The sequence below is a fragment of the Triticum urartu genome, chromosome 7, assembly GCF_003073215.2.
Source record: "Triticum urartu cultivar G1812 chromosome 7, Tu2.1, whole genome shotgun sequence".
Taxonomy (NCBI): domain Eukaryota; kingdom Viridiplantae; phylum Streptophyta; class Magnoliopsida; order Poales; family Poaceae; genus Triticum; species Triticum urartu.
The window spans coordinates 617,582,522-617,654,610 of record NC_053028.1 but is presented as its reverse complement, the minus strand read 5'-3'; the positions used below and the strand labels follow the sequence as shown (position 1 = coordinate 617,654,610).

At 46.5% G+C, this 72,089-nt stretch overlaps 1 protein-coding gene and 2 long non-coding RNA genes across 3 annotated transcripts; 1 reads left to right on the top strand and 2 right to left on the bottom strand.

The window, feature by feature from the left end:
* The first annotated feature begins 43,657 nt into the window (after window positions 1-43,657).
* Window positions 43,658-47,485, top strand: LOC125518995 (tyrosine-sulfated glycopeptide receptor 1-like). The gene has a single exon (XM_048683878.1). The coding sequence runs from the start codon at window positions 44,107-44,109 to the stop codon at window positions 47,296-47,298; it is 3,192 nt and encodes a 1,063-aa protein (XP_048539835.1). The 5' UTR covers window positions 43,658-44,106; the 3' UTR covers window positions 47,299-47,485.
* Window positions 47,486-60,098: 12,613 nt separating this feature from the next.
* On the bottom strand, window positions 60,099-61,060 carry LOC125525122. The gene is made up of 3 exons (XR_007291159.1): window positions 60,860-61,060; window positions 60,654-60,772; window positions 60,099-60,485 (listed from the first exon to the last, which is right to left on the bottom strand). It is a non-coding gene; the product is annotated as an uncharacterized LOC125525122 (long non-coding RNA).
* Window positions 61,061-66,136: 5,076 nt separating this feature from the next.
* Window positions 66,137-67,346, bottom strand: LOC125524962. Its single transcript, XR_007291083.1, has 3 exons — window positions 66,677-67,346; window positions 66,443-66,587; window positions 66,137-66,286 (listed from the first exon to the last, which is right to left on the bottom strand). It is a non-coding gene; the product is annotated as an uncharacterized LOC125524962 (long non-coding RNA).
* Between the last annotated feature and the right edge of the window lie 4,743 nt (window positions 67,347-72,089).

The following is a 72,089-nucleotide window of genomic DNA, read 5'->3' as shown; positions in this document are numbered from 1 at the left end:
TAAACATCACATGCAATCAATATAAGTGATATGATATGTCTATCATCATCTTGTGCTTGTGATCTCCATCTTCGAAGCACCGTCATGATCACCATCGTCACCGGCGCTACACCTTGATCTCCATCGTAGCATCGTTGTCGTCTCGCCAATCTTATGCTTCCACGACTATCGCTACCGCTTAGTGATAAAGTAAAGCATTACAGGGCGATTGCATTGCATACAATAAAGCGACAACCATATGGCTCCTGCCAGTTGCCGATAACTCGGTTACAAAATATGATCATCTCATACAATAAAATCTAGCATCATGTCTGGACCATATCACATCACAACATGCCCTGCAAAAACAAGTTAGACATGCTCTACTTTGTTGATGCAAGTTTTACGTGGCTCCTACGGGCTTAGCAAGAACCGTTCTTACCTACGCATCAAAACCACAACGATAGTTTGTCAAGTTGGTGCTGTTTTAACCTTCTCAAGGACCGGGCGTAGCCACACTCGGTTCAACTAAAGTTGAAGAAACTGACACCCGCCAGCCACCTATGTGCAAAGCACGTCGATAGAACCAGTCTCGCGTAAGCATACGCGTAATGTCGGTCTGGGCCGCTTCATCCAACAATACCGCCGAACCAAAGTATGACATGCTGGTAAGCAGTATGACTTATACCGCCCACAACTCACTTGTGTTCTATTCGTGCATATAACATCAACGCATAAAACCTGGCTCGGATGCCACTGTTGGGGAATGTAGTAATTTCAAAATTTTCCTACACACACGCAAGATTATGGTGATGCATAGCAAAGAGAGGGGAGAGTGTTGTCCATGTACCCTCGTAGACCGAAAGCGGAAGCGTTAGCACAACGCGGTTGATGTAGTCGTACGTCTTCACATTCCGACCGATCAAGTACCGAACGTACGACACCTCCGAGTTCAGCACACGTTCAGCGCGATGACGTCCCTCGAACTCCGATCCAGTTGAGTATTGAGGGAGAGTTTCGTCAGCATGACGGCGTGGTGACGATGTTGATGTTCTACCGACGCAGGGCTTCGCCTAAGCACCGCTACAGTATTATCAAGGTGGACTATGGTGGAGGGGGCACCGCACATGGCTAAGAGATCAATGATCAATTGTTGTGTCCATGGGGTGCCCCCTGCCCCCGTATATAAAGGAGCAAGGGGGGTGCGGCCGGCCATAGGAGGAGGCGCGCAGGAGGAGTCCTACTCCTACCTGGAGTAGGACTCCCCTTCTTTTTCCTAGTTGGATTAGGACTTGGGGGGAAGGAGTGGAGGAGAAGGAAGGAAGGGGGGCGCCGCCCCCCTCTCCTTGTCCTATTCGGACTAGGGGGGAGGGGCGCGCGGCCAGCCCTTGCCTCCTCTCCTCTCTTCCACCTAGGCCCACTAAGGCCCATTTGATTCCCGGGGGTTCCGGTAACCTCCCGGTACTCCGGCAAAATCCCGATTTTACCCGGAACACTTCCGATATCCAAACATAGGCTTCCAACATATCAATCTTCATGTCTCGACCATTTCGAGACTCCTCGTCATGTCCGTGATCACATCCGGGACTCCGAACAACCTTCGGTACATCAAAACATATAAACTCATAATATAACTGTCATCGTAACGTTAAGCGTGCGGACCCTACGGGTTCGAGAACTATGTAGACATGACCGAGACACGTCTCCAGTCAATAACCAATAGCAGAACCCGGATGCTCATATTGGCTCCTACATATTCTACGAAGATGTTTATCGGTCAGACTGCATAACAACATATGTTGTTCCCTTTGTCATCGGTATGTTACTTGCCCGAGATTCGATCGTCGGTATCTCAATACCTAGTTCAATCTCGTTACCGGCAAGTCTCTTTACTCGTTTCGTAATACATCATCCCGCAACTAACTCATTAGTTGCAATGCTTGTAAGGCTTAAGTGATGTGCATTACCGAGAGGGCCCAGAGATACCTCTCCGACAATCGGTGTGACAAATCCTAATCTCGAAATATGCCAACCCAACAAGTACCTTCGGAGACAACTGTAGAGCACCTTTATAATCACCCAGTTACGTTGTGACGTTTGGTAGCACACAAAGTGTTCCTCCGGTAAACAGAGTTGCATAATCTCATAGTCATAGGAACATGTATAAGTCATGAAGAAAGCAATAGCAACATACTAAACGATCGTGTGCTAAGCTAACGGAATGGGTCATGTAAATCACATCATTCTCCTAATGATGTGATCCCGTTAATCAAATGACAACCCATGTCAATGGCTAGGAAACTTAACCATCTTTGATCAACGAGCTAGTCAAGTAGAGGCATACTAGTGACACTCTGTTTGTCTATGTATTCACACATGTATTATGTTTCCGGTTAATACAATTCTAGCATTAATAATAAACATTTATCATGATATAAGGAAATAAATAATAACTTTATTATTGCCTCTAGGGCATATTTCCTTCATTCGGTACTTGGATCGGTCGGATCGTGAAGACGTACGACTACATCAACCGCGTTGATATAACGCTTCCGCGAACGGTCTACGAGGGTACGTAGACAACACTATCCCCTCTCGTTGCTATGCATCACCATGATCTTGCGTGTGCGTAGGAAGTTTTTGAAATTACTACGTTCCCCAACAATGCCAAAGTCGGAGTAGAGGCACGGCGGTCGTCGGTGGCGGCGGGCGACACAAACCGATGTAGATCGGAAAAACCAAAAAGAAACGTCGATCAAGACAATTGGCGTCAGAGAGAAAAACCTGGATCAAAGGATCGGGAGAAAGACTCTTTAGGGCAGCCGATCAGCACGACCGGCAGACGAACCCTAGGTACGGGCGGCGCGGCCCCCCGCGTCGGTTATGGAGGCCGACCGCCCCGGGGGCGGCACGCGGGTGCGGAAGCGGCGGCGGCTGGGGTTTAGGATCGACTAGGCTGATACCATGTTAGAAGGGAGAGAGAGGTTTGGTAGAATGGTTTTATTGTATTGCTTGAGCCTCGTGGGCATATATATAGGAGTACAAAAACCAACTTGAAGTACAAGACAAGGCAGGACAAAATTCTAGTCTATCTTATACTTCCTAATAGTCCTTATACTCAACAGGCCAACAAACGAATTTGTAAACAATGCTCATTTTAGTCCCCACAAACGAGCACATTGCATGCAATGTTCAACGTAAACACATACACAAGTATCTTCTTCTCACTTTTCCAACAAACACCATGCCCCCCTCTAGCCTCTCTTCTCCATTGAGCTTGTCTCATGTCGTGTCTTATTTGTCCATACATACATCAATCATCCTCTCAATACAAAAGATAATTTGAATAGATAGAATGACATCCATCTAAGGAATGCAATCGGTAAAACAATAACACCAACTGAAGAATGGTATAGTTTCATCTGCAAAAATGTGATGTTGCCTTCTAAATATTTTAGAGTATATAGTATTACTAGGTCTAGCCAAACGGTGAAATCATATACTATTTTACAAAATCGTTAACTAAATCGCTACACGTGTGACTAAAAATTTCATAACAAGTAGATTATCCCGCATTGATTCTCACACAAAAAGAGAAGAGATTCCCCTAGATCCTGGGTAACGAGCTCACAGATTTTTAACTTTTAGCCCATTAAAACTCCTTGAGCTACACGCATGACGCCAGAAATACTATGAGGTTCATATGACAAATCAGCTGATCAAAGAATAATGCCACAAAGAGGGCTAATTTAAGCATTCCAACTCCTGCTTCTTGTACACTTATGTATAGATTTGATCATATCCCTCACTTTAAAGCTCGAAACAGGCTTTCGCCCCGCTATAATAATATAGCAACCACCCGATACAACTATGAGACCACTGTTGGTGAAACAACACAAGCAAGCCCAAAAGAAAAAAAAACAAGAGAAACAAATGCCAACAACGCCAGATCGACGAAAGCGACGATTCCTCGCAACCATTTCACCCTCCGGAGAATTCCCACCACGCTCCCATGCCTTCGAATTGCCGCGTACCAAGCAACACCTTCAAAAAAGACTGCGACAACGACGCTGCTACCCATACTGATGCTAGGATTTCTCTCGATACATGGAGGGGTGGTGGAGAAGGGGTACACCAGATGCCCTTCAAGAAGGATGGCAACGCCCATAGGCGTCACCGCATCGGCGTCGACAAGACCCGACAAAGACCCCCACACAACCACCACCCAGGACCACCCGTCGGCTCCACCATGCTTGTCGCCCACCAAAATGCGCCAACATAGTCATGAGGACACCATCGACGTCTCACCATGGTGAATGATGCGAGGCCGGCCAGACCAAGACGAAGCAACCATAAACAGGGGTCGGCAGTACCGCAGCCATGTGGGGGGGGACCTCCACCAGCTCAAGCAGTAGCACACCAGGCCAACTGCCCGACCGGGCCCAAATTGGGCTCGTGGAGCTCCCGCCGCCGCGCTGTAGCAGACGTGGTGCCATAGCCACCGCTCCCATCACGAGGTGCTCGCCAGTATAACCGGAGGCGACCCTTCAGAGCCCAAACCAGCCCGCCTTGACACAAATCAGGCCCTCAGATCGGGCCCAAAGGGCCTAGATCTGGGCCTGCAGGGCTCCGCCGGCAAAATCCCGCACCAAGCCGCCACCGCCACCAAGAAGTCGTGTCGTGGCCTTGCTGCCATCGACATCTGCGCCGGGCGCCGTCGGCCGAGCAGTACCGCCGCCAGGACTCGCCCTCCTAAACCGAGTGCATGCCTCACAACGACACCGCATGGGCAACACCCGGCCTCACAACGGCGCCGCATGGGCAACGCCCGGCTGCACCCGCCGGCGGTGGCAGCGAGAGGGGGAGGGGCATGATAGATCTCAGAGGTGTGGGGGATCATTCTACATAACAAAAGCCTTCTTTTCAAATTGTAACCTGGGCCATGTATGTTTAAAGAAAAATCTGCAAGGCAAGAAGAAGCGGCCACTCCTTCAAATCGATTCACTCGACTTAATACTACATTATAAGATATCAAATAGAGTCAGAGATCAAAAGAGCACTCGGTTAATTACGTACATTCAACTAAAGGGTAAAAATAGTTTCTGTGTTGCATACCTATATTGGGAACAACTCAGTGATGCTCCACCGAGAGAGACATGAACACAAGAAGTCAAAAGCTCTCACCATAAATATTTTTCCCACCTTAAAACCAGCTGACAATACTATATATGTGTCAAAAATGCGCATAAACCAGGGCAAGCCTAAATATAAGCAAGGACCCAAACAAAATTCTGGACATCTTATGGCACTTCGCACCTGGAAGTCCATATAGCCACCCAGACATAAAATTTGCCTCTAAATATAATAAACAGAGAAAGAAGACCCAAGGAATAATATCCATGGGCAGGGACTGAATGCAAGCACATTTAAGTAGTCAAATATGCATATTCGGGCTTTAGAGTCAAAACACAAAAGAAGTTGTTAATTGCACCTCCTAGACCATCACTTTTGCAACACTAAAACAAGCATTGTACCATCCGGCGGAGGGGCGGCGAGGTGTCTCATATGTGACAGACGTAAATCTTTGCATCCGCTCATCCTTCATCCCCATCTTCTTCTATTGAATTGCTGTCGGCCACAAAACAACTATGCGCGATTATTTAGAAACTAAAAAAAAGGCCTCTCAAGCATTTTAGTCCTACTTAAAATTAGTAAAGTCGAAATTTGGCATACCATCAACATTAGAGAAATCCATACTTGTCTATCATGCTGCTTCTTAAAGAAGTAGGTTTCCTTAGAAGTAGCAAGAACATTTGCGACATTCTTCAATATAGCGACCATCGCAACATTGATATACTTCAAACTGAATGATACAAAGAATATTAGAAAGTGCAGCAGATAGAGTTTAAGAAAGACCACAACATTCCATCCAATACTTCATTCTTACAAGTCGAGGAGCGATCTCTTCACAGCTCATATAGGAAAACTCAACTCAAAATGTTTCGAAATCCGAAAAACCGATTCAGGTTTATCAGTATCCTATCAAACTGATTGACCATGAATAGAGACAGAGCAGATGATCTGCAAAAAATATTCATTAGAAATTTTAACAACAACCAAACACCTCTAGAACAAACATTTTCTCCCTCAATGAACTTTAAGCTGTCAAAACAAAAGCATTGATCTGATTAAGGTAGTGTTCCTTTGCACATAGTTCTGACCTCTGATAGTGGGAAGAAAAGAAATAAAGTGTGCTTTCCGTATTTTATCAAGTCAAAGAGTATATAACGATAAAATAAATTAAGGTTTTAAACCGAGTAAACAATTCCATATTCTGATATACCAAATTGTAAGTACAGACCAAGTATACTGCACAGAAAGTAGTGCTTAGCTCAAAATGATATGTAGATCTGACACATACCTAAACATGCTTGTGATTAGCATTCCGACAAATATGATGTTCACAGGCAACCAAACTTTGACTAAATTCCATGTTAGTGGTTTAGTTGGGATAACACCAGAGAGGGATAGTGTAGAAACTATGGTCACTGATACAATGTTCTGTAGTAAAAGTGTAAAACGTGATGAAGACACTATCAATGTCACCCAAGCAGCATAGACAACGCAGAAAGTAAACACAATTGAGAAGTACAGTCATTAATAAACAAAATTACCTGGTAAATCGTTAGAAATATTCCAGCATTGAAACCATATCTCTACCTTTTGTGGCCGGTGTCATCAATGTTGAAGGTTCCTGTCATAGACATATGGGCCAGAATTTTTCAGTTATTTAAGGTTCAGAAGTTGTTTTCAGATTATTTTTGGTTGTAAGACACTGATCAAGGGAAGCTATATGTCTGTTACCAATGCCTGGTGCTTTTCTCCTAGGAGGGGCGTCAGGATCAACATGAACGCTTAACGGAGGGTTTCTACAATATAAAAGAGAACTCTTACAATCAACAATAATCCAATTATTGAACCAATCTGTCTCATTATATTGTCTTCAACAGTGTTCACATTCTAGTTAGCTTAGAGCATCTCCAGCCGTTGGCCCCCAGGGGGCGCCTAAAATAGCCGCCTGGGGGTGAGCCGGCGCAAAAAATCGGCCTGGGGACGAGTTGGTCCCTAACCGCCCGCCCTCGGGCCGTCTCAGGCGCGTTCAGGAAAGGCAAAAATATAGCAAATTTCGGCAAAATTCGGCGAAGTTCGGCATATATTACATAATAGTCGCGGATTTTTATTACATAATATATCTAATTAAAAAATAAACTGGTTGAACGCCGAGTAGTCGCCGTCGTCGCTGCCGTCGTCGGGCTTCTCCTCCTTGACGCGGCCGTCCCTGGTAGACTCCTGACCGGCGTCGCCAATGCGGGCTGGTGGCGGCGGCGCGTCGTCGTCGTCGCTGTCCTCGATGACGATGACGCCTCCTTCGTAGCGGCCCCGGCGGCGCTGCGCGAATCGCTGCAGAGCGGCGCACTGGCGCTCCCTCGCCATCTTCAGGGAGTCCGCGCCCGTGTGTATGCGTGCGAGGGAGGGGAGGCGTCGGCGCGCCGTCCCGTGACGCGCCGCTCGTAAGGAATCAATGGTAAGGCTGACCGGCGGCAGCCTTGCCATTGATTCCCCGCGGGAAACCAAGGCGTGGGGGGAAGACGACACGCCGTGTCGCTGACGCGGCGGGCCCACGGCTCTTTCGCGCCAAAACCGCTCGCCCCGGCGTCCCCGAGCGTCCCCCAGTGCACCGGGTTCGGCCTGGGTCCGCCGACGCTAATTTCGGCCCAGGTCGACGAAAATCGGGCTCCTGGGGGCGCGACTGTGCCGATTTTTCTGCGCCGGCACGAACTCGGGGGATGAGGCGGAGCGCCGCCGCCGAGCGCAAGCGGGGGGGGGGGGGCGTCGGTGGCTCAACCGCGATACCCGGCTGCCGTCGGCCTTCGACCGCCGCGAGCTCGAGGACTTCGATCTCGAGCTCGCCCGTCGCCGCCACGCCTCCTCCGAGAACTGGTCCACGGGGAGCTCATCCGGCAACTGGTCCGTGGGCGCATCGAGCTCGCGGCTCGTTCCGGTGAAGAGGGAGCCTGAGGAGGCGATGAAGAGGGAGCCGGAGGAGGCCATGCCCGATGCGCCGCCGCGTCGAGGCATCATCGAGCCCGAGGAGTACCTCCCCCTGGGGCAGGAGGAGCTCCTCGAGCGTGTCGTCCTCAAGCGGTCGGCGAGGGAGAAGGAGGAGATGGAAGAGCGCATCCGGCGCGAGCTCGAGTACGAGCGGCTCTTCTTCGAGACGGGCGTCACGGCATCGCAGGCGCACGCATCGAAGGAGGCTGACCTGCGCGTGATGAAGGCGGAGCAGGCGAAGCTCTACATCGACCTCGACTCCGACTCCGACTGATCGCCGCCGGTGGGCAGCTACCGCAGGAGCTCCGGTGAGTTCAATTTTGTTATAGTGGTACGGTAGCGTAGGCCCTGTCTAGCATCTCTTACCTTTAATATGTATGTATGTGGAGTGTACGAACTTATGCAAAGAATAACCATCTATGCGAGCGAGCTCCGGCGAGCTGCTGCTTAAATTTCTCCCGCGAAACAACTTTTTTAAAATATTATGGGTTTGTTTGCAGTTTCTATTCTGCCGCCGCGTTTATCAGCCTGCATAAACGTCCCTGTTAGAGTTGGTCTAACTAAATTCTTGATGGATCTGACCCGCTCTACTTGAGTGTAGGCAAATGGAGCTGAAGCGTACTACTATTGTTCCTAACCCAAATGATTCTTTGCTTCACGAGATTGTCAATCTTAGGAGCGACTATGACTTGCTTATAGCGAGGTAGTACGAGCACTCGCCTGAAGCGCCTTCGCTATGGCTGCCCAGCGTGCAGGGCCTTCAGCTCCCGTTTGTTTCTTTCGTTTTTTCATATTTTGTTTCCTTGTTTTTACTTTTATTTATATTTGGAAATATTCTGAATACATATATTACAAAAATCATTTTACATAAAAAAATTCAAAAATATTAATCATGCATTTGAAAAATGTTAATCACATACAAAATAATGTTTCTAATCTGTACAAAGATGTACAATGTGTATGAAAAAGCATGCATCAAAACATAAAATATGAAAAAAAAATATAACAGTGTATTAAAAATGTTAAACATGTATATAAAATCCCGGTGTATAGATTTTTTTTTACAAACTCTATGTAAAAGATACCCGTGTATGAAAAAAGTAGACATAAAATATGTGAATCACGCATTTAAAAAATATTAAACATGTCTAAAACAATGTTCCTGTTGTATACAAACAATGTAGAAGGTGTATGTAAAAAGTAGACGTAAAAAATAATATTTGAATTTTTCTAATTTGTGCGTATAAAAAATACTCCTGATGTATAAAAAAATACGATGTGTGTGATAAAAAGTTGACATCAAAATATATGTCACAAAAAATTAATCATGTGTTTGAAAAAATTTAAACGTATATAAAATATTGCTAGAGTTGCTTTTAGACTGAGCTATCATTTATTTTCGGGCTTGTTCCAGGTCGGCAGGTCGTGTACCTGGGGCTTGGTAAGTGCCGGTCGATGAGCTAGTTCTTAAACCTTATTTGGCATTGAAGGCGCTAGTTAAAGGTGTTTTCGCCATCCGGCGCACCCCCACCCTTCGAGCTAAGCAAGCTCATTTATGCTTTCTTTTTCTTTCCTGCTAAAGTTCTAGAAAGGTGTGGCCGACGGGTTCGAACTCGAGATCCCTCGATTCACAGAAAACCGTAGCAACCACTAGGACATATTCACTCATGTGCTTAATAACTTCTTTTTTCGGTTTATTATTTCTCCAGTTTGTTGTGAATCTAAAGGTCTCGTTTTTTTTTCTTATACCTTTTTCTTTCTTTTCTTATTTCTTGTTTCTTGTTTCTTTTCTTAAATTCTCACGATTTTTTTCTCAAACTCAATGAACCATTTCTTCAAAATCTATGTTTTTTACAAATTTGTGATTTTTTAAAAAAATGGTTGATTTTTCCACAAATTAATGAAACTTTTTAAAATTTGTGAACTTTTAAAAAAATTGATGACAGTTTTTGTCAATATTAATGATTGTTTTTGGACGCCGATAACGCCCACACATGTGGGCGTTAAGGAGTCTGCTCACATATTTTGTGTGGTGTCTAAGAGGATCAACCCACGCGCCTATGTGTGGGCAAAACAAGTAATTCCCACACGCTACTTTTTTTCCTCACGGTCCCTCTCACACACCTCCGTGTGGGCAAAATAGACAACGCCTACACGACCGTACCGTACGTTAGGCCTTCTACCTCATGGTCCTGCACGCCCCGCGTGACAGTCACCACGCATCCTGCAGTTGCCATGGTTTAGACCCTCTTCCATGTTCGTTTAATTGTAGTTGTCATGTCGCTGAACTACAGTTGCCATGTCGGCCAACTACAATTGCCATGGTTGCTCAACTGTAGTTGCCATCTCAGGTCAAGTGCCAGATGTCATTTTTGAACAATTGCAGTTGTTGCCATGTATGGTCTGGTTTACTATAGTTGCCATGATTTGAAAAAACTTTAGAGGTTGCCATCTACTAACACTAGGCAGTTGACATGTATGATCTGTTTTACTACAGTTGTCATGATTTGAAAACTTTAGGAGTTGCCGCCTACTAACACTAGGCAGTTGACATGTATGGTCTGGTTTACTACAGTTGCCATGATTTGAAAACTTTAGAAGTAGCCGCCTACTAACACTAGGCAGTTGTCGTGTAGTGCTACAAGGAGACATGGCAAAATAACATGTTCCTGTAAAAAGAGAGAGTTGCCATCTGCTTACAAATGCACTAGGGCAGTTGCCATGTACCCTACAGAACAGATGACAACTGACATGTTCAGGTAAAAGAGAGAGTTGTCATCTGCTTACAAGCATACTAAGGCAGTTGCCATGTGCCCTGCAAAACACATGGCAACTGACAGCTTTGAGCGTGGGAGAGGAGACGGGCGTGTGGGCAAACTGATAAATGCTCACACACCAGCCCATGTGCGTGAGTGAAAACTGACGTGCGGGCATACTACTAAACACCCACACACCGATCTCTCCGTGTGGTGAACACGAACGTGTGGCGACCGGATGAATGCCCCCACACCAGCCCAGTCCTACATGGCACCACAAACATGTCAAGATTCGTGCAACCACAAACAGACGTGGATCCACACATATGGGCGAGTTGCAAACGCCCACACGTATGGGCGTTAGTGTTTCCGTTGTTTTTAAAATTTTGTGTTTTTTTAAATCGATGAACATGTTTCAATTTTTTGATTTGTTTTTGAAAATCGATGAACATGTTTCAAATTTGTGATTTTTTCAATCAGTGAACATTTTTTTGTAAATTTATGATATTTTTTCAAATTGATGAACTTCTTTCAAAGTGAAGGTTTGTTTTAGAATTTGTGAACTTCTTTTGATAATCGATGCACTTCTTCAAAACTGATGAACCTTTCTCAAATTTATGGACTTTTTTTCAAATGGATGATGTTTTCTACAAAATCCGTAAAAAAAATATTTCACAATTTTTTCATAAGTTTTAAAAAAACGATCAGGTTTTTTTTAGACATAAAAAACTGATCCGGTTTGTCCTACCAGATCGTCAGCACAAAAAACTAAAAGAAAACTATCCTGCATAGCGAGCGGCCCGCTTGGGTCGTTCCTTCGATAAGTAGCGTTGTTGGGCTGGCCCACGCAGCGGCTAAGTGAGCGCCAGTTCTTGAACTGGCGCCTGAAGCGCGGATTAGGAAGTCCCGAGCAAGTCCTTTCCAACCTACTACCCTAAGAAAAAACTACTGCTGCTGCTTCTTCTCCTGTGCCGATTTCCTACTCTACTACGTACGTACTTACTGTATTACATTTTCTGTATTGTCTCCACGTGATAACCGAGGAGCATCCAGTGCCCGTCACAGTGCTCTTTTCACCAAGAACAATACTACTACGACTTGCTACTTTTCAGCTTCCACGCTCGATAGTCGATACGGCTGCAAGTTGCAAACACTGGGAACGCATTTCTCTTGAATGGAAGACCAACACGTCCAGTCCAGACGTAAACTGCACACGCCGCCCCTGCAATTGACCCCCGCGCTGCAAGAGAATCTGTCAAAAGTCGCCGTCGAAATATTTCACGCTCTTTTAGGACGCGCTAATTTAAGAACCAGAGCCTGGACTAAAGAAAACGAGGAGTGGGCTCTAGGCGTGTTCCTAGGAAGAACATTAAAAATGAGAGAAAAGGGATAGACAGGAATAAGAAAAAAGACTAGCCTTACAACCAACTCTATTGTATTTTTGTAGGGTAACTCTATTGTATTTATAAGTAATAATTCTCTATAATACTATGCTCCTTAGTTTTTAATAGCCTATATTCAACTGAGGTCTCCAATTAGAATTGGGTCATCCGATTTTGACCGGATCAAAAATTTCTCAACGTTTTTCAATTCAATTCTTTTGTATTATACACTATGCTTCCTAATTTTCAACTCCTCACAATTGATTGAGGTAGTATTAAATTTAGAATTGGGTCACCTAATTTTGACCGGGTCAACAATTTCTCAAGCTCTTCCATCTGATTTTTTTAATTCACTATGTTTCCTAATTTTGAAACTTCTTTCATTAAATAGAGGTATTCAATTTTGAATTTAGTTTATGACTTTGACCGGGCCAGCGGTTTTTCAAATGAATCAGCAGCAACCGGCACACATCAATCCCGTGCACCATCCCACCATCTAGAAAAAATTATGTGATATTATAGTACCAATATAGTACATACAACCACCGACGCAGAAACTTCCCGACATAAATATAAGTGGGTTAGTAGATAACATAGCATCAACCATGAAAGGCCACCAAATCATCACATTATAAAGAAAAATAAAACACACTCCATCATCTCCCGCACCCGTCTAAATAAGGATTACATCAGTTTGAAACTATAAGGGGTATTAGTTTTTCTTATGTCAGATTTTTGTAATTTTGACCAAGTTCAAAGCAAAGATATTGACATCCACAATATTAAACAAAAAAGTATGGAAATTCATTTCATGATGAATCTAATCATACCAATATGATATTATGGATTTTGATATATTTCTCTATAAATCTGATCAAACATAAAAGGTTTGACTTTTGAAAAAAGTAATACACTTTATATTTTGAAACAAAGTGATTTTTTAAAAAAATTCAACAACACCGACGGCGCAGCAAAGCGCGCCCAACCCTTTTAGTAATAATGACTTTTGATGACATGGTAATTTTATATAGCTAGGTGCAGACTCTACTATTGTTCTTCCTTTATACTGAATATGAATCTTGAATCCACCAAAAGCTTACAAATTACAAACTACAAGGTTAGAGAAACAACCGCTTGTAAGCACAAAAGGTAGGGTCATCAATGATGTTTCCACTCATCATCGACTAGCTAGATTCAAAAAATAAACAAGATAAATCATTAATTGTCTTCTCATTAATGAGCAAACCCAACATAAGATGCACTTTTCAAGCCTTATGATCATTCACAAAATTCCAGATTTTTTAGGCCTTTAAATATGTCTTCTTAAATTAGAGTATATATATAAGAGCACCTAAAGTGTGGGAGCACCTAAGGGCATCTCCAATGCTAACCCACAAACCGGACACCCATCCATCCGCAGACCGAAGGGGACTTAGTCCACGGACACGGATGCGGGAGGCGGCCATACAAAACTATCCGCATACGTTTCAAACCGGGTTTCAGGACGAATTTCATCAAACATGACACAATTTATCGGAGTTCGGATAGAAAAGAGCACAAATCATCCACACATGGCATGCAAATAAGTCTACCACAACTATAGTTCAAATTCAACGACATAAACCGGATGTTCAACAAGTTTTTCATGGATTGATCATGTTGTCCCACACATATTGCCCCTTGAGCTTTCTACAACAATGTGTGGACGTGAATGGTCTACCCTCTGCCTCGTGGCATCACGTCAGTGCGTACATGTTGCACAATGTGTAGAGCAACATTGAGTGAATCAATCAATCAATCAATCAACAAGTTAAGCAAGAAGAAGTGAAACTTACGATCTCCTGGGCTGCCGCGTGCAATGGCCACATTGTCACTAGCCGATAAACCGCGCCACAAAACTTCATGACAAAGTTCTTGATTGTGTACCATCAATACACTAACGACTTCACATTGCGTTCATGGATGATGTGCATGTCGTAGAGCGCAATGTCCTTTCGTGCATGAAAGGAACCATGCATGCGCTGCCAAAAGAGCCCCCCTTCTGCTCTTGCCTGTGAAGTCCGCAGATACGGCCAACCACGCATCGCACAACAACTCATCCTCCATGATCGAGTACCCCGCCATCCTTCTTACTCTAAGAAAACAACATAAAGTTTGAAAATAAGTTCAATGGCATTTGACCGAGTACCTACCAGGCGTGGTGTCCGCCATGAATGTCGTCGGGGGGGGGGGGGGGGGGGGGGGTACCTAGCTGCGGACAGATCCTGAGTGGACGACGTCCTGGTACAAGGCGAGAGGATGCGTGGGTGGTGGTTGTGGACGTCCGACAATGCATGGGCGGCGACCGGAGAGGTGCATCGGCGGCGACAGAGGAGAAGGGCGCGGATGCAAAGTAAGGGGGTAGGAGCGGAGTGGAAGAGAATGGGACCGGGAGGGGGATTTGCGTGAGCCAGGGATGTCGTAGTCCTACGTGGCGACGGTCCGGACTCCCGCAAAGCCCTTTTCAAGTTTGCTTCTAATTTACGGGAAAAAGTACGTCCGGGAAAAAGCAGCGGAGTGGAAGAGAAGAAACAAGGCTACATAGATTCTGGGGATGCCCTCATTCTCAGCGATTCTGGGATTGCATGACGTGCGGATGTTTGCCCCACCACCGTTCCGAAGTGATCAAAATGATCTAAAGTGCTGCTTCCTGGATTGGCTGCGACGTGCTGACAGTATGGAGGGAGATGCAACACTAATGTCAATCTACCATCTTTGGCTAGCCAAAAATGAAGCACGAGACACAAAGAAAATGGAGGATCCGGAAGCTTTAGCTGGTCGTGTATGGCGTCTGATGGAGGAATGGCATGCGGCTCAAGTTAATAACAAAGCTGCCCCGGTGACGACGGCGTTGCCGGGCAGGGCTACAGAGCAGCGATGGTCTCCTCCGGCGGGAGGCTGGATCAAGGTAAATGCGGACGGCGCTGTTGATAAATTGGAGGTGGAGGGACGATCCTGAGGGATCACCATGGCACGTTCGTAGCAGCGGCCTGCCATATTTTCCCCACGTCTCCGACCCTGCGTTGCCCGAGCTTTATATATGGCTTGCAGACGCGCGGCTCAGTTGGCAAAGGAGTTGGGGCTTCAAATGATCGTGCTGGAGACCGATAGTCAGACTGTGACCGCGTGTGGCTACGATTAGAAGAACTGTTCAACTGATAGATCACAGTTTGGGCGCATCATCAAGGATTCAAGGACAAGGAAACAAAGAGCTTGCTTAAGAGTTTAGGTGTTTTCAAAGTGTGCTGGGTTCGCCGTTCTGGCAACGTAGCTGCACCCCGGCTTAGCTACGGAAGGCTGCGTTAACAAGCGTTCTAAAACTTGGTTACATGTACCTCCGGGTTTAGTTGTGCACTTGGTTGTCTCGGAGTCAGCCGAGCTTGTTGAATAAATAAACGCAACGATTAACTTCAAAAAAAAAACGCAACGATTTTCCCCTAAAACGGATTAAAAAAGGAACTTGTCACTACGTGGTGCTGACTCGACGAAATATAAATCTAATAATACTACATTAGCGTGTACGGGCTAGTCAATAAGACAGGCGCCAAAACTCAAAACCACCCCCACCTAATTCGACGTAGTACGCACCAACTGCGAAAAAACAAATGAACATTTCACTTAAGATGTTTGTTGACGAGAGAGAGAAGGAAGAGGATCGAACACAGCGATCGCATTGCATCAGTAGGACACTTATACAGAGGGGAACAGCGGGCGTGGGCGCACGATGGTGATCGTGGCCAGGCCGCGTTCAAGAGGAGGCGATCGTGGGCGCTTTGACTAACAAAACTGCACCCACGTCTGCTACTACTACTCTACGGTACAAGTGCGTATAATACATGAGGTTCAACACCCCCCGCAGTCGTGACGTCGCGAGAAGCGACGCAAAGACTGGACCGAAAATCATGAAAGACATCGCTTGGCAAACCCTTCGTCATCACGTCCGTGAATTGTTGTCGCGTGGGAACATGCAGAACACGGAAGTCGCCAAGGGCGACGCGCTCGTGGACGAAGTGGATGTCCACCTCCACGTGCTTGGTGCGGCGATGATGAACGGGGTTGCTGGAGAGGTACACGGCGGAGATGTTGTCGCAGTAGACGAGTGTAGCAGTGGTGACCGCGCAACGAAGCTCGCCGAGGAGTTGTCGTAGCCAGACACATTCCGCCACAGCGTTTGCCACGCGGCGGTACTCCGCCTCCGCACTGGAGCGGGAGACGATAGGTTGACGCTTCGACGACCACGAGACGAGAGCGTCGCCGAGGAAGACGCAGTAGCCAGACGTTGATCGGCGGGTATCGGGACAGCCGGCCCAGTCGGCGTCGGTGTACACACGGAGATCCAGCGTCGAGGAAGCGCGAAGGTGCAGGCCGAGGGAGACGGTGCCGCGCACATACCGCAACACGCGCTTGAGGAGGACCAGGTGACAGGCGCGCAGATCATGCATATGAAGGCAGAGTTGCTGCACAGCATAAGCAAGCTCGGGGCGAGTCACCGTCAGGTACTGCAGCGCGCCGGCGAGACTGCGGTAGGCAGTAGGGTCAGCAACACGCGGACCAGCGGCAGACGAGAGCTTGGCCTTGGTGTCGACGGGGGTAGGTGCTGGCTTGCAGGCATCCATGTCAGCGCGCTCGAGGATGTCCTCGGCGTACTGCTCTTGAGAGAGGAAGAAGCCGGTCGGAGAGCGCGTCACACGAATGCCAAGAAAGTAGTGTAGGTCGCCAAGGTCCTTCATGGCGAATTCGGTGGTGAGCGCGGCGACGACTCGATGGAGAAGGGCGTCCGTGGACGCCGTCAGGATGATAACATCCACATACAGCAGCAGGTACGCAGCGTCCGTGCCACGAGCGAGCGTGAACAGGGAGGTGCCGGAGCGCGTCGCGGTGAACCCGAGGGTGGCGAGGAAGCCAGCGAAGCGGAGAAACCAGGCACGCGGCGCCTGCTTCAAGCCATACAGTGACTTGGAGAGGCGGCACACATGATCAGGCTTGGTGGCGTCGACGAAACCAGCGGGTTGGAGGCAGTAGACTTCCTCCTGGAGAGTGCCGTGGAGGAATGCGTTCTTGACATCTAACTGATGCACGGGCCAACGGCGTGACACAGCGAGAGTCAGAACGGTGCGGATGGTAGCAGGCTTCACGACAGGGGAGAAGGTTTCGCCATAGTCGACGCCAGCGCGCTGGTTGAAGCCGCGGACAACCCAACGAGCTTTGTAACGCTCAAGCGAGCCGTCAGCGCGTGTTTTGTGGCGGTAAACCCATTTGCCCGTGATCACGTTAGTGCGAGGCGGACAGGGAATAAGCTCCCAAGTGTTGTTGCCGGAGAGAGCAGCGAACTCTTCACGCATGGCGGTGAGCCAGTTGGCGTCGCGCAACGCACTGCGCACTGAGCGAGGGATGGGGGAGATGGAGGTGGTGGGTGCAGTGGCAGCGACACACACACAGTCGTCGGCATACTGCAGGTTGGGACGAAAGACACCAGCGCGAGCGCGCGTGACGATCGTGCGGGGAGGTGGGTTGGGAGGTGAAGAGGGTGGCGAGGGTGCGGAGGGGGGCGAGCCGTCAGATGAAGATCCGACGGATGCATGCGCCCCGGACGTGCGCGCGCGGCTGGAGGAGGAGAGGGGCGCGGATGGCGACGCGGGTGGGGTCGGGGGAGAGGGGCCGCTGGATGACGATCCAACGGACGAGTTTGAACCCGAAGTTGGCGCGGGTGGGGAGGGGCGTGGGGTGGTGTCGTTCGCTGTTGGCGATGAACAGGGGCGGAAACGAGACGGGGAGGTGACGGCGGTGGCGTGGTTGGGAGGCGTGGCACGGCGTAGGGGAAGGTGAGCTCGTCGAACCGCACATGGCGGGAAGTGAGAACGCGGCGAGAAATGGGGTCATAGCAGCGATAGCCGCGATGATCAGGTGGATAGCCGAGGAAAACACAAGGCAGAGAGCGGTGGTCGAGCTTATGGCGTGCGGTGGAGGTAGTATTGGGGTAGCAGAGACACCCAAACACCCGGAGGGAGGAGTAATCAGGTGGAACCCCGAGGAGCAGCTCGTAGGGCATGCTCGGAGAACTAGCAGCGCATGGTTTGTAGTTGAGGAGGAGGGTGGCGGTGGCTAGAGCTTCGGCCCAAAAACGAGCCGGGAGGGAGGCGTGGAAAAGCAGGGCGCGAACGCTCTCGTTCAGAGTGCGGAGCACACGCTCTGCTTTGCCATTCCGCTGGCTAGTGTAAGGGCAGGTGAGCCGAAGCATGGTGCCATTCTTGGTGAGGAGAGAGCGGACGGCGAGGTTGTCAAACTCGCGTCCATTGTTGGTCTGTAGGGAAAGAATAGGACGCTCGAACTGAGTATGAACATACGCATAGAACGCAGAGAGCACGCAAATGACCTGGATTTGCGACGTAGGGGGAACGTCCAGACATAGTGAGTGCAACTATCAATGATCACAAGATAGAATTCAAAACCAGAATTACTGACAACAGGAGAAGTCCACACATCTAAATGCAGTAGTTGAAAAGGAAAATAGCTAGTGGTCGTCGAGGCAGCGAACGGCAAGCGCGTATGCTTGCCAAGACGAGATGCAGTGCAGGAGTGCGTCGACGAGGGCGCGCAGGTGAACTGAAACTGACTCAGAGCACGACGCAGGGCCTCCTCGCTAGGATGCCCGAGGCGGTTGTGCCACAGCTCCGTGGTCACGACGCCGGCGAACAAGCTCGCGCGAGGGACGGCGGGGTTGGGGCACACCGGGTACAGGTCGCCAGTCGAGTCACACCAAAGGATCACCAGGCGCGTGCGGATATCCTTGACAGAAAACCCAAACGAGTCAAACTCAACTGACACAGGATTGTCACGAGTGAGGCGACGTACAGAGAGAAGATTGGTGATGATGGATGGAGAGAGCAGAACATTGTGGAGTGCAAGAGTGGTGTTGGACGCAATGAGCGAGCCACGCCCAGTGTGCGTGATGGGCATGCGGCCGCCATTGCCGACAATGATATCACGGGGAGGATGAGAAGGACGAAGGGAATGGAGAGTACCAGGGTTGGAGGTCATGTGGGAGGACGCGCCGGAGTCCATGTACTAGTCGGAGGTGCTTGACGGCGGCGACGGTGAGGTGTGCGCAGCCTGGAGCGCAGTCTGCAGGCCACCCATGTCCCATGGCTGTTGCCGGGGCGGCGGCGCAGGCGCGGTGCTGGAGCTGGCACCCGGCGAGCCGTAGGTGAAGCCGGGGAGGAGCGCTGGGTAGGCGCCGTACGGCAAGGGCAGCGGGGGCGCCGCACTGGAGTTGGCGCCCGGGGAGCCGTAGGCGAGGAGGGCCTGCTGCTGCGGAACGCCGGGGCGCGGCCCGAGGACACTGGCACCGGAAGCGCGCCACGGCATGGTCCATGCTTGAACCATGCCAGTCCAGGAGTTGGCGCTCGAGCCCTGACCTGGGAGGGCAGCAAGACGCGGAGCCGGGGCAGGTGCTGGGGAAGAGCCGCAGGAGCCGCGACCACGGCGACGGTTGCGGCCACGACCGCGGCCATCGGTGGCGGGAGGTGGAGGCGCGGGCGCAGCCGGCAGGCGCGCAGCGATGAGAGCATGCGAGGACTGCAGGGCGGGCAGTTTGCTCCGCACGGTGCTCTTCCAGAAGGAGGAAGGAGCGGGCCTGGAGGAGGGTGGGCAGCGGAGTGCGCATGGTGAGGTGGGGGATGACACTGTGGTACTGGCGCCCCAGTCCGCGCAACATGTGGAAGAGTTGTTGCCGATCACCGACGGGCTGGCCGAGGTCGCGGAGTTGGTCGGTGAAGTTTTTGAGGCGTGCAAAGTACTGCATCACCGTCAGGTCACCCTGGACGATGGCGTGGTACTCCGCGTCGATGTAGACGGCGCAGGAGAGCTGATTGGCACGGAAGATCTCCTCGATGGCAGCCCAGAGGACGTCAGCGGTGTCGTCTGGCTGCATGATGGCGTCGAGCAGCTCAGGCGAGACGGTGGCGTAGAGCCAGTGGACGACGCAGTGGTCGACCATGACCCACTCGGGATCGCGACGGTGAGGAGCGGTTGGGGCGACGAGGTGGTCGCCAACGCCAAACATGCCGACGATGGTGAAGAAGAAGCGCCGCCACTGGCCGTAGTTGCCGGCGTGCAGGTCCAGGGTGATGGGGACGTGATGACGAATATCGATCGTCTGCAGCATCGAGGATGGAAATGCGCCAGGGGCCAGCGAAGGCGGGGCAACAACCGGAGCCGCGGCCGCAGCGTCAGCGAGGGCAGTGTGGAGAACGCCGGCGGTGGGCGGTGCATCATCGTCAGAGGAGTGGGAAGAGGTGAGGGGATTGGTGTCCATGGCAGCGGAAGAGGGAGGGTGGTTGGGCGCGAAGGGATTGGCTTTTTCGGCGTCTGATACCATGTTGACGAGAGAGAGAAGGAAGAGGATCGAACACAGCGATCACATTGCATCAGTAGGACATTTATACAGAGGGGAACAGCGGGCGTGGGCGCACGATGATGATCGTGGCCAGGCCGCGTTCGAAAGGAGGCGATCATGGGCGCTTTGATTAACAAAACTGCACCCACGTCTGCTACTATTACTCTACGGTACAAGTGCAAATAATACATGAGGTTCAACAATGTTGACATTATGTAATAATCCAAGGAGAGCGCCCAAATCCAAACAGATGCGTTGCTGACTTTGCATTGCACGTAGATGTGGAGGCGGAAGACAAATGGACGAAAATCACGCTAGTAGGACCGGTGCTACGTACAGGGCCACTTTCTCTCATTCTTTTTTCAGTTTCTTCCAATCTTCCTTCCAAAAGGTTCCGAACTCGTGCAGGAGCTGAAGTACCCAGTACGTACTATTATAGAAAAGAAATGACCAGTGCATTTCCTAACAATATCACGATCTCTTTTTGGTTAATATATAAACCTTTCGGCACCCGGTCACAGCTCACGCGCCGGACCGGAACGATTCGCGTCGCGTCGCCAACCACCGGTTGAATCCGCCCGCGATCATGTCAAACCGGTCATGCATACCAGCATATCCCACCCACCGTTGAGTCCATCTTCTCGTCGCATCGATCTCCTCCGCGTGCGCGTTACGACCGAGAGAGGGAGATCGACGTCACCCCGGCCCTCACCGGAACCAACACGGGCCCCGCATGCAGTCCCCAGAGCCGAAAGGTTCAAAAGTCAGAAACCGCAAACACGACGTCGGAGCTTGGACGCCTTCGTTGCCGCGCCCGTCACCAGCCTACGTACCTCCTCGTCGTCTAGCTGTGTAGCAGTGCTAGCTAGCTACACACTGAGGGCTACTCCCTGGGAATTTCTGGGGAAGGTGGAGAGGCGATTCAATATACTTGGCCTCCATCACACACACACACACACACACACACACACACACACACACACACACACACACACACACACACACACACACACACACACAAAAAAAAATCGCCCTCAAGGACCAAGCACTCCATCGAGTTGATGTGAGTCTACTTTGATTGCTCACTTGCCAAATGCATAAATAACATTTGCACTTTTGTATAGTAATTTTTACTTTCTCAGTCCACATGGAATTTCTTAGTTCCCAGTCGGCCGTTCAAGATGACATTTCAAAGTAAGAAAACTCTAAGCAAAGCAATGTATGCTTTTTGCTCTGGGCGTACAAATTATTACGGCACGCTGAAAAAATTAGATCAAATTATGAAGAAATTTGTAGAACCGACTGAGAAATAAGATTCTCTTGGTCAACTGAGACCATACTTTTTTCCACCAAATCATAAATAAATTGGTAAAGTGACAATACTTTTTTTTTAATTTCGCACTAGGTGTACAAATTATTACATCACGGTGATTATTTTTCTAGATTTGGGTAAAGAAGTTGCAAAGTCGGTTAAGAAATAAGATTTTCTTGGCCAACTAGGATGTAGACAAATCCATGGAATAAAGGTGAATTACGGGTGTCGGTCGACGGCCCACGTCCTTGATCATCTGATCCACCTATGGGGGCAAACATGAGACATGCCACCATAATAGCGTAAAAGTTCCGGTAACACAATTTGTAGGTCACTCCACATATCTGCAATCTATAAATTCATGCAACATAAGAAATCAACTCATGAGACATTTATAAAAATATGTAGCATAAAACATATTTAACAACATCAACAAACATACACAACATAGGAAATAGAAAATAATAATCAATGCAACATAACAAAGTGTGTACGCAACAATAATAATGCATGCATAACACACCAAGAAAAATGTCACCATACTTGTCTAAGCCACACGAATTCGGCTTGCCAGAACCACATCATTGAATTTTTTGATACCTGAGACCATCTCATTGTGGCCGCCATACTCCTCGAGCTCAGTGGCACAACAAGCTATTATTTTGAGGGCACCACTAGCTCCAATGTTGAGGTGATGGGTGGAGGAGATATCATGGTAGAAGTGGTGTAGGAGGAAGGTGACATCATAGAAGAAGGAGGATACGGGGAGGGGGAGGGGGAAAGGAGCGGGCATGAAGGCACTCAGAAAGGCAATGCACTGGAGTGAGGAGAATCATTTTCCTGAAGAAATCTACTTTGTGGGATTGTGTATCAAATCAAGTGCTTATCACTAACCGAAAGAAATTCGATTAAGATCTATAGTTAACCTGTTTATTATACATGCTTCTTATATGACTAAGCCATGGAAAAAACTCTTAGTTGCTTATCAGAAGAAAAATAGATATCAATGAGTACCAAATTCATATGCAACCGAGAATGGGAAGGGAGAGGGCATGAAGGCACTCAGAAAGGCAATGCGCTACAATGAGGAGAATCATTTTCCTTAAATAAAATATATTTTGTAGGGTCATGTAACAAACCAAGTGCTTACCATTAACATAAAAGAAATTCGATTAAGATCTATAGTTAAAAAATTTATACATACCACTTATACGTTAACTAGGGATAGGGAAAAAGAATTCAAGTTGGTTAGTAGAAGAAAAATAGATATCAAAGAGTAAAAAACATATATATAAGAATCATAAGTGGGCATGAAGTAGACACTCGAAAAGGCATTGCGCTGGAGTGAAGAACCATTTTCCTTAAATAAAATGTACTTTGTAGGATCATGCACCAAACCAAGTGCTTACCACTATGGAAAATAAATCCGACTAAGATCTATAGTTTCTTTCTAAGAAAGAGACCCCCCCTCCCTCTTTCTCTACCTAACCAAAACGTACTTTGTAGGAGTGTGTACTATATTCAAGTGCTTAACACTAACCGAAAGAAATTTGAGTAAGATCTACATTTAATTAATTTATTATACATGCTGCTTATATATATGACTATCCAGCTTCACGAAACTTCCCAAATCATGCTTCCCTAGCCAGCTTCTTGCTTCAGCTGGCGATTCCCAAACGTTCGGTGTTGTGCGTAGCTTCTCCCATCGCTAATGCCCAGCTAGGAGGTTGCTGGCCTGGTTGGGCGTCAGTTTGGGCCGTTGGAGGGAGCCCAGTATGGGCTAAACATCAAGGGAACGCGCCCCTATACAGATTCAGTTGAGGGAACGAACTAGCGATCTGTTTGAGAGCGTACCGATTCAATGGATTCACTTGGCGGTGCCAATTTGATTGTAATATTGGCTAACTCCAGCTTTTCCTATCGGTGGAGCTGGGCCGACCGTGCTTCGCGTTTTTGTACTGCAATCAATCGTAACTTCTTGAAGCTAGCTTCTCGGTGCTATTTCGTTCGGCTCAGATCTGCTCCAGGAATTTGTGAAGTGTGGAGCGGGAGAAGATCAGAACACACCCTAAACCATGGAAAAATAACTCCGAGTTGCTTATCAGATGTAAAATAGACATCAATGAGTACAAAATTCCTATGCTACCGAGAATGAGAGGGGAGCGAACATGAAGACGCTCAGAAGGGCAGTGCACTAGAGTGGGGAGAATCATCTTCCCTAAACAAAATATACTTTGTAGGATCATGTATCAAACCAAGTGCATCTATAATTAAAAAATTATGCATACTACTTATATGACTAAACTAGGGAAAGATAATTTGAGTAGGTTATCTGAACAAAATAGATATCAAAGAGTAAGAAATATGCCACCGAGAATAAGAAGGAGCACTGATGAAGATGCCCAGGAAGGCAATGCACTAGAACGGGGAGAATCATTTTCCATAAATAAATTGTCCTTTGTAGGATCACGCACCAAACCAAGTGCTTACCATTGTGCAAAAGAAAACCGGTTAAGATCTATCATACATATTTTGGAAACAACACATGAGAACATCAAACCTACACCAACATGCAAACAACATGAGGTACAACTAACAGGAAAAATGATTCGTTTGGCACTAAATAAGATCTATAGTGAATAATAAACATTATACATGTGGCTTACATGACAAAGCTAAAGAAAGAGGATTTCGAGTTAGTTATCCGACAAAAAATAGATTTCTAGGAGTAAAACAGCAAACAATTGTCCTGACCACATGCCATCAAAATCTTAGAAGGGAAGTTAAACCCAACATTTCACAATCTGTTCGTCCAAAAGAGTAATAACGATTCCAACAAAAATTGACAACACTCCAACAAGATGGATCTATCCTGTCATGTTTTAAATCCTCAATTTGATATACACATGAAGAAAAAATTCTAGAAAACTAAGGCCATATCTAGGTATTGTTTCTTAGTATACAAAACTCTAAGCAAAGCAATCTATGCTTTTTGCTCTGGGCGTACAAATTATTACGGCACGCTGAAAAAATTAGATCAAATTATGAAGAAATTTGTAGAACCGACTGAGAAATAAGATTCTCTTGGTCAACTGAGACCATACTTTTTTCCACCAAATCATAAATAAATTGGTAAAGTGACAATACTTTTTTTAATTTCACACTAGGTGTACAAATTATTACATCACGGTGATTATTTTTCTAGATTTGGGTAAAGAAGTTGCAAAGTCGGTTAAGAAATAAGATTTTATCGGCCAACTAGGATGTAGACAAATCCATGGAATAAAGGTGAATTACGGGTGTCGGTCGACGGCCCACGCCCTTGATCATCTGATCCACCTATGGGGGCAAACATGAGACGTGCCACCATAATAGCGTAAAAGTTCCGGTAACACAATTTCTAGGTCACTCCACATATCTGCATTCTATAAATTCATGCAACATAAGAAATCAACTCATGAGACATTTATAAAAATATGTAGCATAAAACAGATTCAATAACATCAACAAACATACACAACATAGGAAATAGAAAATAATAATCAATGCAACATAACAAAGTGTGTACGCAACAATAATAATGCATGCATAACACACCAAGAAAAAGGTCACCATACTTGTCTAAGCCACACGAATTCGGCTTGCCAGAACCACATCATTGAATTTTTTGATACCTGGGACCATCTGAAAGTGCAATGGCACTTAAGCTATATTTTGGTGTGATGACAATGTGGTTAGTTGAACTAATATCGGTTGCTAAAGTTTATCTCAGGTTATTGGTTCTAAGCACCCGCGATGGAGATGTGCGACCCCCCATTTCAAAAAGGACAAAGGCATGGTCTTTCGACGCTTCGAAGGTTTAGTTTTGGTTTGCCTCGAGTCGTAGGAAAGACCGCACTATTAAGAGGGGTCTGTGTGGACAAATGTTGTGTGGGAATGCCTTTGCCGAGCCTTCTCTCTTACCCTTCCCACTCCAACCACCTCATATGTATCTAGTGTGTGTGTTGTGGTACTCAGAAAGTTGCAACAGTAAGTTACTGGGTACCCCATGCGCACGGGATCTTTTGACCCCCGTGCGCACGGGGTACTGGGTAACTCTCTGGGTACCCCGTGCGCACGGGGTCTTTTGACACCCGTGCGCACGGAGTACTGCGTAACTCTCTGGATACCCCGTGCGCACGGGGTCTTTTGACCCCGTGCGCACGGGGTGGTGCGTTTGTCTCTGGACACCCCGTGCGTACGGGGCTGACTTAGCCCGTGCGCACGGGGTCCAACGGGCAGAAATGCCCACCCTCACATAAACACTATAAATAGGCCCTTCTTCCTCCTCCAACCTTTAACCCTAATGTCTTGTTGAGCTCCACCATTGCTACACCCCATTTTGCTCAATACTCTCAATCCATCCGCCCAGACTTGTTGAAACTTTGGGGATTGGGAGAGCAAGACCCAATCTACAACTTGACCAAACCAAATCGCGTTCCCCACAACATTTCTTCCCCATTGACTTGTTACTCTTGGAGCTTGGGCTCCTAGGCGGTTAGAGGTTCCTCCGGAAGCTTCCTTGCTTGTGGTGTGCTCCGGAGAAGTTTGTAAAGGTGTGGTGGTCGCCTTCAAGACCAACCCCGAGTGATTCGAGGATCATCCGTTGGGGGTGACTCGAAGGAGAATACGGTGAGCCTTTGGTGGCATTCCGCAAGCTTTGGCTGCGGCACCGCTCCAAACAGAGATTAGCTCTTCCCCAAGGAAGAGTGAACTTCGGGTTAAAATCCACGTCCTCGTCTCACTTGTGGTTAATCCTTTCCCGCACCTTTCTTTGTTGGTGTATGTTTGTTGGCTTGCTAAGTAGTTTGTTGCCTAGCTTTTCTTCTTGGAGCTTGCTTGTCATATAGGTTGCATTCACCTAGTTGCATATCTAGTAAACTCTTTTATCCGCAAAGCCTTAAAATCTACAAGAAAGATTAAAATTTGTAGTCTCCTATTCACCCCCCCTCTAGTCGACCGTATCGATCCTTTCAATTGGTATCAGAGCCTCGTGCTCTAATATAAGGTTTTACAACCTTAGAGGATATGGTCGATCTAGGGAATGAGGGAGGTGGCCTACCCGTTGCGGGGGATGGTCAAAACCAACCCCCGCCGCGAGTGAGACACTTGGTGCTCCGGTCGTTGCTCCTGCCGCTACTACTAACCCGAATGTCCCCTTGACCGCGGCGGATCTTCTTTCAATGTTTGCGGACCTCAAAGTCTCTATGTTGAAAGAGGTCCGTGCCTCGGTCAAGGAGGAAATTGATGATCGCCTAAAGCCATCAACGTCCGCATCAAACTCGTTTAACCCAAATGAGGTTCATGATGCAGATGACTCGAGGGAACCCCTTGCTTCCCCGGCTCGTACTCAAGTTCCCCAGTACAATGCCGTGGAACCCTTTTACTCTCCTCAACCCTTGCAACATCCCCGCATTAATCCTGTTGGGCCTCCGCACCCTTTGAAAGCTAATGCATTTGCTAAGTGGAAGCTAGATATGGAGTCTCACATCCGAAGTGCTTCAACTCAATTGTGGTGGATTGTGGTCAATGGATTCAACCCCAAGGACCCAATGAATCTCACTCCAAGGGAAGCAGTTGATGATCAACTCAATGCTACTGCACACAACATGCTTCGCAATGCTGTGACTGAAGACTATAGTGTTCCATTGCTCTTCTCAAAACCGCAAAGGAAATTTGGGATTGCCTTGAGGAGGCTCTTGAAGGAGATGAAGCAATTCGAAGATCTCGGTTGGCCTTGCTCAAACAAGAAGTCAATATCTTTGTGAGGAATGAGGGTGAGTCCGCAGAAGAGGTTTACCGAAGATTGAAGTCCCTTGTGCTCAACTTGAGAACCTTTGGGTGCACTTGGGCAAATGATGAATTCATCAAGGACAAGTTCATAGATGCTATGGTTCTCACAGAATATACCATGGTCATGATGGTTCATCAGCGTCCGGACTATCACAAGTTGACTTTGGCTCAAGTTGTTTCCACTTTCTCTACCCATCTTCTTTTAGAAACCAAGTCCAAGAAAACATATGCAATAGCTCAAGCAACCAAGAACTCCAATCTTGCCTTGAAGGCCAAGAAAGTGATGAGCCAATCCTCAAGGGAGGAAGAAGTGAGTGAAGAGATATGTGAGGAGGATAATGATACCTCGTGCCCGGCAAATGATTTTGCAGAAGACTTGGCTCTCTTAGTCAAGAAGTACTCTGGGGCCATGGCAAACAAAGGAAGAAATCTTCAAGGGAGATCTTTTGGACGAAGGAAATGCTACAATTGTGATAGCCCAAGACACTTTGTTCATGATTGTCCATATGAGAGACGTGAAGACAAGTCCGAGAAGCTTGTGCTTAAGAAGAAGAAGTTCATCAAGTTTGCAAAGAGGAAGGATGACAAGGCTCTTGTTCATGAAGAATACATGTCTAGAGATGAAGATGACGGTGATGATGATCAAGTGGGCACGACCGCCTTTGCCATGCATGCCACTACCTCCTCCTCCACCACCGGCCTCTTCGACTCTCCAAATGAGGACAAGCCATTCACTCATCGATGCCTCATGGCCAAAGAGGTAAAAACAAAGTCCAAACCCAAGAGACCCGACAACTACACTCCCAATGTCTCATGTGAGATAGTGGAGGATGAGTGTGAGGAGGGTGTGGATAATGATGAGGAATCCTTAATGGCTTTCATGAAAACTCTTCATGGTGAAGCTCGTGCTTGTTTTGGCGATCTCCTTAAGTCACTCGCCGAACGCGATGACTTTATTGAGAACGTTGAGAACCTACTTATAGAGGAATAAGAGAGAGTTGATCTCCTCGAGCACGAACTTAATGAAGAGAGTGCCATGAGAGCATCACTTGAGGAAGCCTTATCTGCTCATCAAATTGACTTTGTTAAAACCAACAATGCCTTGCAACTTGCTCTTGAGAATAAAGATGCTCTTAACGTTAGAGTTGAAAAACTTCTAGTTGACCATACAAGACTTGTTGAGGAGCATGAGTTCCTTGTGATTAGTTCCAAGGTTTTCAAAGGTGACCTCATTGCTCTCACCGAGTCTCATGCTCAATTAAAAGCTACAACCATTAAGGCTCTCACTTCCGTACCTCATATTGATTTAAATGATGATGCTTGTACGGTTAACTTTGCTCATGATTGCACCTCCCTTCAAGAGGAAAATAAGAAGTTGAAAGCTCAAATTGAGAAAGGGCTTGTATCATGCATCCAAGGGGAGAAAAACCTAAACGATCTCTTGAGCAACCAAAAGGAGTGTGTTGCCAAGGAGGGAGTTGGGTTTAATCCCGCAACTAAGAGTGGTAAGAACAACAAGAAGATCGGTCCGACTCCTTCTCCTCCCCAAAAGGTAGTGTTTGTGCAAGAAGGGCGCAAGGAGAAGGAGAAGGAGATGAATGGTGTTGGGAATGGTAAGGTCATTAGGGACAAGGCTATTCCCAAGAATTTTGCCGGCAAGAACAATCCATCATATGTTCTCATGAGAGGAGATGATGGCTATACCTTTGCAAAATTTGTTGGAACTAACTATGATGATTATGCTTGGACTATTTGTGTTCCCAAGACCCTTGTTGCTAACTCACCAGGACCCATTGCAAAATGGGTACCTATAACCAAAGCTTGATTATTGTAGGACTATGTCTCTGGTGGAACTCAATGGGTGATCGACAGTGGATGCACCAATCATATGACCGGAGAAAGGGAGATGCTTGTGGAGTTCGTTGATTCACTCAAGGCCTCTTCGAACATCTCCTTCGGTGACAATAGCAAGGGAAAGGTATTGGGTTTGGGCAAGGTGGTAATCTATAATGATTCATCTGTTGCAAATGTCATGCTTGTCCAATCCCTTCACTACAATTTACTTTCAACTATTCAATTGGCTCGTGCCGGATATGATTCACATTTTGGTGAATTCCATGTGACCGTCTTTAAGAGGAGCAATCTCAAAGTGGTATTTGTTGGGCATGTTGAAGACAAACCTTTACGTGGTTGATTTCTCGAAAGAGAAAACTCATCTTGCAACATGCCTAATGGCCAAGGCCGACGTGGGGTGGCTATGGCACCGTAGGCTAGCCCACGTGGGCATGAGAAATTTACAAGCTCTCTTAAAGGGGGAGCACATTCTTGGACTAACCAATGTGTCTTTTGCCAAAGATCGTCCTTGTAGTGCTTGCATTGCCGGAAAGCTTCATGAAAAAGCTCATAAAGTGAAGACTATCATCACCACCTTGAGGCCTCGAGCTTATCCATTTGGATCTATTTGGGCCTCCAACATATGATAGTTTGGGAGGAAGGAGATATTGCCTTGTCATTGTTGATGACTTCACAAGATATACTTGGGTGTTCTTTCTCAAGACTAAAGATGAAACTCAAGAAACCTTCATCAACTTTGCCAAAGAAGCTCAACGTCAACATAACTGTGAGATCAAGGCAATCCGAAGTGACAATGGCACCGAGTTCAAAAACTATACAATGGATGAATTCTTGAGTGAAGAGGGGATAAAGCACCAATATGCCGCACCATATACTCCCCAACAAAATGGTGTTGCGGAGAGGAAGAATCGGACTCTTATTGAGATGGCTAGGACCATGCTTGATGAGTACAAATCACCATACAAGCTTTGGGCAGAAGCCATCAACACCGCGTGCCATGCTTCAAACCGGCTTTATCTTCGCAAGCTCAAGAACAAGACCCCTTATGAGCTCCTAATCGGGAGAAAGCCCAACGTCAAATACTTTCGGGTATTCGGTTGTAAGTGTTTCATTTTAAACAAAAAATCCCGGTTAGCTAAATTTGAGTCTAGAACTTATGAGGGCATATTTGTTGGATATGCATCAAACTCTCATGCTCTTACCGAGTTCTCAATAAATCCATCGGATGCATTGAGGAAACGGTAAATGTGGAGTTTAATGAAGATAACGGCTCCCGCATGGAGAAAATTGTTCCTAGTGTTGTAGGTGATGAGGCTCCTTCACAAGCTATAAGGACAATGGGGATAGGCCACATTCTCCCACAAGAAACACCCCACGTCCAAGTAGAAGAAGAAGGAGTAAGAGCCCCTCTTGAGGATTTTCCACAAGGGAAGTCATCACCAACACCACTTGTACAAGATTCCTTGGGAAGTAATGAACCTATCCAAGAACAAGATCAAGACCCTCATATTCCTGAGCAAGATCAAGAGCAAACTCTTCAGAATAATGAAGAACCAATCGTTGAGGCTCAAGATCAAGCTCAAAGTCATGATCAAGATCTAGATCAACTCCAACCACAAGTGTATTCATCGTCATCACTTCCTACTGAGCAAGAACCTGTGGTTGCAAAGAGAAGAGTGTCTCCAAGGCTAAAGCAATCTCAAGGGCAAGCTTCTTCATCAAGTCCAAAACCAAGTGAAGAAGAGCTTGACCGCAAAGAGCAAAAAGTGGCCGCCAAGCTAAAACATCTTCAACACCTCACCGAGAACATCTACGGAAGCATAAAAAAGGGGGTAACTACTTGTAGACGTTTAGCAAACTTTTGTGAACATCACTCGTTTGTCTCTTGTGTTGAACCCCTTAAGGTGGAAGATGCCCTTGACGATCCAGATTGGATAGATGCCATGCATGAAGAACTCAACAACTTCACATGCAACAAAGTGTGGACCCTTGTGGAAAGACCCAAGGAATTTCATAATGTCATTGGAACAAAGTGGATTTTCAAGAACAAACAAGATGAATATGGACAAGTAATAAGGAACAAGGCAAGGTTAGTGGCACAAGGGTTCACCCAAGTTGAAGGTTTGGACTTTGGTGAAACTTTTGCCCCCGTTGCCTGTCTCGAATCCATTCGCATCTTGCTTGCTTATGCCTCTCATTATGATTTCAAATTATATCAAATGGATGTTAAGAGTGCATTTATTAATGGTCCTCTTAAGGAGTTGGTGTATGTCAAGCAACCTCCCGGTTTTGAAGACCCCGATCATCCCTCTCACGTTTATGAACTCCATAAGGCACTCTATGGACTCAAACAAGCACCTCGTGCTTGGTATGATCACCTTACGGCGTTCCTAAGCGAGAAGGGGTTCCAGATTGGGGTAATAGATTCCACTCTCTTTACGAAGAGGGTAAAAGGAGAGTTGTTTGTCTGCCAAATATATGTTGATGATATTATCTTTGGGTCAACTAACCATGCTATTAACATTGAGTTTGAGAATCTTATGACTAAGGAATTTGCGATGAGCATGATGGGAGAGTTGAAGTTATTTCTCGGTTTTCAAGTGAAGCAATTGAGAGGTGGAACCTTCATCAATCAATCTCGTTATATTCAAGACATGCTCAAGAGATTCAAAATGCAAGATGTCAAGCCAATGAAGACACCCATGGCCACAAATGGTCAACTTAATCTTGATCCAAATGGTAAAGAAGTGGATCAAAAGGTATATCGCTCTATGATCGGTTCCTTGCTTTACCTTTGTGCATCTACGCCAGATATTATGTTGAGTGTGTGTATGTGTGCAAGATTTCAATCCGCTCCTAAGGAGAGCCACTATTCGGCAGTGAAAAGGATCCTTCAATATTTGGTTCATACCCCAAACTTGGGCCTTTGGTATCCCAAGGGATCATCATTTGAGTTAATGGGTTACTCGGATTCGGATTGGGCCAGAGACAAGGTTGATCGCAAGTCCACATCCGGCTCATGTCAATTCCTAGGGAGATCGTTGGTAAGTTGGTCTTCAAAGAAGCAAAATTGTATATCTCTCTCCACAGCCGAAGCTGAATATATTTCTGCCGGAAGTTGTTGTGCCCAATTACTATGGATGAGGCAAACTTTGATGGATTACGGTGTCAAATGTGACAAAGTGCCTCTTTGGTGTGACAATGAAAGTGCCATCAAGATCGCCGAGAATCCGGTTCAACATAGCAAGACCAAGCATATTGAGATTCGTCATCATTTCATTAGAGATCATGTGGCCAAGGGAAACATTGAGTTACTCCATGTCAACACCGAGAATCAACTAGCAGACATCTTCACCAAGCCCCTTGACGAAGCAAGATTCCGCGAGTTAAGGCATGAGCTAAATATCGTGGATATTAGTAACTTCAGATGAAACTCTTGCTCACACACACATACTCATGTACTATCTTTCTTAGATGTAGGCACATGTCTAGGGGGAGCTAGCTCAACTCATGAGCTATCTTATCCTAGAAGTGCATAAAACAAACACCATCTTTCACATAAGCCACTTTAGGTGGTACTTGTGCTTCAAAGATGAGTATTGGTCTTGGGCCCAAGGTTCATATCTTCGCGGTGCCATACCAAGTAAACTCAAACATGGTGGCTTCGGCCACCGCCCTCGCTTGAGGTTTTTTTGTCCGTGTTTGTTTCGTGTGTGTGGTGTCGTGTTTCTTTTTCTTTCTGTTTGGTTGGTTCTCCTCATTTTTTTGGTACAAGTGCTCCACATATACCCTTTCCATAGTGATAGGACTTTCCTCGCGGCGTGTTCAGAAACGTAGACCGAGTGCCTTGTGAAGTAGGGGTAAGAGTATACACTCAGCCCTGTATTTAAAAAGATCCACTCATGTCAAAGTTACTGGATACCCCGTGCGCACGGGCCTGTACCGTGCCCAAGGGGCCCCTGTGCCCACGGGCTCTGTACCGTGCGCACGGGACCCCCGTGCGCATGGGGCTCACTTAGCCCGTGCGCACGGGGTCTGCGGTTTCTGGTCCTGAAGAGGTGGGGCGTGGGGGGGCACGGGTTCATTCCCACCCATTCGCCCCCTCCACTCCCCAGGAAGCCTCCAGCGCTGCCGTCGTCGCCTCCTCTCGCCGGAGCTCCTCCGGGCCTTGTCGGAGTTCTTCCTCCATGGATCCGGATCCTGATGGGGTCCTCCTCCGGTTGGTCCTCTCCTCTGGTTCCATCTCCTTGTGTTCCCTCTTTTGTTCTAGCCTTAGGGTTTCTTTGCTCCCTAGATTCGTTTGTCCTCATCTAAACTTGTAGATAGTAGTCTAGTGCGTAGATCCGTTGGTCTCTCTGCTGCATTCACTCCCTAATTTCGATCTGGAAGTGGCTGCCGCTGGGAAACCCTTGTGTCCACGGGGTGTTTGACCCTCGTGCGCACGAGGCCCCGTGCCCACGGTCCTGTACCGTGCCCACGGTCCTGTACCGTGCCCACGGGGTCTAAACCCCCGTGCGCACGGGCTCTCTAGGAACTATTGCATAGATTGTTGTCTATCTCCTTGCCATTTTTCTAGCACTTGTACTCATTTGTGTCTCGTACTTTGTGTTGTTGGGTTTTTGTGTGTGTTTTAGACTCCGCTGACAAGAGGTCTGAGCTTCGTCGCAAGCGTGCAAAAGAAGGATCAAAGGACTTCACCATTGCTTGTCGTCAGCCGTCTGAAGGCATGGGTCAGGGGTCTGGGACAGGTCAAGGCCGTGCTCGCCGTGCAGCCTCAAAGCGGCCCGTTGTTGAGGCTTCCGATGAATCTGAGGAAGAGTATGAATCACAAGATGATGAGATAGAAGAAGAAGATGGTCGTGATGAGGAAGATGAAGAAGATGATCGTGATGAGGAAGATGAAGAAGAGGGAGAGGAGTCTAGTCCGGAGGAAGCCACTACGGGCAGGTGTGACCTCCGGAATATGCCTCTTGTCAAGTGGACCAAGCCAGAGATCTGGGCTGAGAGACAGAACCATCCGTATGTTAAGGCCACGAGTATGGGAATGGATCCCCGGTTCAAGAATGGATTTCAGCAAAGAATCTATCATGAGCTTCTTATGACCAAGTCAAAGAAGTTTGCTCCTCACAAGCAAGTCAACACTAAGAGTTTGCGCGACAATGATCATCTGTATCCCGGTATGTACTCCGCTCTTGGACGATTGGGTTTGATTCCGTTTGTCACCTTCAACCACCCCTACAATGAAGATCTTGTGATGCAGCTTTTTGTCACTCTGTACTTCTCCAATGATTCTGCTCGCACCCTCACATGGATGTCCGGAACATATCAGTGTTCAGCTCCTATGGCAAAGTTCTCCGAGATCATTCCCTGCCCATTCATGGATGAAGAGACTGTTTCTGATGAGTTTGGCATTGTTCGGGAAAGTGGACAGCGCACTAAGGATGAGATTGCCTTTGCTTACAAACAAGAGAAGTCGTTTGTCACTGGGTCAATCAAAGACCTCTTGCCCCTCTATGACACCATGCGCCATATCATGCGGTATACCCTCACTCCAAAGGCGGGGGATTCCCATAACATTCGGAGCTCCATGCTTGATGTCTTTGTGTTTCTTCATCAGAAGAAGAAAGTGGATGTTCTGGATTTCATGTACTACGAGTTGCGTCAGTGTGTACAAGAGAACAAGTCCTTGATCTATGCTCCGTTCATTCAGGCGTTGATTGAGACCGTCTGTCCAGCAAAGTACATTGCTAGCTTCAAGACTGTCGTTCCCAAGCGCAACTCCAACCGGACCCCAGCTGCTCTTGCTTCCTATGTGCCCATCAAGAAGGGGCGCAACCCTAGGCCTGAGGATCGTGCTACTTACACTCCAGGCATGTCTTCTACTACACGGATCCCTCGTGGTAAGGCCAAGTCTGTTGGCTCTGAGGCCATTTTTGCCAAGGGATAGAAGAAGTCGCTGTTCAAGACCTTGAGCAACATGTTCAAGATGTGTCAGTCGATTCAGCGTCGCCAGATCAAGGAAATCAACAAGGAGAAGCTTGTTCGGCGTGAGCAGAAGGCAGCAAGGGCTGCTGCTGGTGAGGAGGTCGGTCCAGGTTCTGAGGACGTCGACAGTGAGGCCACTGCTCAGTCTTTCCCAATGGCTGGGTGGCGTTTTGATGATGATGATGATGCCTCAAGTGCTCCTCCTCTTGTCTAGTGGGTCTCGTGTCGCCATTTGTCTCCTTTTTGTTTTCTTGATGACAAAGGAGGAGAAGTGGTGTGTGTGGTGTGTGTGTTCGTGGGTGTGTTGAGATCTCAAGCCTCGTGTTTCTCGCTGTTGGTTGGTTTTAGTCGGCTTGAGATACTCTTATTTCCTTTCCGTCTGTGTGGTTGTGAGACTCTAGCTTTATTATTGTATCTTGCTATTATCCTCATATGCTTATGCTTATTGGGTCTCACATTATGTGCTCACCACATTGTGTCATGAGATTTAGGCACCGTTATAGGTTTATTTTGATGTATCTCATGACTTATCAATAGTGATCTTGGTCGAACCTCCTATGGGTGTACTAGATGCATTCTTGTATTCGGGCACATATATAGGGGGAGCTATCATGATCATTATTTGTTCCATGGCTTTCTATCTGTTTATTCTCTTTGCCATGCTCTAACCACGTTGTCATCAATGCACCAAAAAGGGGGAGATTGAAAGTGCAATGGCACTTAAGCTATATTTTGGTGTGATGACAATGTGGTTAGTTGAACTAATATCGGTTGCTAAAGTTTATCTCAGGTTATTGGTTCTAAGCACCCGCGATGGAGATGTGCGACCCCCCATTTCAAAAAGGACAAAGGCGTGGTCTTTCGACGCTTCGAAGGTTTAGTTTTGGTTTGCTTCGAGTCGTAGGAAAGACCGCACTATTAAGAGGGGTCTGTGTGGACAAATATTGTGTGGGAATGCCTTTACCGAGCCTTCTCTCTTACCCTTCCCACTCCAACCACCTCATATGTATCTAGGGTGTGTGTTGTGGTACTCAGAAAGTTGCAACAGTAAGTTACTGGGTACCCCGTGCGCACGGGGTCTTTTGACCCCCGTGCGCACGGGGTACTGGGTAACTCTCTGGATACCCCGTGCGCACGGGGTGGTGCGTTTGTCTCTGGACACCCCGTGCGCACGGGGCTGACTTAGCCCGTGCGCACGGGGTCCAACGGGCAGAAATGCCCACCCTCACATAAACACTATAAATAGGCCCTTCTTCCTCCTCCAACCTTTAACCCTAATGTCTTGTTGAGCTCCACCATTGCTACACCCCATTTTGCTCAATACTCTCAATCCATCTGCCCAAACTTGTTGAAACTTTGGGGATTGGGAGAGCAAGACCCGATCTACAACTTGACCAAACCAAATCGTGTTCCCCGCAACATTTCTTCCCCATTGACTTGTTACTCTTGGAGCTTGGGCTCCTAGGCGGTTAGAGGTTCCTCCGGAAGCTTCCTTGCTTGTGGTGTGCTCCGCAGAAGTTTGTAAAGGTGTGGTGGTCGCCTTCAAGACCAACCCCGAGTGATTCGAGGCTCATCCGTTGGGGGTGACTCGAAGGAGAATACGGTGAGCCTTTGGTGGCATTCCGCAAGTTTTGGCTTCGGCACTGCTCCAAATGGAGATTAGCTCTTCCCCAAGGAAGAGTGAACTTCGGGTTAAAATCCGCGTCCTCGTCTCACTTGTGGTTAATCCTTTCCCGCACCTTTCTTTGTTGTTGTATGCTTGTTGGCTTGCTAAGTAGTTTGTTGCCTAGCTTTTCTTCTTGGAGCTTGCGTGTCATATAGGTTGCATTCATCTAGTTGCATATCTAGTAAACTCTTCTATCCGCAAAGCCTTAAAATCTACAAGAAAGATTAAAATTTGTAGTCTCCTATTCACCCCCCCTCTAGTCGACCGTATCGATCCTTTCACCATCTCATTGCAGCCGCCATACTCCTCGAGCTCAGTGGCACAACAAGCTATTATTTTGAGGGCACCACTAGCTCCAATGTTGAGGTGATGGGTGGAGGAGATATCATGGTAGAAGTTGAAGGAAATATGCCCTAAAGGCAATAATAAAGTTATTATTTATTTCCTTATAATCATGATAAATGTTTATTATTCATGCTAGAATTGTATTAACCGGAAACATAATACATGTGTGAATACATAGACAAACAAAGTGTCACTAGTATGCCTCTACTTGACTAGCTCGTTAATCAAAGATGGTCATGTTTCCTGACCATGAACAATGAGTTGTTATTTGATTAACGAGGTCACATCATTAGTTGAATGATCTGATTGACATGACCCATTCCATTAGCTTAGCACCCGATCGTTTAGTATGTTGCTATTGCTTTCTTCATGACTTATACATGTTCCTATGACTATGAGATTATGCAACTCCCGTTTGCCGGAGGAACACTTTGGGTGCTACCAAACGTCACAACGTAACTGGGTGATTATAAAGGAGCATTACAGGTGTCTCCAAAAGTAGATGTTGGGTTGGCGTATTTCGAGATTAGGATTTGTCACTCCGATTGTCGGAGAGGTATCTCTGGGCCCTCTCGGTAATACACATCACATAAGCCTTGCAAGCATTACAACTAATATGTTAGTTGTGAGATGATGTATTACGGAACAAGTAAAGAGACTTGCCGGTAACGAGATTGAACTAGGTATTGGATACCGACGATCAAATCTCACGCAAGTAACATACCGATGACAAAGGGAACAACGTATGTTGTTATGCGGTCTGACCGATAAAGATCTTCGTAGAATATGTAGGAGCCAATATGGGCATCCAGGTCCCGCTATTGGTTATTGACCGGAGACGTGTCTCGGTCATGTCTACATTGTTCTCGAACCCGTAGGGTCCGCACGCTTAAGGTTACGATGACAGTTATATTATGAGTTTATGCATTTTGATGTACCGAAGGTTGTTCGGAGTCCCGGATGTGATCATGGACATGACGAGGAGTCTCGAAATGGTCGAGACGTAAAGATTGATATATTGGGAGCCTATGTTTGGATATCGGAAGTGTTCCGGGTGAAATCGGGATTTTACCGGAATACCGGGAGGGTTACCGGAACCCCCCGGGAGCTATATGGGCCATAGTGGGCCTTAGTGGAAAAGAGAAGGGACTGCCCTAGATGGGCTGCGCGCCTCCCCCTTCCCCTAGTCCTATTAGGACTAGGAGAGGTGGCCGGCCCCCTCCTCCTCTTTTCCCCCTCCGCGAATCCTATTCCGACTAGGATTGGGGGGGGAATCCTACTCCTAGAGGGAGTAGGACTCTCCTGCGCCCTCCTCCTTGGCCGGCCAGCCTCCCCCCTCTACTCCTTTATATACGGAGGCAGGGGGCACCTCTAAATACACAAGTTGATCCACGTGATCTATTCCTTAGCCGTGTGCGGTGCCCCCTGCCACCATATACCTCGATAATACTGTAGCGGAGTTTAGGCGAAGCCCTGCTGCTGTAGTTCATCAAGATCGTCACCACGCCGTCGTGCTGACGAAACTCTACCCCGACACTTTGCTGGATCGGAGTCCGGGGATCGTCATCGAGCTGAACGTGTGCTCGAACTCGGAGGTGCCGTAGTTTCGGTGCTTGATCGGTTGGATCGTGAAGACGTACGACTACTTCCTCTACGTCGTGTCATCGCTTCCGCAGTCGGTCTGCGTTGAGTACGTAGACAACACTCTCCCCCTCGTTGCTATGCATCACATGATCTTGCGTGTGCGTAGGAAATTTTTTGAAATTACTATGAAACCCAACAGAAGTGGTGTAGGAGGAAGGTGACATCATAGAAGAAGGAGGATACGGGGAGGGGGAGGGGGAAAGGAGCGGGCATGAAGGCACTCAGAAAGGCAATGCACTGGAGTGAGGAGAATCATTTTCCTGAAGAAATATACTTTGTGGGATTGTGTATCAAATCAAGTGCTTATCACTAACCAAAAGAAATTCGATTAAGATCTATAGTTAACCTTTTTATTATACATGCTTCTTATATGACTAAGCCATGGAAAAAACTCTTACTTGCTTATCAGAAGAAAAATAGATATCAATGAGTACCAAATTCATATGCAACCGAGAATGGGAAGGGAGAGGGCATGAAGGCACTCAGAAAGGCAATGCACTACAATGAGGAGAATCATTTTCCTTAAATAAATTATATTTTGTAGGTTCATGTATCAAACCAAGTGCTTACCATTAACATAAAAGAAATTCAATTAAGATCTATAGTTAAAAAAATTATACATACCACTTATACGTTAACTAGGGATAGGGAAAAAGAATTCAAGTTGGTTAGTAGAAGAAAAATAGATATCAAAGAGTAAAAAACATATATATGAGAATCATAAGTGGGCATGAAGCAGACACTCGAAAAGGCATTGCGCTGGAGTGAAGAACCATTTTCCTTAAATAAAATGTACTTTGTAGGATCATGCATCAAACCAAGTGCTTACCACTATGGAAAATAAACCCGAGTAAGATCTATAGTTTCTTTCTGGGAAAGAGGGGGGGGGGTAGTTTTGCCCCCCCCCCTCTTTCTCTACCTAACCAAAACGTACTTTGTAGGAGTGTGTATTATATTCAAGTGCTTAACACTAACCGAAAGAAATTTGAGTAAGATCTACATTTAATTAATTTATTATACATGCTGCTTATATGACTATCCAGCTTCAAAAACTTCCCAAATCCTGCTTCCCTAGCCAGCTTCTTGCTTCAGCTGGCAATTCCCAAGCGTTCGGTGTCGTGCGTAGCTTCTCCCATCGCTAAAACCCAGCTGGGAGGTTGCTGGCCTGGTTGGGCGTCAGTTTGGGCCGTTGGAGGGAGCCCAGTTTGGGCTAAACATCAAGGGAACGCGCCCCTTGTACCGATTCAGTTGAGGGAACGAACTAGCGATCTGTTTGAGAGCGTACTGATTCGATGGCTTCACTTGGTGGTGGCAATTTGATTGTAATATTGGCTAACTCCATCTTTTCCTATCGGTGGAGTTGTGCCGACCGTGCTTCGCGTTTTTGTACTGCGATCGATCGTAACTTCTTGAAGATAGCTTCTCGGTGCTATTTCATTCGGCTCAGATCTGCTCCAGGAATTTGTGAAGTGTGGAGCGGGAGAAGATCAGAACACACCCTAAACCATGCAAAAATAACTCTGAGTTGCTTATCAGATGTAAAATAGACATCAATGAGTACAAAATTCCTATGCTACCGAGAATGAGAGGGGAGCGAACATGAAGACGCTCAGAAGGGCAGTGCACTAGAGTGGGGAGAATCATCTTCCCTAAACAAAATATACTTTGTAGGATCATGTATCAAACCAAGTGCATCTATAATTAAAAAATTATGCATACTACTTATATGACTAAACTAGGGAAAGATAATTCGAGCAGGTTATCTGAACAAAATAGACATCAAAGAGTAAGAAATATGCCACCGAGAATAAGAAGGAACACTGGTGAAGATGCCCAGAAAGGCAATGCACTAGAACGGGGAGAATCATTTTCCATAAATAAATTGTCCTTTGTAGGATCACGCACCGAACCAAGTGCTTACCATTGTGCAAAAGAAAACCGGCGGTTAAGATCTATCATACATATTTTGGAAACAACACATGCGAACATCAAACCTACACCAACATGCAAACAACATGAGGTACAACTAACAGGAAAAATGATTCGTTTGGCACTAAATAAGATCTATAGTAAATAATAAACATTATACATGTGGCTTACATGACAAAGCTAAAGAAAGAGGATTTCGAGTTAGTTATCCGACAAAAAAAATAGATTTCTAGGAGTAAAACAGCAAACAATTGTCCTGACCACATGCCATCAAAATCTTAGAAGGGAAGTTAAACCAAGAGGGGTTGATGACTGGTAAGCCTCACCCAACATTTCACAATCTGTTCGTCCAAAAGAGTAATAACGATTCCAATAAAAATTGACAACACTCCAACAAGATGGATCTATCCTGTCATGTTTTAAATCCTCAATTTGATGTACACATGAAGAAAAAATTCTAGAAAACTAAGGCCATATCTAGGTACTGTTTCTTAGTATACAAATCGAATTTGAATTTAAAATTTTGTTACATACTAGATAGATTTCATGTCCATATTTCCAACTTTTCAAAAATATTTACATATTGGCAGACAACAAGAGCAAGTTGGGTAAGTAAGTTTTCCCCTCCGGTTACCGAGTGAAACTATGAATTCCCTACAAAAAAGAAAGTGGAGGCCTGAGTTGCATAGTTTGATTCGGGGAAATTAGAAGCCTGTTTTGTTCAATATGTTAAACTGTTGTAATTTGATACGTGGATTCGAAGTTCTAGTTAATATATTGTTCATTCTTATGTATGTGGTGATCCTGCAAAGTTAAATCATATTCAAAATTTATATTTTTGTTCAATACACATGCAATTGTGCACAATAAATATGTGGTGCGGCTGCCTTATTTGAGGGCAGCTGTTGAAGCAATCGTGCCTATTTCGTGCACCGTTTTAGGGCAGTTGATGGAGACACTCACTTTTTCGTGCCTAAAAAACATTTTTCATGCCCCAAATTTTATTCCAAAGCAAGTTTTGGTGCCCTGTTATAGGGGCAGCTATTAGAGATACTCTGAGTTGCATAGTTTGATTCAGACATGACCGTCAGTTTTCTCTTAGACAGAGACAACCACATGCGGCACCCGTGATAAATCAATGGCGATGGACAAGAACATATCTCAGATCGAATCTAGTAGAACTGACTAATGGAGAGCCACGTAGCCACCATCATTATGTAAAAGAATTGTTAGATTGTAAACCTAGCGCACTTGTAGATAGTGGATGGATGGCATCTTCTCCCCGCAAAAATAAGAAGATGATACCCCGTATAGATGGCATTTAGTAGTTTGATCCATATCTCTACGTGGATCGATGGATCCATCGACGTAGACTGCAATGGGCGACAGCACATGCATGCAGCTCACAGCTCCATGGCTGCTACAGCCTCCGGCGACTTTTGCTCAAGTGGCCATCTCGAATTGAATCCCACGCACGCTACGCTAGCTCGCTGCTTGATGTGTGTTTTCTTGTCGTGATCCGTGCATAGGTCATAGAGAAGGTGTGGTCTCTAGGTCATACTCGCGGTAGGTCCAAAGGAGGAAAACAAACCGGAAAGAAAAGCTTCCTGCAGACGCACCCATCACCCCTCCCTCTCCCTCCCCCTCTCCAACGGAGCTCCAAAAAAGTAAACGCCTCGGGCAGGGTCAAGAACGGGGTACCCACCCACCCCCAAAAACACCTTTCCGGCATATTTCGACGAACAGCCAGGAAGAAAAACCGCACACATAATTTGCAAAAAACATAACAAAACAGAAGAACTGCGCTCAAGAATCTGCGAACCAGTGCGGGTCTACGGGCCGCGCCTGGCACCAAATCTCTCCATTACCCGCCTTTGAGTTGAGCAATCAAACCACGCACCCGCACACATCAACGACGTCCGACGGCGACGTTAATCATTGATTGCTTTATTATCAGATCAGATTATGTGCGCGCTTCATCCCCAAAGATAAGCTCCAAGTGCTCTCTCCATGTACCTACCACTAGGGGAAAAAGAAGAGAAGTGCCTTGCAGACGCTGGAATCTTCAGCACCGGTTCCTTTCATGCGTCGACGACGACGCCCGCCTTTCTTTCCCTGTTCAATCATGAAAAAAAACCTACCCGCCTTCCCAGCAAAGAGATTCCACGTGTAAGGGCACAATTTTTAGATGAAATAATGGAGCTGTTTTTTTTAGTAAATATTTTTTCTTATTCTGCGCGCTCGCGGTGAGAATTTATCAACGGCTATTTAGTCAATGGCTGTCGATTTTCGCCGGTGACATGCAAATACTGAGCAGAATTGACATCTACGCCGCGGTAAACTTGTTGATAGTTACCGCTTTGGTTTTCCTGAGCATCAGGGTCGTACCATTGAGCCAGAAAGATATGCATAGATATACGTACGTAGCTGGTGAATTATTATACGGGCATGGCGCAGTATTCAACACCAACTTCCAAAGCTGTGTGACGAGATCCTAGACAAGGATATACAACATCTAATGTATTGCATAGGGAAGTTGGACTTTTGCATACCAGAACCACCGGAGGCTGGGTGCTGGCCCAAGCAACAAGGTCAAACATGAGGAACGGGGCCCACACAGCAGCATTCTCCTTTTCCTCCTCCATGGGCTGAAAAACACGCTAGTGGCAAACGTGCAAAAGGAGCCGATTAGGATGTGAATGCGTCTATAGCGCCTCACCTTAACCATTTTCTGCGAGGGAACGGCAGGCAGCTTCTTCTTCCTCCTCCATGCTGCTCTGCGCCACGAACCCATCGCCCATGGTGGTTGCTTAGGCAGTCAGGGTCCGAGTAGCGCAAAGCACCCCTGCGGTAGCCGAGTTTCATGAGAGGAAACCATGCAGCCGCTCAGCTCATCATGGAGTAGCAGCAACAGTAGATACACCACCAAATCGTCCGCACCGTTCGCTAGCCTTGTCGCTGCCGCCCTTTTGCTCTGTTTCGTCTCGCCGACCAGCTCCTGCACAGAGCAGGAGAGGGGCGCCCTCCTCGGCTTCCTGGGCGGGCTCGTGCCGGGCGGCAGCGGAAGTCTCAACGTGTCGTGGGTGAACGGCACGGACTGCTGCCAATGGGAAGGCGTCCTCTGCAGCGGCGACGGCACGGTCACGGACGTCTTGCTGCCTTCCAGAGGTCTCAGAGGCCTCGTCTCGCCATCCTTCGGCGATCTTCCTGGCCTGCTGCGCCTCAACCTGTCTCATAATTCGCTTGAAGGCAATCTACCGGCAGAATTGGTGTTCTCCAGAAGCATTACTGTCCTCGACGTCAGCTTCAACCGCCTCGATGGTCCTCTGCAGGAGTTGCAATCCTCAGATACTGGCCTTCCTCTCCAGGTGCTGAATATCTCAAGCAATTTGTTTACAGGACAGTTTCCATCCGTGACATGGGAGGCCATGAAGAATCTGTTTGCTCTTAATGCGAGCAACAACACCTTCACAGGACAAATACCATCTTCTATCTGCAGCAACGCCCCCTTGTTTGACATGCTTGACCTTTGTTTCAACCAATTCAGTGGCAACATTCCCCCAGGGCTTGGCAGTTGCTCCATGCTGAAAGTGCTCAAGGTTGGACACAACAACCTCAGCGGAGCTCTCCCGCCGGAACTCTTCAATGCTACCTCACTGGAGCAGCTCTCCTTACCCAACAATTTCTTGCAAGGAGTTCTTGATGGCTCCCACATAGCAAAACTAAGCAGTCTGACTGTCCTTAATCTTGGATCGACTGGCCTCAGTGGCAAGATTCCGGATTCTGTCGGCCAGTTAACAAGATTGGAGCAACTCTACTTGGACAACAACAAGATGTCTGGTGAGCTGCCACCGGCCCTAGGTAACTGCTCAAATCTCAGATACATTACCATCAGAAACAACAGTTTTACCGGGGAACTTAGCAAAGTCAACTTCACCATGTTGGATCTGAGGACAGCTGATTTTTCATTGAACAACTTCACTGGTACAATTCCTGAAAGTATCTACTCATGCACCAACCTAGTTGCGTTACGGCTGGCTTTCAATCAATTTCAAGGCCAGATCTCACCAAGCATTGGAAATCTCAGGTCCCTCTCCTTCTTTTCAATCACCGGCAACTCTTTTACAAATATCACAAATGCACTTCAGATGCTCAAGAGCTGCAAGAATCTCACCTCCCTGCTTATTGGAACCAACTTCAAGGGTGAAACCATACCACAGGATGAAACAATTGATGGTTTTGAGAAGCTTCAGGTACTCACCATAGATGATTGCCCATTGGTTGGGCAAATCCCGCTTTGGATATCAAAGCTTGAAAAATTGGAGATGCTAGACCTGTCAATGAATCAACTCACTGGACCGATACCATCCTGGATTGATGGGCTGGGCTTCCTGTTCTTTCTAGATATATCAAGCAACAAACTTACAGGGGATATACCAGCTGCATTGACAAAGATGCCGATGTTACTATCAGAGAAAAATGCTGCTAAGCTGGACCCAAAGTTCCTTGAGTTGCCTGTATTTTGGACACCATTACGTCAATACCGGATGGTCAGTGCTTTCCCCAACAAATTGTGTCTGGACAACAATAATTTCACTGGTGTGATTCCCCCTGAGATTGGTCAGCTAAAAATGCTTGACATCCTTAATTTAAGCTCCAACAGCTTAACTGGTGGAATACCACAAGAAATCTGCAACCTCACAAACCTGCAAACACTCGATCTGTCGAACAACCAGCTCACAGGTGCAATACCATCTGCACTGAATGGTCTGCACTTCCTTTCCAAATTTGATGTTTCCAACAACAAGCTAGAAGGGAAAGTTCCAAGTGGAGGACAGTTTGATTCTTTTTCAAATTCTAGCTACAGTGGGAATCCAAAGCTATGTGGCCCTATGATCAATAATGACTGCAACTCAACATCATCTTCAGCGTCCCCAAGACGGTGGAACAAGAAGAACATTACTGCCGTTGGATTAGGTGTGTTCTTCGGCGGGCTTGCCATTCTGTTCTTGCTGGGACGTCTGCTTATGGCCCTCAGAAGAACAAACTCTGTCCACCAAAACAAGGGTAGCAGCAATGGCGACATAGAGGCAAGTTCATTTACCTCTGCATCAGATGACTTGTGCAATGTGATGAAAGGAAGCATTTTGGTGATGGTACCTCAAGGCAAGGGAGAATCAGGCAAAATCACCTTCCATGATATCTTAAAGGCCACAAATAACTTTGACCAGCAGAACATCATCGGCTGCGGAGGTAATGGTCTGGTTTACAAGGCAGAACTGCCAAATGGACCCAAGCTTGCCATCAAGAAGCTCAACGGCGAAATGTGTCTGATGGAAAGAGAATTCACCGCAGAGGTTGACGCACTCACCGTGGCGAAACACGACAACCTTGTGCCTCTATGGGGCTACTACATCCAGGGAAACTCGAGGCTCCTCATATATTCTTACATGGAGAATGGCAGCCTGGATGATTGGCTTCACAACAGGGACAATGGCAACACATTGCTTGACTGGCCAACAAGGCTAGAGATTGCACAAGGAGCAAGCCGGGGCCTTTTCTACATCCACAATATCTGCAAGCCACACATTGTACATCGTGATATCAAGTCCAGCAACATCCTTCTTGACAGAGATTTCAAAGCTTATGTTGCAGATTTCGGGCTTGCCAGATTGATCCGTCCCTATGACACACATGTCACAACTGAGCTGGTCGGCACTCTGGGTTATATTCCTCCCGAGTACGGGCACGCATGGGTGGCCACACTGAGGGGAGACATATACAGTTTTGGAGTGGTGCTGCTTGAGCTGCTCACGGGGAAAAGGCCCGTCGAGGTCCTGTCCAAGTCCAAGGAACTTGTCCAGTGGGTACGGGAGATGACGTCCCAGGGAAAGCATACTGAAGTCCTGGATCCAGCGCTGAGAGAACAAGGGCATGAAGAGCAAATGCTGAAGGTGCTTGAAGTTGCTCGCAAGTGTATCAACCATAATCCTTGCCAGAGGCCAAGCATCCAAGAGGTGGTATCCTGCCTGGAAAATGCAGATGTGAACCTGCAGGTGGAAATGTAGTTAAAAGTAGAATAGATACAGGTGGTAATCTTGTGCTTTGCTAGACTAGGTGTAACCTGAGTAGAAGGATTGTTTTCTAACAGATCGTACAGTCGTGTGTGTAGTGTACATCTCTGTACAGAAAAAAAAAGAGGCTTTGTAGTTGTGAGCCCATATATTCAATTTTGCCTCTTTTTGTGTGTGGAAACATTTCAGCTCCAAACTCGGTTCCACAATTACGGAAAATGGTATTCTTGCGCTTTGCTAGACTAGGTGTAAACTGAGTAAAATGATTGTTTTCTAACAAATTGCACAGTTATGTGTGTAAGCTGAGTAGAAAAAAGGCTCGTAGTTACAAGACCATATATTCAATTTTGCTTTTTTGTGTGTGGAAACATTGCAGCTCCAGACCCCGTTCCACGATTACGGAAAGTGGGTTGACATGCGCCCCCAGGTGCTGTTTGAGAAAGAGAAAGTGGGTTCAGAGCTGTTGCTGAATTCATCTTCATTTATTTGAGCTGCCTCAGTGCACTTCCGAGAACAATCCTGCGAAGCGGAGTGGGAACATGTTGATATGCTAGCAGAATAACTTCGATTTCTCTGAGAAAAGGCGCACAACACAACGTGGGAAGTCCAACATTACAGCACCTAGTTGACTAGTTGTTCCTATGACATTGGATTTATTTCTGAGACCAGAATCACGCGCATATGGCTTCACTAAGTCCTAATTGTTGCCATCGGAGAGCTAGTTTCAGTATACTGTACCAATATGAGGTCTGGTGGGGAAATCGAACTGTGGACGCGGCATTGATCCAGAACCCAGAGCAAAAGGAGTGCAATCCGCATGTCACGGACAACACATTGTAGCAGACTTAATAACGGTTTCTTCGAACGCCATGAAAAATCGCATCTATGGCATGAGGCGGGTTTGCTAATGGACGGGCACCGCACCGAAAGAAACAGCAGCGCTAGCAACAACCAAATCAAATTCCTAGGGCATCAAGTCGTTACCCCGTGCCGACCCTCAGCCGTCGCGCCACCGCGGCGCCTCGCCGCCGGCTCAACGCTTCCGATGGTTGCGCTTGCGCCCCGCGGCGGAAGGGGAGGCGGCCTCGCGTCGCCGCGGCCGGAGATGGGGGAGGGGGGCAGTGGCAGACGGTGGCCGCGGTTGGCACGGCCAGAGCCCAGAGCCCATTTGGGCAAGTTTGTCAGGGCCCCAGGATTGCGGGCTGTTTGATTTGTTTTGAGACAATTTCGGGCCATTTGATCTTCAGGAGTCCTGAGATGAGCGTGCAAACCAATTGTTTTGACAGGGCTGCAGCCCATTAAGGTTTGCACGCTCGCTCGCTCAGTTGTCTCGCCGGTTCCAGGAACAAGATTTCCTTCAAAACAATTGGTGGATTCGGACGCAAGTGACATAATGAAAACTGTGCCACCTTTGTTCAAAAAAAAAAAAAAAACTGTGCTACCTTCGTGGAGATGGTCTATCTCGGTTCTTACTATAGCAAGAAACTTCAAGACAGCTACAGCCTACAGCAAGATCGCATGATATGTCTGAAACAAAATGATGCAAGCCAGACCCAAAATTTACGAAAAAGGGTTTCTCCCACTTTGTATTACAAAGCAACCATCGATACATCCAACGATAGGTGCTGGGGCCGCAGCACAAACAAGCCCAAAGAAAAACAGAGAAGAAAGGAAGAGAAACAAATGCCAACAACGGCAGATCGACGAAACGAAGATGACCGGCGACAGTTGCACCCTCCGGAGAAGTACCACCATGTTCCCAGTACCCGAAGCGCCGTGTACCAAGCAACACCTTCAAGAAGGAGGCGACGACGACGCCGCTGCTGCCCGGACTAGTCCTAGGGTTTCCCCCGGTACGCGGGGGGCAGTGAGGGGAGGGGTGTACCCGACGCCCTTCAGGAAGGTCCGACGGCACCCACAGGCGTCGGGGTCGGACGAGCCGCCGGAGATTTCTTCCAACCCAAACCCCCACCACCACCCAGACGAATCATAGTGCACCGCCCATCGGGCCGCCCACCAACATGTGCCACCACGGTCACCGAATCAACTTTGTCGTCTCCCTGAGGTCACCGACACGAGACCTGAAGGATGGGAGAAGGGAGAGTGGCCTTGGGGGCATCCGCAACATCACCGACGTGAGGGGACAACCACCACCGCCACCGCGGAGCCGACCGGACGCGCGGACAAGGGGCCTCCCAGGCATCGAGGCCCGGCCGGACCCAAAAGGGTCCGGACAGCCCCTGCCGTCACGCTGCAACTCGCTGGCCGACGAAGCCGCCACCGCCCGCAGACCACCTCCATTTCACCACCAACCAGGGAGCAGCGCCGCCACGCACCGACTCGCCGGCCCGCCCTAGCCGAGATGGAGCCCGAAAGGGCCCAAATCTGGGCCGCGCGGGCGCCGTCGGCCACCAGCACCGCCACGTCGCCCCGCGGCCAACGGCCGCGCCACCGCACCGAGAACCACGGAGCTCGCCGGAATCCCGCCACCGAACCCCACCACAGCGGCCGAGCAGCACCGCTGCCATCGGGAGGCCCCGCGCCCCCCAAGAGCGAGCGGGGAAGGGACAGCCCGCCGCCGCTAGCGCCGCGCGGGCAGGGCCCTGTGGCTCCGACCGGCGGCGGCAGGGAGGAAGATGGACGGGGAGGATGCCGAAGGAGAGGAGGCAGGGGGCCGCCCGTCGCCTGCGGGGGGGCGAGCGGGCGGAAGGGAGCGCGGGGGAGGGGGAGGGGGAGGCGGGGAGCGCGCGGCTGGCGGCCGGCGGCGGCGGAGGGAGAGGGGGAAACCTAGTCGCAGGAGCGGGGGAAACCTAGATCACCGTTTTACTCCAGACCCAAGATTTACAAAATTAAACGTTTTCTTTGCAGATGAAGGAAGTGGTGTGACAGCTGCTGTCCTTAGATGATAGGGATCAGTTTATCGCCGCGCAATGTAAGTTCATTCCACTTGCAGCTAATGCAATTACCACGGAAGCGACGGCTATGAGACATGGCTTGGCATCTGCCAACTCTTTTGGTTTCAATAAGATTGAAGCGGAGTCAGATTCACTTTCAGTAATTAATTTTGTTCTGATCATACAAGATGGTGGGATGAAGCCACAACACTATTTGCGGAATGTGTGGACATAGGTACTACAATTGAGATGATCATGTTTAAGCATTGTTTTCGTTCATGTAACCAAGTGGCTCATAGCTAACTTTAGCTTTTGTACTAATTCTACTATTACTTGGTTGGATGAATCTTCTGACTTTATTGTCGGCAAGTTCATAGACAATGTAAACATTTTTTCGATTCAATAAAGCTAGCCATGATAGCCTTTCTAAGAGAAGATTCCTTCAAAACAAAAAAATGGCGGAAAATCACGAATTTCAAAGTACAATAAAATAATTTCACGGAAAAATACAAAATATATGTTTTTTATAGATTTAGAAAAGGGAAGCAAAAAATCATAATTTCGCGGAAAGTCACAAGTACCAGAAATAGAATAAATCAATTTAAAAAATCATAATTCTGGCTTTAGATGTTAGGTTTTGGTGCGAGGCCTGTTTGATATTCGGCTCGGATTTTCGGCATCCCTTCATCAAGTGGTTATGAGTAGCGACAGATGTTGCGATGATGGTGGTTTCAGACTTATTGATGTATTACTTGTTGGGGAACGCAATATTTTAAAAAAATTACCTACGATCACGCAAGATCTATCTAGGAGATGCATAGCAATGAGAAGGGAGGGTGTGTCGAACGTCAACCGAAAGCGGAAGCGTTTAGTAACGCGGTTGATGTAGTCGAACGTCTTCGTGATTCAACCGATCCAAGTACCGAACGTACGACACCTCCGCGATCTGCACACCTTCAGCTCGGTGATGTCCCTCGAACTCTTGATCTAGTTGAGGCCGGGGGAGAGTTCCGTCAGCACGACGGCGTGGTAATGGTGATGATGAAGTTACCGACGCAGGGCTTCGCCTAAGCACTACGACAATATGATCGAGGTGCAAAACTGTTGAGGGGGGCACCACACACGGCTAAAGATCAACTTGTGTGTCTATCGGGTGTCCCCTCCCCCGTATATAAAAGAGGGGAGGAGGAGGCCGGCCGACCCTAGAGGGCGCGCCCAAGGAGGGGAGTCCTACTCCAAGTAGGAATCGGCTCCCCCTTTCCTAGTCCAAGTAGGACAAGAAGGAAGGAGAGGGAGAGGGAAAGAGGGGCCGCGCCACCCTCCCCTAGTCCTATTTGGACTCCCCTGGGGGGGGCGCCACCTCCTGGCTGCTTCCCTCTCTCCCCTAAGGCCCATTACTTCCCCGGAAGGGTTCTGATAACCCTTCCGACACTCCGATTTTATCTTAAATTATCCGAAACACTTGCGGTGTCCGAATTGTTGGGGAACGTAGTAATTTCAAAAATTTCCTACGCAGACGCAAGATCATGGTGATGCATAGCAACGAGAAGGGAGAGTGTTGTCCACGTACCCTCGTGGACCGAAAGCGGAAGCGTTAGCACAACACGGTTGATGTAGTCATACGTTTTCACGATCCGACCGATCAAGTACCGAACGCACGGCACCTCCGAGTTCAGCACACGTTCAACCTGGTGACGTCCCTCGAGCTCCGATCCAGCCGAGTGTTGAGGGAGAGTTTCGTCAGCACGACGGCGTGATGACGGTGATGATGTTCTATCGACACAGGGCTTCGCCTAAGCACTGCTACGATATGACCGAGGTGGAATATGGTGGAAGGGGGCACCGCACACGGCTAAGGAACGATCACGAAGATCAACTTGTGTGTCATGGGGTGTCCCCTTGCCCCCGTATATAAAGGAGGGAGGGGGAGGTGCGGCCGGCCCCTAGGGGTGCGCCTGGAGGAGTCCTACTCCCACCGGGAGTAGGACTCCCCCTTCTTGCCTTGTTGGAGAAGGAAAGGGGAAGGGGGAAAGAGGAAAGGGGGGCGCCGCCCCCCCTTCCTTGTCCTATTCGGACTAGGGGGGAGGGGCGCGCGGCCAGCCCTTGCCTCCTCTCCTCTCTTCCACCTAGGCCCACTAAGGCCCATTTGATTCCCGGGGGTTCCGGTAACCTCCCGGTTTTCCGGTAAAATCCCGATTTCACCCGGAACGATTCCGGTATCCAAATATAGGCTTCCAATATATCAATCTTTATGTCTCGACCATTTCGAGACTCCTCGTCATGTCCATGATCACATCCGGGACTCCGAACAACCTTCGGTACATCAAAACACAAAAAACCCTAATTACGATCGTCACCGAACTTTAAGCGTGCGGACCCTACGGGTTCGAGAACTATGTAGACATGACCGAGACACGTCTCCGGTCAATAACCAATAGCGGAACCTGGATGCTCGTATTGGCTCCTACATATTCTATGAAGATCTTTATCGGTCAGACCGCATAACACATACGTTGTTCCCTTTGTCATCGGTATGTTACTTGCCCGAGATTCGATCGTCGGTATCTCAATACCTAGTTCAATCTCGTTACCGGCAAGTGTCTTTACTCGTTCCGTAATACATCATTCCGCAACTAACTTATTAGTTGCAATGCATAGAATTGTAATGTCATGTCCATCTGAATCTGGCAGGATTCAGGTTTACTTGATTGTACTCCTTGTGTAAACAAATATAAGAGCGTTCAGATCACTACTTAGTGATCTAAACGCTTTTATATTTCTTTACAGCGGGAGTATCACAGAAAAGTGAGATTTGAGTGGATGCTAAATTTCATATGGAATGTAGTTAAGAATCCTTGGAGAAAAAGTGATTAAGATTCTAACCCTATAAATTGACTTTCCTATTGAAATCCTAAAGAGACCCTAAACCTGGAGACTTGAGGTTACAAACAAGAGCCCTCTGAACATCGTAGCGTACGTCTCTGTACAGAAAAAAGGCTCGTAGTTATGAGTCCATATTTCCAACTTTGCCTTCTTTGTGTGTGGAAACATTTCAGCTCCAAACTCTGTTCCACGATTACAGAAGGCGGATTGACAACTTGACATTCACCTGTGTGTGTGTTCAAGAAAAGAGAAAGTCGGTTCAGAGCTGTTGCTGAATTCATCTTCATTTATTCAGCTCCTCAGTGAACTTCCAAGAACAATCCTGCAAACACACTAGGAGCATGTTGATATAGTAGCATTTGTTTTTGAGGGAATGTTGATACAGTAGTACATGCTCTCTTTTTTTAGAAATTTGACAGGGCCCAGACTTGGGCTGTTTGATAGGGCCCAACTTGAACTGAGGCCGAAAGGAGAAACAAGCAGTCCTCGCTAGATCGTGGGTGCTCCAAGCCTCGTAGTCGTAGTCCAAAGGCATAGAGGCGCAAGGAAAAAAACGTAGCGGAGTCGGAAACAGACTTGAAAAAGGAAAGGCAAAGGTCCGATCCTATTTATACGCATCGTATGCTTGATACGTCGGCCCGAAGGAGATGGATGCGACGACGGTGTCGGTGGGCACGCTCCCGAACGACGTCATCCTCGAGATCCTGGCACGTCTGCCCGACGAGGCTGTGCTCTTCCGATGCGCGGCGACGTGCAAGCTGTGGAGTACCCTAGTGACCGACCTTTCGTTCCTCCGCCGCCGCTGGCCGGACAACTCGCCCCATCCATCCTCGCTCCTCGGGTTCTTCCCCTGTAACGGGCAAATCCCTCGTGCAATCATGGAGCACATTCCTAGGGGACCACGGTCGGCGTCGTCCGGCCTCCGCCGTCGACCCTTCGGATCCTTGCCCCCCGAAATCGACGGCCTCTTCAACCGCGCGAAGCCGCTCGCCTCACGCGGCGCTCTCCTCCTCCTGCAGTTCGTCCCGCGCCACGCCCGCGACCACCACTCGTCCCCGACCTCCATCCACTTCGCCGTGTGTGACCTGCTTGCCGGCTCGTGTGAGGTGCTCCCCCCATTGTGGCACAAGTCGATCTACGACGGCGTCGAACTGGCGGGCTCTGGCATTCTAGCGGGGGCGGACATCTGCTCTGGCGGCCAACAGCAGCGGCGGCGGCCATTGCGGGGCTTCTCGGCCTTATTCAAAGTGCTACTAATCGGCAGCAGCTACGATGGAATGCGCCACTACCTCTACACGTTCTCCTCCGATCAACCGAGCTGGAGCGCGCCAAGCAGCTTCCTGGACTGTGTGAAGCACCACAATGGCTTAATGATGTCCCAGCGGAGCGCCGTCGTGCGACGGGGCACGGCGCACTGGCTCTGCTGGGACTTTTCAGACATGTACAGCGTCGACGTGAACGCCGAGACCGGCCGATCTTCCTTGGTGAATCTTCGCGTCCCCGTTGGAGCACGCTACTACTTCCTCCCTTACAGTACGCCGAAACTTACCGTCGGCGTCGACGGGGCGCTCCAGCTAGTCCGCCTACACATCGAAGGTCTCTGGGTAGAGACCTGGACACGACAAGACGGCCGGGATCAGAGTGTCGATAGCGGGAGTGCAGACTGGCTCCGCACACGGGTGGTCGAGATAGAGCAACCCAAGCAGAAGTTGACTGAAAGAGCGGACTGTGTTTGCGTTGGAGAGAAAAGTGGCACGATGCTCCTCATCGACCAAGACGGGAGAGCGCTCCTGGTCGACCTCGAGACTGGGGCGGTGGAGGAGATGACGGGTCGGTTCAAAGGCCAGGAGTGGATGGCAGCCGTGGCGGTGGAGATAGATTGGCCGGCCTTGTTCGTGTCTCGTCTTAGCGGGCAACGACGACGCTACACTCATGGAGAGGTTCTACGGACTACACTTATGGATGCCATCCGCAAATTCCCCCGCTACATCCGTAAGCTTGTCTCATGACAAATCGTTTGTAAATATATATAGGTGAATAGTAGTGTGCGCGGAGCTGTTAGAACTTGGAGCATTGACAGAAAACTGTATTTGGTCTGTGGCCGTAGCTTGCTTGAACCGGCTGAGACTCTTAAGAATCTGAAAAAAGTGTGGGATTGGCTGAACACAAGTCAGTTGAAAAATTGAATTGGGTCAGTCGATTTGACAGGATTAATTTGAGCGGCGAATTTCAAAATCGACCGACACAAAGCCAAAAGTCAGTCGACTGACATTTAGCTATTGTGAAAAAGTATACTCGCATAGTGAACAATTTTCAATAAAGAGCAAATCCCAGTTTTTACCACATCTTCTAACATTTTTGGGACAAATTGTATAATTGAGATCTTCACTAGACAGAATGTGCTAGAAATAAGTAAAAACGGATAAAAATAGTGAGCTGAAGTGGTGAACAGTTTCATAAGAAAGGCTACAGGGCAATCCATTTAGCTAAGGAGGAACATGGTCGGCGAATGTTATTGTCTTCAAGAAGAAGACGTTGACTGAACAAGTAACTGCAGGCGGCGCATTCTTCACTGCAATTCCCCCTGACAGTAACAGGAGCAGTGATGTACTGACATGACTGCACGTGCTAGCTGTCATTATACTACTGTAGTACGTAGTGCTACTATTGTTATTATTCACAGGAGGGATGTGTGCATGCATGCGAGCAGGCAACCATCATATGCAGCGCAGTACAAGTGCGTACAAACAATTTGTAATCGTGGAGCACAGACAGCTCGCTATGCATAACTTAACAGCGAGCTGATTGCATCGATCCCTATCACACTGGAGTAGCTCCCTGTGCAGGTGAAGGGCCTCTCCTTTCTAAACCACGCATGCATGCATATGCATGGTCGGTTCCTGTACAGTACACGCGCCTCTCTCTTCTGTAAACTAGTCAATGTGTACGTGCAATGCACGTTAATTTGAAAGTATATTAGTGCATGTGGATATTAAGTAGGGTATTATTTACATGTTATTATGTGATTAGCATTATTTTTGACATAAAATTAACTACATGCTACTAGTAGAGTGTCCGTGCGTTGCCACGGGCTCTTGAAATAGTAGCAAGAGTTACATGTTAAATTTCACATTTACAAACAATATTTACAAACAATATTGTGACACTACGTTATGTGACTTACCTTTAAAAGGAATTACTCACACATGTCGATTATGCCAATATTGTGACAAATATGGAATCCATGCAGTAAACATGTGATGGTGACTGGACTTGTTAGTGGTTGCAACATGCCTACGATGAAGAAATATTTACTCAAAACAAATATTTTTAGGGATAATTTATTTGAAGGAAAACAAGATATTTGGATTCATATCAAATTACCGCATATATCTTAGGTAACTTTTTTCATCAACTCGGCATCTAAAACATGACTTCTTATTAGAGTTATTCCTTTTAAAGATAAGTCACATAACACTTAGAAATATATATTTTTCCTTCCTCGGACCCACAATAAGATGTGTCATTGTATATAGAGGAAATAAACTAATATAACTACAAACAATAGCGTTCTATTTTGCACAACAATCAGTATAAATATATTATTATGAAATTGTGCTAACAGGGTCTTGGGGGTGGCTGCCGCCCATGCATCGCCCCAATGGAATCTTGCGGGAGGCACCGCTCGCGCCTCCCTAGTGCAGCCTTGGACATGCAGCACAACCGCCCCATTGCCGCCACCACCTCGCGCCACCGCATATCTTATTCGGTTAGCAACGATCGCGTCAAACATGTACCATTAGAATCCTCACGCACACCAGACGATATTGTTGATTTTATACCTTCTTCCTCCCCAACTATCTTCTCATCTTCGCTGTCCCAATCCAAACTCACCTCCTCGTCGATGACGCATTCGGCTCGCAACCTTCCACAAAGTTAAATTAAGAACAACACAAATAAACAAGCATCTAGTCGATCGATCTCATCTCATGATCCAAGTGGCCAAGCCCATGTACAATGCACATCAACAGCAATTCAAAACGCTCGCTTGCTGACGGATAGTATAGAACAATATAGAGATATTTATATATAGTTAAAAGCAGGTGTGTTGCTATTACTCTTAAATCAATATAAAGTTACTATGTATTTACTATCTTTTTCTATCAAGCTTCTACAACAAAATTAATCAAGCAGTGAATTTTGGAAGAGAAAAATATGAGCACAAATTACAATCTTAATCCTGTCATACGTTTTCTGTTCTTTGAAGATGATCAACACTAATAGTGAATTTGGAACATAAGAAAAGTTGAGGAACATTAGGCACTCTCCATATTCTTTGCTCATGGCCTACAGACAAAATAATAACAACGATTCAAATAGAGAGATCAAAGTTCAGAACTTCAGAACCCCAATGGATGGCATTTCCTCCAATTCTGATTGAATGTTTCTTAAAGGATGGTATAGTTTGGAACTATGGCCTCGATGAGAAAGCTTTCAAGGTAATCACTCATGGCCTACATTACATGGCTTTTGTGAGTGCACTCTTTGCGGACCTTTCTTTCTGTTTGTCTGTCACACCAAGAATGATACTCCCTCCATTCCAGAAAATAAGGTGTATTGATATCCTCCAAGTCAACCATTCGAATGTTTGACCAAGATTATGAAATAAAATATCAACATCTGAAAAACCTAGTAGATAAAATATAAAACTACTTTTCATGACGGATCGAATGATATAAATTTGGTATAGTGGATATCGATATATTTTCTAAAAACTTGGTCAAACTTGCACTTGTCTGACTTTTGAAAAAACAATTAGACTTTATATACAGGAAAGGGGGGAGTATGATATTTTCAGTTGTTCCATCTAACAAAAATGAGCTTCTTGAATAGATGAAGAATTTATGACAGAAAAGGAGACAAGGACAAGACAAACTGGACTAAGCCTTGATTAGGAAGAAGGAAACCCCAAACAGAGTTGGCACGATCTGAAAAGGCTCTAGGTTGGCACAATCCTATTAACATACCGGGACCAACTTGCGATAATTCACCTATCTGAATATATACGGCATAAAACAATAACTACATGGTTATCTTTCCAGGAAGTTCTGTACACAGCTTATAATAAAATAGCTCGGTTCATCTACACTGATTTTTGCTCAGATCGATGGTGGCACATGACAGAATGGTACACATAGCCTAAGCAAGAAGATTTAGAATAATCCAAAGTGGAAGGCAATACACCAACCATTAATCAACCAAGAATAGTCAAAAAATTCAGAGCGTGTGTCATACTCATACCAAATGGAGAAAGACTGAAATGAGAAAATGTTTTTCTGTGAAGGAACAAAATTAAGAAATGGATAAAGTAAGAGGCTTGGTCCTTTGTGAAAAAGAACTGGGCAGGAAGTGCAAATCTAACCCTGGAATGAGGATTGATTATTCATGTCTATCATCCCAACAAAGCATTCTCTCAACGCTTTCTCTCCAATGTAGCGTTCTAGCACTCTACAATGCAAAAAAAATCATGAATATATTAGTATGTGAATACGCTAACTAATATAACTCATGTATATGCATTAGATACTTGCCACATGAAGATACTGTTTTCTATGAGTATAATGACATGCATGGAAACATGAAACTGGTACGGATACAATCATTTAGACCCCTCTCCCTCTCCACCGCTCCCTCCCTCCCTCTCTCTTGCGCGCGCACCATTGGTGATACAGCATAAAGAGAAAAGAGAGACTAAAACGCATGAGAGCTAGAGGATGTACATTTTATCTACATTTTTCATATATACAGAGAAGTAACCATGGATGCCAATGTTAATGTAGTAAGGAATCTCTTAGTATCTTAGTATGATCTAGGATATATGAAAACAAAAAACAATATTCAAATGGAAATTACCAAAATCTGGTACATGTTGCTAACAACAAATTGCATGATTGATAAACTACATCAATTGTCACAAGCTATCAGGCACTTCCAAATCATAATGAGTTTCACATTTAGTGTACATGAAGAGTCCAAGCAGTTAAGATACGATCTAGAAAAATAAAGATGTGCATTAACTTAAGTACTCTCAATCAAATTAAGCAATTGACTTCACAATTATGGGATTATAGAGAACCCTCCAATGATAAAGAACGTTTCGGGTTTAAAAATAAGCACGATCAGGACTAACCTGCCAAAACACATTTTAGAACCTCTCTTAGTATCTGAATATATTCATCATTCGACATCTCCTTGACAGTTTCCATATTTTTGTTTGACTCGAGGAAATTAATTAACTCAACAGTATATTGCAGCATGTACTTTGACAATCTTTAAAAACAGAAAAAAATCATGAAAAGCCCACGATTAACGATATGCAGAAACAAATGATGTTGAAGCATGCTCAGGAAACTGTACCGTCAAAGCATCAGAACCTTTCTACTTTAGTGAGCTCTGAATAATATATCTAACAATGGTAATGTAATTGCTTAAAAGAATTACTCCCTCTGTTCACTTTTATAAGGCCTTGAAGACATTTCAGACAATGTGCAAAGTAGTTTATTTTGAGTTGTCTGAAATGATTTATAAAAGTGAACGGAGGGAGTAGCTTTGTTAAAGCACCTAATATCCAACTTCAGCTTTCTTACGGAAGAACTGACCAAGTATTTTCTAGACAACAATTCAAAAATATTATAGCACATAATAACAGGAAGCTTTGCCTACTTTTACAGATATTGAATTAGGAAAGGGTGAAGATGATGCACAAGTAACGTCTAATATTCACACAATAAGCAGTTATGTATGCATGAGATATTGAGGGTTTGAGCAGAGATCTGAATTGTACTGGAGCTTCCTCTTCCAGTTCCAACTATTACGAAACAAATATGTTAGACATCAACTTGCTTGTTTCTTTGATTCTTCGGTGGAGAGAAATCAGAGAATAGGTCAACACAAATGCTAGCCAAGGAGCAGACCTTAATCCCAGAGTGTGGCGCACGTGAGGGGGAGGTTACTGGGGATGAGCAGTCAGCCATGGAGGCAATAACAAGAAGGGTGGCCGTCGCCCGTGCATCGCCTAGACAGAGCTTGGGGGAGTCTCTCTTCCTTTCGTCTGCATCTCTTTCCTGATGAAATCACTTGCATAGCTTCCTTTTGGAACCTTCCAAAGCACAGAGTCATACCTTTAGCATAAGTATGACCATATGTAAGAATATTTTACTCGCAAGAACATAATTAACTTTCCGATATTTAACACCACCATGATACATTAGTATCTGGAATGTTTGAGGGAAAAAGAAGTGTGAAATGAATACCCCCAATTATAAGGGTCCTCTTCCTGAATAGCTACTACCGCTGCTTGTTGCATATCTGATCCTGGAGGGAATGTTGCTAGTTCACACTCATCTGCCAGAGTAAATGAAGTTCCGTATAACCAAATAAGTCAATCTGAAGTAAATGAGACGAAAATGAAGAGGTGCAATTTAAACCAAGTACTTACAAGTAGTTGTCACTCATTGCTATCCAGCAAAAAAATGATAGACATCTAGCAAAATCTCAAAAGTGCCTTACCACCTTTTATAAAGAGAAATATTTCCTTACCGAAAAATTTCCAGTTGCTCTTAATGTCGTCAACGCCAGCAAAATGAAAGCTTGGCAACAAATGTACATGAGTCAAACATTCCTGCTGAGGCCTGTACCACAGGTTCCAATATGCAATGAGCATGAGATACTGTTGAAAAAAGGCAATGCAATTCGTCTAGTAAATCAACTCTGAAGACCTAGTATGCAAATGCACGAAATCCTCCACGAGAGTCAATGTCCATTGTGCCATCATGGGCACTGTAATTGAAAAGCACAGGAAACAGACAGGTAAGTTCCAAAGATGAATATGCATAAACCCCGCCAGATTTTTAGTTGTGTAAATCAAGCAGCACAATTTACCTAAAATCACAAATGTGCAATTCGTAGATGGTTATGTCAGAGCAGGAATCAAGTTTTGGCTTATCATCGGCCAATTCATCCCAGGAAGCTGGCTTCAATGTTTCATTGTTAATGTCAACCAACCAGGTCCGCGCTCCATTTACAGAAAGGCTGATCAAATAAATAACAAGCTAGTTTCTTCCTCTCCCTGAACTTTTTTCTTCTGCGGAAAGTTCCTCTCCCTGAACTACATAACTGAAATGCGCACAGCCACATACCCTCTAGCATAAAGGTCACCAGCTAAATATTTCAGAATTTGTGCCTTAGTTGGATGATACACGTCAACTTCATATAAATAGTATCGGTTTTCCCACTCTCTTGGTCAAGTAACACTCCAAACACCATTTGACTCCTTGAGCTGCACCGTCTCTAGAGCAGGGCCGGCGGACCATCTAAGAACCACACACTCACATCCTGCAAGATATATTGGGCACATTTTACATATAAGCGGGAATAGTACAGAACCGGAGGCGACACTTGAGATGGTAAAATGCGTCGTCTTTAGAAGCCAAACCTGTGTTGTAGGAGCCCAAAGGTGCAGGCTCGCAGAGTCCTCGCTGAAAACCGCACCGAGCGGTCCTCTGTATGCAAACATGTCATCCAGCACGCCGGGTAATTGCAGTCCAGTAACATCTACGTGTTTCCTGTCAGCTGCACACAAGCAGTATGTAAGGATCTTGCTCTGTCTCAGAACTTGTCTGAAGAATTTGACACTCATCTCTGAATCTGCATGTAAGGGTGCAAACAATCGAGAATTACCACCGAAAGAAGCGACGACCAGTTGGCATTTCACAAGGCTGGCGACGTCGACAGAGCTCGGAACTCTGAACGCTCTATAACTGCTGATGAAAGGGAACTTGTGGGTCACCTGAAACATGTTGCGAATGGCACTCTAGGTTCAACAAACTGAAAAAAATACATCGCTAAAGTGGGGAGCCAGCCACGGCCAACAAGAACTCAAACTCCTATCCGATTTCGACTTCGTGCTCTTGACTTTCCACACCGCAACCTCGAGCAACCATCAACATCCATCCCCGCATCCACCCCTACCTCCTACTACCGCCTATATTGTTCTTGCTCGTCGGGGAAGGGCCACAATCTCCTCTACGATGGCCACAGACAGATCCACGGGGAGGACACAATCTTCCAGGGGCACTCAACCAAGCACGTCACCCTCCACATTCATCCTACCCCAACCCTAACAGCGTCAAGACCCTCCATTGGTCCATGAATCAGGCTCGTAGCGTCCAGATTCGTTGCGGCGAGTCCGTAGTCAACGTCTTGACTTTGGCTATCCCCACGGCAGCACCATCGGATCTTGCTTGATTTTACCTTCACTTTGTCTCTCCCCAAGGCAACACCACCACCCAGCCAATCACCACCACCGCTTGTCCAGATAGAATCATGAACAATCCCCATGGCAGTGCTGTAGGATCACCTTGGCGACCACGACAGCAACCGCCTAGTCTAAAATCTAAGCGAGCCAATCTCTATAGAAACAAGTAGAAGCAAGGCGCATGGCTCAGATATGTTCATTTTTCGACGCACGCGCCTCTAGGAGAAGCGGCGTGCTTGCCCTGCCGCCCACCAGCTCCTGGTCTATAGCTCACCTAGCTAAATACTCTGCTTTGCCACCTGGCCAGATTTTTTTGCACATTTATAATACAGTTGAGTGGGTTAAAACTATTGCAAAACAACACACACTTTTATAATCTCTAAATACATATTTAGTTCGGTCCATATGTATATCTGAAGTAACTTATCAACGTCTCCTCGTGCATGGGACCCAAATACTGTACGTCCGAAATCACGAACAAATTGACATGTTCGCTAGAATTCCACGACGGCATGCAAAATCACAAATAAGTATTGTCTTGTTGTATAAAGAGAATTTTCTTTGCGAAATAACTGATATAGCTTGACATGTGGGACCTGGACTTACCCTCGTTGACACCACTAATATGTTAAATAGCTTCAAAATAATCAAACACATACTTGTCTTCGTATTTCCAGCCTCTCCACACAAGCGACATTTCCCAACAAGTTCCTAAAGGAGCTCATGGTCTGTCCATTTTAGTGAAACTGAACCTCAACAAATGGGGCAAATATAAAGACACCAAGTTTCAAGTAATTCATTGCAGTTTCAGTTCTCAGTTTAGGTGCAGCTCACACAACAACCTGCAATTATATACCTATTACAGAATTATTTTGAAGGCATGTTAATACTTAGAATAAAAAATAACCCCACAGGAGGGTAACTAATTTATACCAATGAGCATGCTAGCTCTCTCATGACCATAATGCTGCCATAACCCCACTGCAGGACGCCTTGCCCGCCATAGGCTGCCGCACACCCCTGAGCGCGTCCTATACTTCAGTCTTCTTATTCGTAGTGTAGATTTCATTACATGTTTGTAAACTAAATAAAGATTATTTGTATCAGCAATGTACATTTTCTTCAGGGCGATAGATATAAATTGATGTACTATCTATACATAGAAAGCATTGCATTGATACCTCCAACTATGAAACTGGAATAAGTAGAGTTGAGATAAAATTGGAGATGGTTAACAATTAAGGAAAAAAACTAAAGAGGACCCCATGTGCACCTCTGATATCTATACTGACTCCACTCTGGTACATCCTGAGTCGAAGCACATCGAACGAAGGGGTGTGGAGAAGAGGCGTCGAACGGGAGGCGAGAAGGGTGGTGGACCACTGAGCAAGGGCGCTCAACGGCTCTGTCCCTGCCCAATGGTGGCCGCTCCTCGCAAGGGCATAAGGGAGTCATGAAACAACAGAGGGTTCAACTCCTTTGCAGTTCGATTCTTACTGTATAGGTGCTGTAGCTGTTCAAAAAATTGAGACATGGTTATCTCAAGAAACTGGAAGGACTAAGTGTAACAAGCATGTTCATATATTGAACTTGAATGAGCAATGAGAAAGGAAGGCTGAATATAGAGCTTGGAAGGTTGGTAATCTGCTTCCTACATAATAACATGAAGGATAATCAGAAGAGGCTAAGGCAAGAGAGATGTACCTGGTTCTTGGAGACTCGGAACAGTAATGTGCCATTCAAATAGACCAGATGTTGTTGAAAGAGCAACACTCCACGATGGAGATGGACCACCCGCCATGGAGGAGAAATACTCAAGATGCACCTGGTTTTCAGACTTGGACTCATTTGCTAGATCTCTTAATCTTAGCCAAATTTAAAAGTATTTCAGAATGCAGTTAATTGTTTAAAGCAAAAGGCAACCTCATTCAAAGCAAATAGAGTATTTTAAAAAAATATGCTATGTTTCAGAGAGCATTCAGCAGCTACGTCATGTTTCCTTTCAGAATATACGTACTGCGAATAGCTTGCATCTGAGTCAAGTGCGCACATAAAAATATGCACAATACATAGAATTTTCAAACCTATAAACTACTTCATTTTAGTAGTTGTCTCACAAAGAATTAAATATTAAATTCATTTGTGGGGAAAAATTAACATCATATCATGAAGAACAGTACTGTACGCGTCTTCATTGGTCCTGTTTGGCCCTGCTTCTTGAATTATTGTGTGGGTTACAAAAGATTGTAGTATACTTTGTACTCTCTTCATTGCATGAAAGAAAAGAAAAGACTAATCTCGCACATATTTTTTCCAAATTAAAATTGCTATGACAATATCATCAATTGCTAGTACTGTTAACTGTATCCATGTCACTGTTGTTGCCTGGATGCTGCAAATAATTCATCTCCAGCTATATTCAGAACCATTACATTTTTCACTTAGGAAACATGCATGCAACAATGTATTTCACGCACAAATCCAAAGCCCATTACCAGTAGGACTACATTTTGCTCATTACCAACAAACTGAAGAGAGTATATTTTGGCCGCAATACCACAATTCCGTTAATCATCCTTTGATAAGAAAATTAATACATCAATTTTGATCCTAAAAAAAGCTAGTGAACATTACCCTACCAACTTATCTATCTCTAGATGTCAATTTGGATATTCCATGCTCACCAAAGAAGAAGAAAAATGGAGATGTTTTATATTGCATATCACTATGCTCATGTAGAGTTGGAGATAACAGTTTCAACAAGTACAGAGATGTTAAACTAAGAATTCGAAAACAGAAGGCTAAAACTACTTGTTCCTCCGATCCTAGAAGTATATATATCTGATGAATTTGACTACAGTTTGTTACAATAAAAAAATAAAATATTCCACCATGTTACCACGATATTATCGAGTCAAGCCAGAATGACATTTAGCACAGCAAGCTGAATCTTCTCAGCATTCTTCTCATGAACCAAAGTGAGTACATATCACACTGAAGCAAGCTGAATGACTATAAAGCAAAATATACAATCATCTTATTTTACGATTTAGTACATACACACTGAAGCAACACCAAAGTGAGTAAAAGCAACAAAGTTTAATCACAATCCATTAGGAAAATATACTGTTTATAAATAGGATTTCATCGCAACAAAGTGTACGTTTAGCAAGTATTGTAATTTGGGGAGCCATTATCATAGCTCATCAACACAAAACATGATTATTTGCACAACAGAACTAACAAAGCATCCCATATGTATACATACATAAGTAGAAAGACGAACAAGATAGCCCCATTGGTTTATTTTCTGAAGGTATGTGCACTGATAAAAATAATCAAACCCTGATCATGCTACAAATGTTTACCATTCCACGCAGAGTGATCAAATAGATAATTTATGAAAACATGACAAGATTTGTTAAATTTAGCATGAACAGATCCTTCAACACAGAGTAGCATATAATCCAATCACCAAAGAGAGAGAAAAAGACAGAGCTGAGTAGCCCTTAATGAATGAGCTATACCTGCATCACCAGAAAAGGGGAAACCGTTAAATGAGTTCACTTGTTTACCTAGGTTGGAATTCATGAAGGTGTACTTCCATATCATTTGCCTTAAATATAGGGAGGCATGCTGCAGGCCATCATAATTTAAATCACAATAATTGCAGTAGATCCAGGCATCCAGCCAACAGCTTGAGGATGCCAAAGAATATGAATGTACTAACTACCAGAACCATTATCCGAATCCCTCTAAAACAATGGTCAAAATCCACGAGAAGAGGAAAACGTAACCCTTCCACAAGATCAGCCACTCCAGCACCGAACATGTGGAAGATGTGATCGTGCAGAAGCCCAGCATAGACGACCATGGCACCCACCCTCAGCTAATCACAGAACCAAAGACCAAACCAAACAAGATTGAGTGACTAATCCAGAAATTATTGAACAAGGGAAAGTGATAATCTTGCATGGGGTTTCACCCGGCCAAGTGAATTGATAACAAGTCGTAAGAGTATAAACCACGACATGGTATATCTCACCAATTATCAAACCTGAATTGCGTTGGTGTAGGAGAGCCACATGATGCCGATGATTGTGATGTACTTGATCGTTCCCATCATCCTCTCCCGTCTCCACTTCTACTATTTCCAACGTGCTCTCCTTGTCATCAATTCATCCCAAAAACTGAACCAACCATCCATGAGTTAGGTTCTCCACAATGTTCTCTCAAGAAATTGCAGAGCAGAGCCAGATGGCTTAATGCAAGAGACTACCCTGACTTGGATTAAATTATGGTGATCAAGGACATGAAAAACAACCAGCAGTCTGCCGCAAGAGGAGCCATGTGGAGGCCTTGACCACACAGTCAGTAGGGCGTCTACCTCGTAGGCTCCTAGCTCGCTGGCGTCAATGCCATAGTAGTTGACGGAGACGCACGGCAGGGAATGAGGTGGTCGTGGCCGCCGACGGCGAGTTGCTTGACGAGCTCCGGCACTCACCGTCGCAAGGACTGCTGCTGCTGCTGCGCCGACGTTGAGGCTCTACGGTGGCTTCCCCGACCGGATTTGTCCAAAGTGACCACCGGAGTGGCAAGGCTTGGCCCTCTCTCCGTCAGATCGCGTCAGGGAGGGGAAGTCATGGCCTTGGACGAAGGAAGGAGGGAGAGGAGGGCGGCGTGAGGCCACGAAGGAGTGGTCGGCGTCACAAGGCCGCGGAGGAAGGGTCGGGTGTTCCTTGCGAAGGAGAGGACGACAACGTGAGGCCGCGGAGGAGTGGCCGGCGTCTGATGTGACAGCGACGGCGAGGCGCCAAGGGGTCGCCGGCGACGGCGGGACGCCAAGGAGATCAGATCGAAGGAGAGGGGCGGCGGGAGGACGCTGAGGAGGGGCAGTCGTCGGCGGGATCTGATCTAGGGCGTGCGTCAATAGGCGCTGGAGGGCAGGAGGCCTCGCTCGTACGCACGCACGATCTTCTGGCTGGTTAATTTTCGCCGGTTTGTGCTCGGTGGTTTATTTTCGATCGTCTCAGTTAATTACGACTGGAGTTTGGGCGTGTGCGGGACTCGATCACGGGATTTTTCTTGGTTTTTCGCGGCTGAGGGGAAGGTAGGAGGAAGTAACAAAAAAGACCGGGTGAGGTGGGACGAAAATTAAACCCGAAACGCTACCTACCAACTGAGACATTAGGAGTAGAAAAATGTGTTGAGCGCTCGACATTAAAGCAGTCTAGTTTTTTAGATTGACATGATTTGATGGCCGATATTAATTGAATGTACCGATTTGAGTCTTTTTATATTAATATATAGATATAGATGTAGCAAAACAGCAAGCATCGAAGCAAAATTACCGCAGCAGATAGCTAACAGTCAAGTACGCGGCTGGCCGGGCCGAAAGTTAGCTTCGCGTTTTGTCTGGGTAATAAGCTGTGGGCATGCATGCATGCGAAAGCGAAAGGCAAGGGCACGTCCTGCGAACACGATCGGGTCGGGCACGCGGCCGTGCCGATTCAGTCGGCGCTCCACGCACGCTGACAGCTGTGGGTGCTCGAGGGATCTCGCCAGTGCCAGTTTTTTTTTTTTTTTTTGGTTCTTTCGTCGTGCCTGCTGGTGCTGTGCCTGCCATGGATCTTGCTCACAGATACAGAAGCTCTCGCCTACGTCTGCTACCTGCTAGTCTACTTACTCAGAATGAGTTGGATGCTGTAAGCAGCGATAATGACACTGTAAAGTCCAGTTATTATCTTGAACCCTACTAACTTTGTGTATTCGTCGAGGTTGTGACATCCCTGACCCCTGGACGACAGGCTCCGATCGGAACGAAATCACTATTCTGACCCTTTGAACGAACTTTGTTACAAAATGAACTTGATGTAAAAGTATTTTATGATCTGACCCTTTTAGCAACGCCACAGCCCGCGGCGTTTCTGTCCAACATAGAAACGCCGAGGTAGCTAGCGTTTCTGACCAAAAAAGAAACGCCAAGGTAGCTAGCGTTGCGGACCAGATAAGAAACGCCGAAGGCGCTGGCGTTGCAGTCTATCATAGAAACGCCAATGACCATGGTGTTGCTGCCCTTTTTCATATGCATGTGGAACGTGGATGAACAACCTAATTAATAAGGCTAATTAACTATGACCAAAGAGGGCAGCAACGCCATGGTTCCTTGGCGTTTCTATGATGGCCAGAAACGCAAGTGCCTTCGGCGTTTCTTACCTGATCCGCAACGCTAGCTACCTCGGCGTTTCTTTTTTGATCAGAAACGCTAGCTATCTCGGCGTTTCTTTTTTAAGCAGAAACGCCGCGGGCTATGGCATTGCTAAAAAGGTCAGATCGTGAAATACTTTCACGTCGAGTTCATTTTGTGACAAAGTTCGTTCAAAAGGTCAGAATAGTGATTTCGTCCCTCCGATCGCCATGCAAAAACACTCTGTCTGTAGTCTCTACTTGCAGCAGAAGCAAGCAGCACTCTCTGCTGCTTCCTCAATTTTCAGAGTTCAGATTTCCTTTTTACTTACCTGTCTCTCCGCAACTTGCGCCCGACGGTCGAACACGATGATGCATGCAGTCTTGTGAGGTGAAAAGTGCAACTGCACGTTGTCTTGGTTGATTAACCACTTCTCCATGTGTTACTGAACTACTAACAGCAATCCCGTGGTGTGTGGAGAAGCAGAAAACTTGGACCGGTGGGTGGATGTAAACGGCAGCGCCTGCCACGGCCAGCCACGCACTGCTTGCTTCCACGCGTCACGTGCCTCCGTCACGTGATCCCGGCAAGAGGAACATGGTTACCAGCTTAAACAAACCGAGCAGGTAGGTTATTAGTCCTTGGAACCAACTAACACCGGTGTGAAGCTCAGATAAACACTATAGCATGCATGCTTAGTCACTCTTGGTGCAGAGCAGAAACTGTTGCTCAGTACAGTCAAAGATGCAGCACATGACACCCCTGACTTCCCGATTAGATCACTGATTAGCACATGAATCCACATCAAGCTCACGCTCTGAATGTAGCATCTTGGTCACTAATACTATCGCGTATACAGGGTCCAGATCTCAGCTGGGGACCCGTTTAGGACCGCCGCTGGCTACTCGCTACCGAGCTACTGGCCATGGCGATTATAGTACTGATCTGCCGCAGTGCCACTGGGAATAAAACCCTCCGCGAAGCCCACTTTAACTCGCACCACTTCTCCTCCATCTTTTCTCCCAACCATACCTCACCCACCATCCTTCCTCGTCTGCGCACTGCCGCGGAAGAACATACCACACGACCACAGACCTGGCTCCAGTCCTGCCTGACACCCAAGATGAGTTCTTCCTCCAACAGGTTTTGTCGTCCGGTGACGCTGCCACTTCTGCTGCTGCTGCTGCTTCTGCTCGTGAGTTCGTCGTCGTTGGCGCTGGGCCTGGCCGACGCGAGCGGGCAGCACCGGCCGGCCCGGCGGTTGCTGGTGTCGCCGCCGTCGACGCACGGCTCCGAGCAACGAATGCGGGTCGACGGTGAGAAGGAGCCCTTCAAAGACGCCCGGGCGAGCTTGGGGCGCCGGAAGATACCGGCCTCACGGTATAGTCCCATCCACAACAGATAGAAAGGTACTCTGATGTCTGTGCCTGCTTGCTCGATCGTACGACCTCAGTGGTCACGGTCTCCCGACGGCTCACCACTGGTCCTGGCGCCACCATCGTGTTCCACGTAAATCCGTGGCGGAACTGACGCGGCTGCTTCGGGCCGCCACCAAGCCTATATCGATCGCGGCGGGGAACAAGATTAGTATCTGCCGCACTGTCATTGAGCATGTAAGTTCATGTATCAACTTGTTCTTTTGCTTCGTAATATATTCTCACATCAACTTCTTGTCATATCTAACATATAAAATCTGGTTGTAGCTTGCTGAAGCACAAGCTTTTTGTATATGGAGGGGGAGTAAGAAAAGGAGAGCATTTTCCATGCATCACTGTTGGCTAGGTCCGAGAAACAAGAAGACCAAGTCCGCAAGGCTTTCACATCCACATCCACTCCAACGCGTGATTCATCACAGAGGAGGCAAAAATTGAATAAAGCAGTAGATGGTGGCGTATACAAGGAGGCGCTATGCGTTACAAGACATGTTGGTCATGTAGGAGAAAATGGAGGCTGCCAAGCAAGACAAAAAGAGGCAAAGTGGAAGGAGGCGTGTTAAATTCAGGAGCACAAGACGTCACTTGAGGAGGGCAAAGATCACGTAAGAGCGAGTAGAAGACCATGTGTTTGCCATCTCTAACATGGATCCTGATAAAAAAGAATACATCTTGGCTATGCGATCAGAGTTTGCGGCTTCAAAGATGGATGTGTTAAATGGTGGATTTGGTGATGATGGAAATGTCAATGGGAGTGGTGATGTTTGATGATCAAGATATTTTGTTTCTTGCATCTAGATTAAACTATGTCGAGTATGTTGACGATTTAATTTACATTTCATTGTAAATTTGAGATTTATGTTTTTTATTATAATTCAAATTGTGGCGCTTCAAATTTTGAATTTTAATATTATTGGGTTTTATGTATTAGAAATGTTTGAGTTTGTCATTGTGCTGTGAAATTAGGTGTTACATACAACAAACAAGCAAAAAAATAAGAGAAAAAAATTAACAACAGGAAATGAGGTGTATTACTGGAGTTCGTGGAAAAAAATTAAGAGGTGGAAAAATAAAAAAACTGAAATAGAGGGCTCCATTTGTGATTTTACTATGCATGTTTTACTTCAAATCCACAGTTCACTGAAGTCCGAATAATCTCATTTAATTTTGTTATTATTGTTTGGAAAAACACGGCACGCTATTATTAATTCAAACAAAAAACACTACGGTTTATGACAGAGAAGTCGTGAGGGTGGTTCTCCGCCTGTTACGTCAGCCAATTCAATTGCTATCATAGCCGCACATATTATAACAATTTTACTTCTTGCTTATTTATACTAAACTATTTTACTTATAAACATTTCCTCCTATCATAAGAATTTTACCACTATATTTATTAGTATATGTATCAAAATGAATTACATAATGACGCTAGAAAAAACGTACGCAATTATGATTTATACTTTAACAAATACATTGCTTTGCTTTATTTTTTAAGATGCGCTTTAGAGATCATCAAGAAATTATTGCATTCAAAAGAACCCAACTTAGATATAAGAAAATAACATAGGCAACATTATGTTTCTCTGTGGATGTGTGCCTTATAGTGTATTTATATGCACTCATGGCCATATTATTATCTTTGGATATCTTGATCGATGTTACTACAGGGTATGATATGTGTAACTAGATAAGGATTTATAGTTTGTACAAAATATCTACAAGTGTCTTGAGGCCATTGGAATTGCCCATTTCTTAGTTCTTACTTCTGTTGTCTCAAAATAAGTGTCATTGATTTAGTACAAAGTTATTAAATCAGCGACATTTATTTTGAAACGGAGGAAGTACATGTGTGCTGAGGGAGTCCTGGATTAGGGGGTCTCCGGACAGCCGGACTATATCCTTTGGCCGGACTGTTGGACTATGAAGATACAAGATTGAAGACTTCGTCCCGTGTCCGGATGGGACTCCCCTTGGCGTGGAAGGCAAGCTAGGCAATACGGATATGTAGATCTCCTCCCTTGTAACCGACCTTGTGTAACCCTAGCCCCCTCCGGTGTCTATATAAACAT

Bases quoted from the DNA above. Each gene is read 5' to 3' on its own strand.
- LOC125518995 (XM_048683878.1), top strand. From the start codon at position 44,107: ATGCAGCCGCTCAGCTCATCATGGAGTAGCAGCAACAGTAGATACACC.